Source organism: Tasmannia lanceolata, unplaced genomic scaffold (assembly GCF_043159265.1).
Source record: "Tasmannia lanceolata isolate RefF3 unplaced genomic scaffold, GAP_Taslan_0.1 ptg000008l, whole genome shotgun sequence".
Lineage (NCBI taxonomy): Eukaryota > Viridiplantae > Streptophyta > Magnoliopsida > Canellales > Winteraceae > Tasmannia > Tasmannia lanceolata.
In genome coordinates, this window is record NW_027518685.1 from 34,381,589 (window position 1) to 34,453,677 (window position 72,089).

General features: G+C 39.7%; 1 protein-coding gene across 3 annotated transcripts; it reads left to right on the top strand.

The window, feature by feature from the left end:
• Window positions 1-4,200: 4,200 nt before the first annotated feature.
• LOC143885267 (CAAX prenyl protease 1 homolog) lies at window positions 4,201-59,296 on the top strand. 3 transcript variants are annotated; one of them, XM_077389342.1, is made up of 15 exons: window positions 4,212-4,269; window positions 8,190-8,372; window positions 17,947-18,094; window positions 18,278-18,362; window positions 18,787-18,882; window positions 22,894-22,959; window positions 23,140-23,238; window positions 23,326-23,439; window positions 23,713-23,823; window positions 36,669-36,731; window positions 49,511-49,603; window positions 56,620-56,733; window positions 58,064-58,135; window positions 58,246-58,311; window positions 58,854-59,296. In XM_077389342.1, the coding sequence occupies exons 2-15, from the start codon at window positions 8,366-8,368 to the stop codon at window positions 58,968-58,970; spliced, it is 1,251 nt and encodes a 416-aa protein (XP_077245457.1). In that variant the 5' UTR covers window positions 4,212-4,269; window positions 8,190-8,365; the 3' UTR covers window positions 58,971-59,296. The 3 variants fall into 3 exon arrangements, with proteins under 3 accessions (XP_077245456.1, XP_077245457.1, XP_077245458.1); XM_077389343.1 differs by having other exon boundaries at window positions 8,190-8,355; XM_077389341.1 differs by lacking the exon at window positions 8,190-8,372 and having other exon boundaries at window positions 4,201-4,269.
• The last annotated feature ends 12,793 nt before the right edge of the window (window positions 59,297-72,089 follow it).

Consider the following 72,089-nt stretch of genomic DNA (forward strand, 5'->3'; position numbering starts at 1 on the left):
TCCCTACATAAAAATTCGTTCAGCCCCCTCATTTATAGAAAATAGAGTCTTGGTTTCATAAATCCTTGTATCTCTCTCCCAATTCAAATCCAATTGAGAAACAATCTTGAATTGAGACTCCTCGAGCCATTGGGACTCTCCCAAACCTCCAAGGCTATGTGGGGACACCTAAGATACATGGGAGAACATGTATGAAGTCTTTCTCCAGCCCTTGTTGCCTTATCTCATAAGAATTGGTCTTGGAAACAAATTGCTTGCTTTGTAGATCCTACAATTTAACAATTATTATACAATAAGGAGTTTGAGTGCAACTCAAAGTCCTTGAGCAATTTGGACTCTTTTCCCCAGCTTTCGAACTGATTTGGGGGTGTGGTGGGCCCCACAAACCTCATCCAAATGTGTAGTCTTATCCCAATTCCCAATTCCGTTCCAATTCTGCAACTTTTGCAAAACCGGTTTGAGATTAACTATCCTCATTTGGATTACACATTATTATGCTTATTATTAATCAAATTAATAATAATAAGCAAATTAATAATACATAATAATGTATAACAATTAAATAATTAATTAACAATTTAATTAATTAATAACTAACATCCAATGGGAGTTATTTCGGCTTCTATTTGTCTTCGAAAAACTCTCTTACTTTCTCTTGTTACTTACTTAACAAAGACATGTACATATACATATATATATATATATATCAATATATACTTAATTAATATCCATATTAATCTAACGAATCATATCCGTCCGTGCAATTACATAAAATGTGGAACCCTGGTCTGTTTGGATGTTATAGGGTCATTCGGGTTATGAGTGAGGTCGTAGCAGGGATCCGACTGTCAATCCTGCAGAACCATATGGTGGGCCCCACTGCTATCTCGCTCTGTAGTTAAACTACAGCTGTCTCCATCGAGACGTAACCCTGAAGATGACCGCCTGATTATCTTACCCCTAATCACATCATGGATGTGCAAGTCCTTTCTTCGTAACTACATCTACTGAGTTGAGTCATACAAGAGGTGGACACCATTTACCCCCTTAGCCCACTCTTGGTATACCATTTTGGTCAAGTGGTGTTCAGCCTCCAGATGCATTTGTAAAATCCTTTGAAAATAATTCAATGTTTCATAAAACTTTTCGATAAACATTTTATCAAATTCGAAGGCTAGGCTATTTAATAGGCCTACCTCTTTAATAAAATTGCAGATGTTAATCCCTAAATTTTAGGGCGAAGAATCCCTTGTTGAGTACACTATTGGTCTCGAGGGTTTGCTCTAGGATATAGCTCTATCCGAATGTGACTCTAAAAAAGAATCACTATAAGATAGACTAAGACCATATAATGGGCCGACAGACCAATAAGATCCCTCAGTTCTAAGGACATGTGAAGGGTCCTGTCTGGAAGAATAACTTTATACTTTCTTGTCCACAAGTTGTTCTTTATTTGATTCGGTTCGGTTGCGCGATCCAATCATCGCACCCACTCTTCTTGCTTAGGGTCCACTACCCAGATGACCGAAATAAGTCATCTCGCGACACGTGCATGTAGGCAAGACTGGTGCTAGTTGTGTATGGAAAGAGATGTCGAGTCTCTTTCCCAACTAGTAACTATTAAGGCTTGCATAGAACTGATATGTCATATCTCCTTGCTCCCTTGGACCTGTGAATCCTTTGAGCATGGCATTTCTATTATGCTACTTAAGGACAAACATGTGTCAATAAACAAGCACATTATACATATTCATTAATATAATTACCCATTCATGTCCTGAAATAAATCTTTATTAATTAATAAATATCATTCTGCTGGCTTTTTAGGGCATATACTCTAACATAATAGATAGGGGAAGAAAACCAAGTGAACACTACATAAATTTAAGTTGTCAAGTGCAGAAGGAACTTGATTTTTCACATCACAACCGGATCACCTCAGTGAAAATAACTATATCAATATACTTGAAAATAATTTGGCATGTCGTTATGAGATATTTAAGAAAATCATAGTACACCTATAAGAGTCTTATTTATCCCCCCATCCACACTTCATTTTTGATATGTGTAGTGCCAATCCAACACAAGTACTTATTTTGTTTAATTGAATTTGTTTTCTCAACTAACACTCAATTCATATCGACAATGTTGTATAGATCAAATACAATGTGATCATGGATGTATAGATCCATTTATCCCAGTCCCATAAGTCGGGTTTTGGGTTTTTGTTCATTAAACTTGACCGGACCCGAGAGTGGGTTGAGTTTTCCAACCTGAAACCCGACCTAACCCAAGACTCATGATTTCTAAATCCAGACCATGTTATTTCCGGGTCAGGTTGCATCCATACTCACAACCAAGGTTTTAAAATTTCGATGAAATCCAAAATTTTGGATTTCGGTCGAGATCGAAAGCGAAAATCGTATATACCCAAAATGGTATATATTTTCGGCCAAAATTTCAAAATTTCAGTCGAAATTTTGTTTTTCCAAAATTTCGCCTGAAAAATAAAGGAAATGTCGCAAAAAAAGCTCGCTTTTATGAATTAAAAAATAATTTCCTTAAAATTTCCCCGAAATTTAATTTTGAAATTAAGTACATAATTAAATAATACTTTTTTATGTTTAACGGATTTCCGCCAAAATAAGAAATTTCGGTTTTCTGTGGCCACCGAAATGGGTACCGAAACCGAAATTTCAGCTGAAATTCGGTACACCATTAAGAAAACAACATTTTATTTAATACCAAATTTTGGCCGAAATTAGAGAAATTTTGGTGGGACTTTACCCAACACCTTATGGCACGAGTTGTTGACAGTCATGCACCACTTCTGTCCGTGTTCCCGAAGGCACCCCTCTCTTTCAAGAGGATCATGTCATACCTATTAACTCACTTATTAACGCCCCTTAATAAGGGAAATCTCGCAAGATTTTCGAATGGCAAAATGCATCTCGCGATACGGAGAAGTTCTATGGTTTTATCTCTTGGAATCGAGAACAAAAAATTTCCACTTTTGATGTAGAAGATAAAGAATATATTCCAATTTTGAATGGAAAAATATCTTCTATATAAGATTTCCGAATCACAAAATATCTTCGAGTTTTGAAAGAGGACTAGCAAAACAAGATTTAGATATTCCAGATCCATGATTTGCGTGAATAAGTGCGTTTAGATTCCCTATTTCCTTAAAAATTTGAGATTTTTGGGTTGAATTTCTTTAAATTTCGGACGAAATATAAAAGAAAAGAGATTTTGGCCGAAATCCGGTACCATTTTGGGTATTGGCAATTTCAGTTTCCGTGTTGTTGACCGAAATTTCGGATTTCGGTCCAAATTTAAAACCATGCTCACAACCATGGAACTAGCCCATTTCATATCAAGTGGGCCTGACTTTACCTTGTGGTAGATATAGAGATGCCTAGTCATTAAGAAATCTTGGGGCCTGATATTTCCCCCTCGGACGGATAAAATCCCCCCTTTAACGTTATCGGATAAAATCCCCCCTTTAACGTTATCAGTTGTAGTGAACCATTCTCACAGAAACCGTTAAGGGGGGATTTTAACCGTTAAGTGGGGATATCATTTAGGGCTTGCAGTTTCACTCGAGAAAACGAGGATCCGCCCCGTCCCGAACGGGGCGGGGATTCCCCGACTTGGGGCGGGGATGGGGCGGGGACATGGACTTTAAAAATTCCCCGAAGCGGGGATGGGGATGAACCCGGCCCATTTTAATATGCAAGCCATTATTAATATCCTTTTATTTTAGTATTGTTTTAGTATTTTTTAAGTTAACAATAAATATTTTTTTTTATGCTAGTGATATTGGCACTACCATATTTTGATAAGTGCACAAACACGGCTAGTCTTTTTCTTTTTTGGGGTGTTAAAAAGCTTTTTTGAGGTGAGGATTTTTGTGTGGCGGGGATGGGGATTAGGTATCCCCCACGGGGCGGGACGGGGATTCCCCGGCATGCCTGAAGCGGGGACGGGGAATGGTCCTTCCAGCGGGGACGGGACGGGGAATGCATCATTTCCCGAAATCTTTTGATGTGGGTAGAACCGTAGATATGTGTTACATCTATCTAGCCCAAGCACCAGTTCTTATCTCCCGTCCACGTGGCATTAATCCTTGTTAGATTCCCAAAGTAGTCCTATTAAATGACTACATATACACGACCGAAGAAAGTCTATTGACGTAATTAATATTTGCACTCTCTCTCTCTCGCTCATTTGAAATGGCGTCTCTGCCTTATTTGGAAGCGGTTTTAGGTAAAGGGTTTATCCCAAATTCTTCTTTTCTTGTTTTCATTTCTTTTTATTGTTCTTGGAAAGTCTTGGTACTGAAAATATTCTAAGAGTTGGTTGAGCAAGTATTCATATTATGGTTTTTTCCTTGTTTTCTTTTTATGGATGTCATTTTCTTTCTGGGATTTCTTGATTCGGATTTATGTGTTGTATGCTATCTTTCTGTTGGGTTTTGCTTCGTATATGAGCTGCTTTCGTGTTGATGTTTGATTTTGATGTTGGGTTTGGTAACCCTCTATGATTTCTAAATCCAGACCGTGTTATTTCTGGGTCAGGTTGCATCCTTACTCACAACCAAGGTTTTAAATTTCGACGAAATCCAGTCGAGACCGAAAGCGAAATCATATTTCCGGGTCATTTTCTTTCTGGGATTTCCTGATTCAGATTTCGGTAGAGACCGAAAGCAAAATCGTATATCCCCAAAATGGTATAATTTTTCTGCAGAAATTTCAAAATTTCGGTCGAAATTTTGTTTTTCTGAAATTTCGCCCGAAAATCAAGGAAATTTTGCCAAAAAATCTTACCTTTATGAATTAAATAATATTTTCCTGAAATTTCGGCCGAAATTAAGTACGTAATTAAATAATACTTTTTTTTTTATGTTTACCAGATTACGACCCGAAATTAAGTTTGTAATTAAGTAATATTTTTTTTATGTTTACCGGATTTCGACCCGAAATTTCGGATTTCGGCCGCGACCGAAATGGGTACCGAAAACGGAATTTAAAAACATGCTCACTACCATGGTTTTAAATTTTGATTTCGGTATGCATTTCGGCTCTCACCGAAACCGAAATTTCTGCCGAAGTTTCAATATTTCGGCAGAAATTCGTTACACCATTAAAAAACAACATTTTATTTAATACCGAATTTCGGACGAAATTACAGAAATTTTGGCAGAAATTTCTGTAATTTCGGTCAAAATTTCGGGAAAATACTATATAATTAGAAAATTGGTGAAAGGGACCTACTAACTCACTTATTAACGCCCCACAATAAAGGAAATCTCGCAAGATTTTCTCTGGATTTTTACGGAGATAATATCTCCTATCCAAGATTTTTGAATGGCAAAACGCATCTCACGATACGGAGAAGTTTCTATGGTTTTATCTCTTGGAATCAAGAACAGAAAGCTTCCACTTTTGATTTAGAAGATAAATAATATATTCCAGTTTTGAATGGCAAAATATCTTCTATCTATCTTCCTGTTTTGAACGAGGGCTTCTAGCAAAATGGGATTTAAATATTCCAAATCCATGATTTGCATGATTTGGGTGACTAAGTGCATGAATAAGTGCGTTTAGATTCCCTTTTTCCTAAAAAATTGAGATTTTTGGGTTGAATTTCCTTAAATGTCGGACAAAATATAAAAGAAACGAAATTTCGGCCGAAATCCGGTACCATTACGGGTATTGGTAATTTCAGATTCCGTGCTGACCGACATCCGAAATTTCGGTCGAAATTTAAAACCATGCTTAGAACCATGGAAGTGGCCCGTAATGGTATCTCAACTCAACTCAACCAAACTAAGCCTTTGTCCCAAACTAGTTGGGGTCGGTTGCAAATAGTATCTATAGGTGTAGTGGATATTCCCTATCTAGTTTAGTATCCTAATATAGCCTAATTTCCTTACTAGACTTGTTCTAATCCAACAATTTCATCTTAATCCAATGGTTAGATTTGGTGATATTTTATATACTCTAGTGTTCGCTACCTCAAACATTTGTGGATTAGAAATCTACATACTTTTGATTACACTAGAATTCCCCAATTAAGAGATGGTATTTGAATCTGGGACTGTCCAAGGCTGTCGAAGGTGATGATGGAGCTCTGCTGATGATGGTGACTGATGCCTTTTGCCAAATGTCCACTGATTATGATGACTGATGCCGATTGCCGAAGGGAATATCACTTGCAAGATGAATAGCGAAAAGCCTCAATGGCTGGATGAGACTTGAGGCTTGCTGGGCCAGTCTTCATGGGCCGGTTTTGGATCCTAGTTCTCACAGAAATAGGTCACTATGCACCAATGCCTTAATGGGCAAACCTGAGCCTCAATGGGCAAGTCATCATGGGTTGGTACACCGGCCCTCATGGAAGTGAGAATCTCTTTCAGGCACACACTTCAAAAGAAATGAAGCATGCCAATTGAAAATAGGCCTTATTTCAGGCACACACCTCAACTGATGCATGCCAACTGAATTAAAAGAATTAAGAATTTGAAAAATAAGAAATTGGGAGAAAAAGAGATGGGCAAAAAGTAGTGATTGGGATGGCAATAACTAACATCAGTGTTAGTGGGAAAGATGAATTTATATTATGGGTTGAGCTAGTGGAAGAAGAAAAAAATGTACGGATTCAAATATCAATTTGGGATGGGTTGTATGTTGCGGTGCTGCTATCAAATTCAAGGGTGTGTATTTTATGAAAGACAAGGGAAGGGTGTTTTGAGTAAAACGGTGTGGGTGGAATTTCCCACAACTTTTCTCCCTTACTATCTTCTCTGACGAGAATGTCTTTACCTTTTTCGCTTGCTTCACATATATCACACTTATCAAAGAGCATCACAATTGACAATTCTCATTTTATCTCCAAGATGAATATTGTTGTTTTTATAACAAAATTTTCAGCGATAATCCAATCACAATAAAAGTAGGAGTTTCCGACAGAAGAGTACGGCCAAGGGCGGAGCCATGAATTTACGCTTTTAGGGGGGGCGGGGGGAGTTTACTATTACCGGCATTCAAGAATGCCGGTAAATGACTTTCTGCCTTTTAACGGCTTTCATGAATGCTGGTAAAACTCTTTTTTTTTGTTGTGATGAAAGGGATTTTGCAAGTCATTGTGTGTGTGTGGGTGGGGGAGGGGGGTGGTGTGGGCATGGCCACACCCAGGCTATATGTGGCTCTGCCCCTAAGTCCAGTGAGAAGGTTTTATGAATAGAGGAGAAGGGAGCAGGAATCGGGTTTGGTGATCAATTTTTAGGGTTGCAACTTGGGTCGGGCTCAACCCGATTTTGACTTGGGTTGGGTTGGCATTTCCTTGGGCTGGATTGGGTTGGGAAAACCCAACCCAATTTAATTTCTGTTTGGGTTAGGATTGAGGCCTTGGCAACCCGAACCCTACCTCCGTCCTCTAATTTTATCATGATTTTCTTTGGGTTATTTTTTTTCTTGTATTTTTTGTTTGGCCCTAGGTGAACCCGAACCGACCCGACCAGATTTTGGGTTAGATGTGTTGAGTTAGGGTTGAGACATTTAGAGGTGAGTTGGGTTAGGGCTGACATCCTCAGCCCAAGGCTTGTGTTGGGTCGGGTTAGGGTTGAGGGAACACTATCTTGGGTTTCTGCTGCCTCAACTTGATCCAACTCAACCCGAGCTGCATCCCTATCAATTTTGGGGCGTGGCCTTGTGGCTTTCACTTGTTTGACAATGACGATAGTGTTGACGAGGGCGAGGCAGAGATGCTGACAAGATGAACTCTTGTTGCTGGCGATGCCATCTAGGAGAGAGACCGTTGGAAGGAGGGGTTGACCGAAGGTAGGAAATGTTCGGGCTGTGGTGGTTGCAGTGAGCAGCTCATGGTTGCGGTGAGTGGCGCCACAGATGATGCAGTCACTGTAGCTGAGCCGCTAGTTTGAATGAGGGTGCAGCGATGCTGGTAGCGTTGGTTCCAATAATTATGGATGGTGATTGTTTTGCATATGACCTTGACATGTGGCGACTATTGGAGGTGGTGGGCAACCTTGATGGTTACAGCATCACGACGCCCTACGATCACTGCTTATAAACCATTGTCGGTTGGTAGTGTTTTGCTTATTAGTTTAGGTAGACCAAAATCTGACAGCCAAGGCACTTGACCCTGATCTTGTTATTTTTGTGCAGAGGGATGAGTAGCGGTGATGGAAGAGTTTGCGTTTTTTGTTCTTATGAAGATGAAGGTGAGGGTGTTCGGGGTAGTTCTACTTGGTCTGCACAGGCAGTTGGTGGCGAGGATTGATGGTGGTCGGGCTGACGATTAGATCGATGGCCGGAGAGCGACGCTTCTAAGGTTGTTGTTAATGCCAGGTTGGATCAACCCGCACTGATTCCATGATAATATTTTTATTAATTCTGAAGGTAGATTACATAATACCCTAATCTAGTTTAGTATCCTAATCTAGCCCATCTCCGTATCAGGCTTAATCTAATCAAACAACGCCATCTTAATCCAATGGTGATATTTGGTGATATATATATATATATATATATGAGAAAAGAGTTTCTGCGCTCGACCGCGGATAGGGTATCTGCGCTCAAGTGTAGCGAACTCCTCTCATTGGTCAGCGCTTGTAAAAATTAAAAGACAGTCGAGTCCCCGTTTGCAAAGACAAAAAAGACAGTCGAGTCCTTTCATATTAAATCGAAAAAGACTGCGCTCAAGATGTTGCTGTCCTGAAAGTTTAATAGCCTTCCATATTAGAAGAGAGTATAAAGCCGAAAAGGTTGTATGACTATGATTGGTCGCATCGCCTTAATTTAATTCGGAACAAGGGCTAGAATGGGGTCTGTTTTCTTGATTGAAACCTAACAACAGTTGAGGTCATGAATTAGATGGGGAGAAGAAAGGGGTTTGATTCATTGGAAGGGAGTTGATAGCCCTCGATGATATGACAAGATTTTGCTGGCCTGAAAGTGTAAAAGCCTTTCATATTAAAAGAGTGTATAAAACTGAGAAATACCTTCTCAATTAAGGATCAAACATGATTTGCAGCAAGCAACAAGAAGATGCGATAAACACAATCACAAAAGAAGAAGACAAGATTTACGTGGTTCGGCAGTGTGCCTACGTCCATGGGAGAAGAGTTTCACTATTTAGATTTTAGGATTACAAAAACTCTCCTTGGCAAAAAAAAAACATAGAAAACCTTGCAAACCGTAACCCTAATTTGCGGCTTACATCTCAATGCTACTGCATCAACAAAATTACTAAAATACCCTTTTTCTGAAAATAAAATTTATATTTAACACCCCAGAAACCCTTCTTGTGCGTCACACACATTTAGTCCGTTGGGTGCCGGATAATGCCAGAATGCAAGACATTTGCAAAGCATAGAAATTTTTGTATGGACTTTGCATCAAGGTTGCCAAGGCGGGAATCGAAAGCGGGATTCGAAAGCGGGAATCGAAGGCTCCTGGAATGGTTGGAAGCGGGAATCGTGGGTTTGCCAGAGAGTCAACGGGGATTCGCCGGGGATTCGTCGGGGAATCGCCGGAGATTAGCCGGGGAATCGCTGGGAGTCGCTGGGGAGTTGGGATTCGCTGGGGATTCGCAGGGAATCGCCTGGGAATTTGCGAATCCCCAGCGAGTCGGGGTTCCTATAAAGTGGGAATCAGGGTTTTCATAAATTGGGAATCCGGGTTCCGACGGAATCAATTCGGGATTCTTCAGAATTGGGGAATCGAATCGAATCACGATTCCGATTCGCGACGCGAATCCCCACCCTCAGGTACGAATCTTGCTTCCCTGCTTTGCATGCTGGAAATTTTGTTATAGATTTTGTAGAACATTTCCTTGTAGATAGAATAACCGGCTTATTTATTCGAGACATAAGAGTTCTTGAATAATGAAGTAATGCTATGAAGATTTCAAAACATCAGACCGTGGGATACGAAGTTGCTATCATGTGAGGCATTGTTTAACATCCATTAAGTTAGGCTGTTTGATCTTTTCAAAATGCAAATGTGATTTTCTTATGTCCTCAGGAATGAGGAGAGTTATATCAAGCTTTATACTCTCTCATTGTATATGCTGTCACTACTAAATTATTGAGAAACTCCCATTATTTTTGTTAGAAGTGTGTGTGGGTGTGTATTGTAGCCATAAGGGCATAGTAGTTTTTTGTATGGTCTCTTTCCTATAAATACATAAGTGAGGGGGATGACCCCTAACTCGCTCTTTCTCTTCTTCCTCTTTCTTTCTCCCTCTTTGGTGGCTTCTAACATGGTATCAGAGCCCTAGGGTTTGAGGCCCTAGGGACCACTTTGCAAGCCCTCTTTCCTCCTCCCATCTCCTCTCCTCCACTCCTTGCTACAGTAACCCTCTCCACTGCCTCTCCTCTTCGCTACAGTAACCACTACAGTACCACTACAGTAACCCGCTACCGTGACCTGGTACAGTACCGCTACAGTGACCCGCTACAGTACTGCTACATCATTACCAACCCTTCTCCACCACCACTACCACCACCCTCCACCTCCACCACCACTACCACCACCCTCCACCTCCACCTCCACCACCACCACCACCACCACCACCACCACCACCACCACCTCCACCATTTGAAGCCCTACATATTCTAAAACCCTAGTCCTTTTTTTTTGTCCCTTTCCTTCATGGCCTAAACATTATGGTCCTCATAACACTCTCCGCGGATCCGATTCCTTTGTATATTTATGTCTTTCTCTCTTCGATGCCTTATCATACCTCCTGTCTCTCTCGGTTGTAGTGGTTTTCATTGGAGATGCGATATTCTCTCTTGGCTAATCTAGTGGCCCCTCTTCCTTTTGGGCTCTGCAGTTGTAGAGCTTGAGCTCATTCTTCTGTCTTTCTCTTCATGGATCTTCCATTTATTGCGGATTCCTCTCTTAGCCTGACCTTTTCGGTTTGTCCCTCTACATTATCTTCAGCTTCCTCTTTACCTAGCTTTTCTTCATTGGTGGATGATTCATTCTCACCTCATTATATGCCCTCTCTCATGGAGGACTATTCGAACGCCGAGAGGTGCCTCGTCAACGCCTCTACTCACTCTGATTCCTTTGATGGCTCTACTATTGCTGCCTGTAGCACTAGTGATTGTGCTACCCGTGGTGGCGGTACCTTTGGCCGTGGTCGTCACCGTGTTGTACATGTTGGCGGCCAGGATTTTACTGGCGACCGTGATACTGGTGGTCGTCCCCGTCCATATTGCTCTCATTGTCGGCGAGAGGGTCCTTATCTTGACACTTGTTATGCTCTTCATCCCGAGCTCCATCCGCCTTCTGAGCCTCGCATCGTTCACTCTGTACACCATTTGGCTTCTGCTTCTTTAGCTATATCGGCTTCCTCTTCACAGCACAGTACAGCCGCCCCTTTTGAGGGCTTCTTTGTCTCTCGCGCTGACTATAATGAGTTCCAACCCCTTCGATTATCTCGTCGCCCGCAGAGTACCGTCTTTGCCCAGCCAGGTTGTTTCCCTGCCTCATTTCTTTCTAGCTCCAACTCTTGTATCATTGATTCTGGGACATCGAATTATATGACAGGTACTTCTTCATGTCTTAGTTCCTTTCGGCCCCTATCCGCGTAGTCTATTACTCTTGCTGATGGGAGTACTACTCCTATCTCTGGTATTGGTAGTATTTCTCCACGCCCTGGCCTTATCCTCTGTCTTATGTGTTCCAAAGTCCCCTTTTAGCCTACTTTCAGTTAGTCAGCTTATCAAACATCTTCACTGCTCTGTCTCATTTGATCCATCTTATTGTTTGTTTCAAGATCTCTTGACTGGGAAAACGATAGGCTCGGGACATGAGGTGGATGGGCTTTATCGTCTCGACCGTGGCCTCCTTTTAGTATTGTTTTGCACAGCTCTATCGATGCCTATCAGTGGCACTGTTGCCTTGGTCATCCTTGCCTCGAGCGTCTACAGCGGACCTCCATTGTTACCACCTCCATTGAGCCGTTTCAGTGCGAGGCCTGTGAGCTTGGCAAACACCGTCGTGTGCCGTTTCCTCCTAGATTTGTTAGTAGAGCCTCGCACCCTTTCGAGTTAGTACACTTTGATGTGTGGGGTCCCGCGTGCACTACCTCTCTTTTTGGATACCAATTTTTCATTGTCTTTATTGATGACTTTTCTCGCATGACTTGGCTTTATTTGCTTAAAGATCGCTCGACGATTTTCTCTGCCTTTTACACCTTTCATGCCGAGGTTACAAATCTTGTTCGTTCAATCAAATGTTTGTGCACTGATAACGCTCGGGAGTACTTTTCACAATCTAATGGATTCCAAGACTTCCTCTCTACTCGTGGCATCATCCACCAATCTTCATGTGCTTACACCTCGCAACAAAATAGTGTGGCAGAACGTAGGTTGAGATCTTTACTGGATGGGACCTGCACTCTTCTCATTCAAATGCGGGTTCCTAAGACCTATTGGGGTGATGCACTCCTTACAGCCTGCTTCCTTTTCATCCTCATTCGCCTTATTACATCCCCAGCATGACCCTTTTCCTCTCACCTCTCGGGTCTTTGGTTGTGTGTGCTTTGTCCACAACCTCGGCCCAGGATTAGATAAATTGGACCCTTGCGCTGACAATATATCTTTCTTGGGTATTCTCAGACCCAGAAAGGTTATCAGTGTTACAGTCCTCGCTTACGTAGGTCATTTGTCTCTGTCGATGTCACATTTTTTTGAGTCCGAGTCTTACTTTATCACTCCTCATGAGGATCGTCCCGCAGTTCTTGATTCAGACATCCCGCTTCCTCGTCTAGCTCTTCCAGACCCCATACCTTCTCCTTCCTCGGCTCCTCCTTTACCGGTTCTTCCGTCTAGCACTGTTTATGAGCCCTCCTCTTCATTACAGGCTCCAGAGGCTCATCCTCCAGCTCCTACGAAGACATATCAACGCAAGTCGAAGTCTACAGCCCATCAGCCTCCTCCTGCACCATCGACATCTCAGCCGGGAAATCACTACCTCTTCTCAGGTACCTGCAGATTCTTCCATTGCCTCACGTACTCGTTCTCATAGTACTGCTCATCCTATTTCCTCAGTTGTTTCCTATGACTCTCTAACCCTTATGTTTCGGAGCTTTGTATCTTCTTTGTCTTCTATTTTTGTGCCACAGTCCTTGCCAGCAGCTCTTGATCATCCTGGTTGGCGTTTAGCTATGGACCTTGAGATGGATGCCCTTCAGGGTTGGTTCCCCTTCTACCTGGAGCTCGGCCCGTCGGTTGCCGTTGGGTTTATGTCGTTAAACACTTACCTGATGGGACAATTGAGCGCCTTAAGGGGCGCTTAGTTGCCAAAGGTTATACTCAAACCTTTGGAGTTGATTACCTGGAGATATTTTTCCCGGTTGCCAAAATACCATATGTTCGGGTTCTCCTCTTACTTGCAGTTAACAACGGGTGGCCCCTACGTTAGTTAGATGTTAAGAATGCCTTCTTACATGGAGAGCTTACTGAGGAGGTGTATATGGAGCAACTTCCTAGGTGTGTTGCTCAGGGGTAGATGTCCTCCTCAGTGTGTCCGTTGCGGCAATCTATATATGGCCTAAAGCAGTCCCCTAGAGCTTGGTTTGGCCGGTTTAACGATGCTATCATGCGCTTTGGCATGAAGCAATATGCTGTTGATCACTCTGTCATCAGTTATCAATCGGGTGCTGGTTGTGTTCTATTGATAGTGTATGTTTATGACATTATCATTACAGGCAGTGATTCAGTGGGGATACACAAACTGAAGACATTCTTGCAGAAAGAGTTCTCAACCAAAGATCTGGGACGTTTTTGATACTTTTATGACATTGAGGTTGCCCATTCTACTAGAGGTATCCCTCTCTCGCAGCGGAAATATATGTTGGATCTTCTTGAGGAGACAGGTTACCTTGGAGTGAAACATGCCTCAGTTCCTATGGACCCAAATGTGAAACTTCTTCCAGAATAAGGGGATTTGTTAGATGATCCTGGCAGATACAGGAGGCTAGTGCGTAAGCTCATATATCTTACAGTCACTCTTCCATATATATTATATGCTGTTGGTGTTGTTAGCCAACATATGGGCTCACCCAGTACTTCCCACATGTCAGCAGTGATTCAGATTATTCGCTACTTGAAAGGGGCACCAGGGAAATGCCTCCTATTCAAGATGAATGCGCATATCAGGTTGGAAGGATTTTGTGATACACACTGGCCAGGATCTCCTGCAGATAGGAGATCCACCACCGGATATTGTACTTTTGTTGGCGGCAATTTAGTGTCATGGAAGAGTAAGAAACAGGACATTGTTTCCAAGTCTGGTGCCGAGGCAGAGTACCGAGCTATGTCCCATACTAGTGGAGAACTCATTTGGTTACGTTCACTCCTATCTGAGATTGGTTTCTTCCCATCTTCTCCAGCTCAGCTTTATTGCGACAATAAGGCTGCGATTCATATAGCTACCAATCTTGTCTTCCATGAGAGAACCAAGCACATAGAGGCTGATTGTCACTTCATTCGCCGGCGAATTGATGGAGGTGAGATTCATGTTTCCTTCACTTGGTCTGTGGACCAACTAGCGGATGTTTTCACTAGATCCCTTAGTAATGCAAAATTAAATGACATCTGTAACAAGCTGGGAATGTATAATATATACATTCCAGCTTGAGGGGGAGTGTTAGAAGAGTGTGTGGGTGTGTATTGTAGCCATAAGGGCATAATAGTCTTTTGTATGGTCTCTTTCCTATAAATACATAAGTGAGTGGGATGATCCCTAACTAGCTCTTTCTCTTCTTCCTCTTTCTTTATCCCTCTTTCGTGGCTTCAAACAGTTTTTTTTTTTCAATTGGTAGCTCTATATATATGCCGTCACCACTAAATTATTGAGAAACTACTATTGTTGTTGTTGTTGTTGTTGTTTTTTTTCAATTGGTAGCTCTGTTAAAAGGGAAAATGGCTATGATTTAGCCGACATTTTGAGTATACTGCAAATAAGCGTATCGACACGTGTTGATGTAGGCACTCGTGTCCATGGTTTTAAATTTCCTTGAAATTTTCCCCAAATGATCGAAATGTTTCCGTTGCATCCCTACCGAACGATATCGACATGAATTCCTTCCATATTATTATTTTTGACTGAAATTCTCGAAATTGGACCAAAATTCCTTAAATTAGACTGAAATTCCCGGAACAAAAAAATGGAAGGTGTTATGTTTTACATCGTATAAAGCTATTTTTTTTTTGAGAATTACATCGTACAAAGCTATTGACACCGTATTGACATAGAATTGGGGTGTTTGGAAGGGGAGACTGGTCAATGCACTTTTTTATACTTCATTACATTATACTTCTTTATTGACTTTACTGTTCCAAACATGTGTGACAACACATGTCACTAGGTGTTCAATGTGATTATGCCATTACGGATGCCTTTCTTGCTTATGACGTAATGGTTTATAATTATATGTACTTAGTCTAGCATTTCCTAAAGTTTCATCTTAAAATTTTATCATTTTTACTATTCAAAAAAAAAAAAAAAATTTTTTTTTTTTCATCATTTGTATATGTTTCCATATGTTTCCGTTATTTTATAAGATTTCCACCGAAACTGAAATGTTTCCATAACCTTGCCTGTGTCAAGGCTTATCGACACTCCTTTCGACACTTGTAAACGTATTGTTAGAAGTGTTGGAGTTAATGTGAGTATTTTGACACATTTTTGTACCATGTCTAGATTAAAATAATGTTTTATTTTTGAATATTGTGCTTACATTCTCATTTATTATAATTCTTGTGTTATTTTTTTTTTTTGAATGGCAAACGGTAAAGTATTCTATTAAAAAGAGACCGAGATCGTCAGTACAAGATTAGTGATAACAACAATGTACAAGAAGACAAAATAATATCATGGACCAAACTAAATTAAGGGGGAAGGAAATCAAACTCCTCAAAATCCTCCTTGAGAGCCCCGACACTAGCTAACTTATCCGCTTCCCCATTCGCTGGTCTCCTAATATGCCGTGAGGAAATACTCGAAGAGCCAACTAGATCTTTTATCTCATTGAAGAAAGAGGCAAATCTTCATGCGAGGGAGATGATAACCAGATAACCACCGGATGACATTCAAGGAGTCCCATTCCACCACTACATAATCAAGATCCACATCCACAAGGGCCGTTCATCTCCGCCTCATTAGAGTCTGCGATGCCAATCGAACCTGCAAAAGCCCACCTCACCACTCCATAAGAACTCCCCCATAATTCTTGTGTTATTATTAAGTATTAACTCTTCTGAAATCAATATTTTTTGACATCTCCCCCTCCCCCTTCTCAAACTTAAGTGATTTGTGGACATGGACATGAGTGTCACGTGTTGACATGGACATAGAGTGTCGGACACGGCAATCTCTCAAAATTTAGAAATGGGGTCACGAACAAAACATAAAGTATATGATTTGTGGACAGGGATTTGTGTGTTGAGTTTTGACACGGATACATGGTGTCTAACATGACAAGTCCTAAAAAGAAATGGGGACACACCTAGACACTTCCATACATATAAAATTACTAATTACTATCATAATTGGGAAAAATATAAACACTATTCATTTAATAGACTAATAAATCTTAGGATTAAGCAACTGTAATTTAAAACACATGATATCATCAAATTACAAGTGCATTCATCAATTTAATCTAGTTCTCTTCAGTCCCCAATATACAAGAAGAAAGTGAGACAATTAGGATACAATGAATATAATATTGGATAAGAGTTTGTTTAGGATTTTTTTAGGGGAGGGGATACAACTACAAATATTAGTTAAGAAAGACCTAGAAGAAGAATTTATTATAAAAGAAGTGTTAGTAATAAAGGAGGTACACACAATATTTAATAATAGAACTTAGATGTCATGCTTGACACGGTTCAAAAACATGTCAACACGCCCACATTCTAGCAATACATTTACAGTTGTAGCATACAATGACTATAATATGAGATGATTTAGCTGACACTTTGAATTTATTTCTGACATATGTGTAGTGTCGACACCGACATGCACATATTATAATATGTGTCGACACTACACATATTATATGCTAAAAACATGTCGGCTAAATATTATGTGTCGACACTACACATATTATAGTCATTGTATACTATTGATGTCTCTTTTCCGTTGCTTGCTAGAGATTGGAAAGAACTCGATTAGATTAATGAATGCATTGCAATTTGATTATCTGATGTTTGTTTCATACTTGTAGTTGCTTAATCCTACAATTTATTAGTTTTAAATCAATACACATTTATCATGTTGTAGATCATGATTAATAATCACTAATTTTACGTGTATGTATGTGTACGAGAGTGCCCCTATTTCTAGGTTTTTAGGGGTTGCCTTGTCGGACATCTTGTGTCTGTGTTGGCACTCAACATGCGAATTTTTATCAACAGATCCATGTCTGATAAAAAACACGTGAATCCATGCTGGCCACCTCCCTGGTTATATTTCTACAAATAAAAAGGAATTTGGATCTCTTGCTTTTGCTAAATATGATGCCTACATTACTGTTTCTAACAAGCAGGACCAGCTACTCCAAATAAAAGCAAAGTAGGAAAATGTAAGACATTGGGGGGAATGGACATGAAAATGCCATGGGAGTCATCCAAACTAAATGAATCTGGTTACATATGCTCTTTAAAACTTAGGCTGTGGATATGCTTCTCCAAACTAAATGAAATGTTCCCCACTCCCACTTATTTTTATCACGTGTGTTTGTATTTCTAGGTCGATTGTACACACAATTATTCATATATACACACATATTTCAATGCGTTTGTAGAGTGCCAAGCCAATGATTAATTGCGGATCACATTTTGTAATGTCAAGTTTGTTCGAGATTAAAATATTTAGTGACCAGGGTCTTCTTTTGCAGGTTTTATGATCTTGATGTATATTTTTGAGACATATCTAGACTTGCGGCAACATGCAGCTCTCAAGCTGCCAAATCTTCCTAAACCTTTGCAAGGAGTGGTTGGTCAAGAGAAATTTGAAAAGTCTCGAGCATATGGCCTTGATAAAAGGTTTTTTCTTCTTCATTTGAGGGATCATTCTGTTACTTTTTCTGCTTATTTGCTTGCAAGGACGGTTTCATTGACAATCCTCTTGAAAGCGTGACTTGATCGATTCATCTCAATGTTTTTGAAATTAGTATTTTGGATTCTCGTCCTCTTGGATTAATTGTTCTTTACATCTAAATCTTTCAGCTACTTCCACTTTGTTCATGAAGCAGTAACTATAATAAAGGACACTGCGGTTCTATTCTTTGGTGTACTTCCTTGGCTTTGGACGGTGAGTCAGCTGAATATCATGTCATTGTTGTTGTTTTGTTTTATTTCACAAATATCTCCGATATTTTCAAAATATAGCGGTTTTATTGCGATATTTTGATAAAACGAAATATATCGATATTTTCATTTACTCCGATAATATCGCGATAATATCATGATATTTTTGTGACATATCACGATATTTTTTTACTTCCATTTCAAAAATATCACGATATTTTTTTACGATATTTTAAAATTTAAAATTTTCCTTAATTTATATATTTTGAATAATTTTATTTGATCGTTTATTTTCCGATATGACCCGAAAAATTAAAACAAATTTAATAAATCCCGAGATTTATCCTTGCGCGAGAAATCCGTGAGAATGATATTTGTGACTTAGGTTTTGTTGGATTCTTCAGTTGCATTTTTATTTTTGGTTGCAGAGAGCAGGAGATTTTCTGATATACATGGGCTTGAGTTCAGAGAATGAAATACTTCACACCCTTTCATTCTTAGCGGGTGTTATGATTTTGTCAGAGGTGAAATATGACTTTTCCAACTGCCCTGTCAGTAATTGAACTGCCATTTCATTCTTAGAAACATCAACTGAAGTAGTGATTTCTTGTCTCTTACATATGTTTTGTCCGAAATCATGTTGCAGAATGCCGCTTCATATTTTCATCTTGACCTTCACTCATACAAGGTTTAAAATTTCGGTTTCAGTATTGGTTTCGGCCTCGGCCGAAACCGAAATTTCGGCCGAAATACCGAAATTTGGTAAAAAAACGAAAATCGGCCAAATCCAAAGTTTGTGCCAAAATTTTGGATTTTTTTAAAATTATATTTTCCTGAAATTTCGACAGAAGTTTCCGAAATTTGGGAATTTTGGAAAATCGGCCAAATCCAAAATTTGTGCCGAAATCTGGACTGACACTGAAAATGGTACTTTAGGTGTCGGTCCGGACCGACATCTGAAATTTCGGTGTGCCGGCCGAAAATTAAAACCTACTATGAATTATATTTTGCATTATCATCCATGAATTTTTGAAAATCTGCCACTGTAAGCCTATCTTTTTGAAATGGCTAATATGGATGAGCAAAATGGCACCCGGCTATCTTTGCCTAGCTTCACCATTTAAGCATCATCATTGACTTTCCAAAAGTTAATGATCTTCATTGTTATTCTTCTGATAGAAGATTATTGTTACTGTTGTTGTTGTTGTTGTTGTAGGAGTAGTATTAGTCATGGTATTTGTTGTTTCGGTGGGAAAATAACTTAGGATGCATTCCTTAGAAGCAGGAACCTTCATCATGGGTGCCGTAGTAGTAGTAGTCATGGTATTTGTTGTTTCGGTGGGAAAATAACTTAGGATGCAGTCCTTAGAAGCGGGAACCTTCATCATGGGTGCCACTCCCATGTCAGAACTGTGATTCGACACTCTTTAGGACCGGAACCGCTCCCATGGCGCTCCTGAAGAGACGGGAACCGCTCCCAACCTATTCCTATTACACCATCAGTCCCACTATCACCAACTTTCTTGTATCAAACTCCTCCAACTCTTCGAAGTACTTCATTAGAGCAAGCACAAAGGTATCTTTGGAAGGCACGAGGAAAGAGAGCACAAAAATGAAGATGGTTAGAAATTACTACTTTTTAACTCAACTCAACTAATTTTAATGTACTTAAAATTTCAAAGATATATGTGAAGATGGTTAGAAATTACTATTTTTTAATGTACTTTAATTTTGAAAAACATATAAAGAAAATATCACATAAATGCTCCCACGACGCTCCCAACCTTAGACTCTTCTTGACCCCATGCTTCCCCGCCCTCGCACCTGTCATGTGCTTCTAAGATGCGTTCACAATGTCTAGGATAGAAAAGTAGTATGAGAATTTCATACATTTTAGAAATTTTTACCCTTCCATAAAAGTGGATAAAATATATATGTGGTTTGGTACTTGTCCTAGATTTCATGCACATTGGGTGCATGCAAAACTCATGGATGCTTTTGCACTATAATGTCGATTATTGAATTGGAACTCTGTGTTCTTAAAGAAAACATGACTGGACCAACTATACTTCCCTGTTGGACTAAATCCTATCAATTTAAATTTATAATTGAATTGATCCAATGCTTAAGTGCTTGTTTGACCATCGCTTGCCATCCTAGAATATTCATTGTATGAACTTTCATACTAAAAGTTTGACTACTTGTATTGTGAGGGCTCTGTTTGGTTGCCTTTTTTTTGTTCCTGGGAGTTATGTGGGAGAGTAAGTTAAATTTTGGTCCCATCCCATGTTTGGTTGCCTTTTAGCACCAGGTTTATTTTAATCCCACTCTTGTAATGATTACTTGTGGGGTGAATTTTTTAATCCCACTTTTGTAATGATTGCCTTTTCATCCCATCCCAAGATAACCCCAGGAACAAAAATAAACTCAGTAACCAAAAATAAGCTTGAGAAGAATTTTTTTCTACCCAACAGTTCAAGCAACCAAAGAAAGGTTTTTTTTTTCCCACCATAATCCGGTCAACCAAACATGGGATTTTTATTTTACCAGGATACTTCTAGGACTTTTTTTTCCCCACCTATCTCCCAGGGTATTTTTTCTCCCACATAACTCCCAGGAACAAAAAAAACCCAGCAACCAAACATCCACTCAAAAACCTCTCTCTAATATCTGATTTTCTTCATAAATACAAAAGTTAGCGATTTTGAAGAATGTATTAAATCTTCACTCCTCATTCCTATGTCAATGCAGGCTGGATTTCTAGATTGTCAGTATTATGTCAGTTTTAAGTGGAAAAGGAGAGGTGAAGCTCCTTTTTCCTGTATAAAAGAGCTAAATAATTTTTTTTCTAGTGGTATGACGAAGGACCGTGTTCAGTTGGGTGGGTCATTGACTGCTATTCAAATGTAATCCATTTCAATGACCGCTGGATATTGAGAAGGCCATGAATATTGACATTATTTTAGAAAAATTTCAGTGACATTATTATTCAATATGCTATGATAGCAAATGTTCATCTGTGCTTCTTAACCCAGTGAAATAGGGCTGTAGATTCTTTGATGAACAATGTTGCAGCCTGACATTGTGTTCTATAATCGACAGTGCCGGAGAAGCTTTCCTTATTGCTAGCTAGAAGAATGAATCTAGGGTGGATTATTTTGATGGCTGTTAAGAGATTGTAAAGTGTGTTCAAGTTCATCTGGATTTAGCAACTTCTCTCAGACACGTGAACCCTTGGTATAGGGCGTCTAGGTTGCTTCGTGTTCCGGTGGAGTTTTGGCAAACTGTGCTAAATTAACATAATTTTAACTTTATGTTCTCAATTTTTAGCTTCACGACGTTAGTCTGTAGATATCATCTCCCACTGCTGTATTGGTTTTCAGATCACTTGATCGCACCTTCAGGCATAAATCAACTCCCATAACAATTCAAAGATCCTTGTATATATCGCATATAAATGTTTTAGAGCTACATGCCCCACCCCTTGATATCTTACTTATGAAGCATTTAAAAACAGTGTGGTCATGTAGCTCTTTTGGCATTAAAGGTTTGTTTCTTCTGAACTACCTGTGCATAGTGAACAAAGTAGTAAATAAACTTAACTGACATCATCTGCGTCATCAGTCACCTTTAGAGGGAATATTACTACCTGTATTTGTGAGTGGTTTCCTCTGAAGTAGACCTGCGGGCAACAGGATGCATTTAGAAGTATCTATAATTTAAACTTGGTCTACCTCAAAGATGCATCATTTATTTTTATGCAAGTATGTAGTAGGCCTTTTACGGGTTTGTAAGTTATGGATGTACTTTAGAATAATAATCATAAGTTGAACTATTGAATTAGGAAATCATTCAAAAAAATTATTGAATTAGGAATTTCAGTACAAAATCCTTTGTAATGTAAATGCAACATCCATTATTTAATTATTATTTTGCAATATACGCGTGTTTGTATAACACTTCAAGTACTTGTTTTTTACTTTATTTCTTCTTATGAAAATATTCCTACTGGCAAGAGCAAGTTATGTTTAGTTTTAAGGATAAGAACGTTCAGGCTTTGCTGAACATTTAAATTTTTGTTTACTATGCCTTTCCCTATATAGTCCTGCAGAAGTTTATGGAAGTTAGGACATGTTTGGCTGCCAGGAATTTGTTTTCATGATAAATCGGCGTCTCCAAGTGGAGATGAGGGTGAAATCCCATAAAGTCAGGAAACAAAATCCTGGAAGTTGCTAATTATTATTTTAGCAGCAATTCATCACAGGAAATACTAGTTTCCGGGATTTTGTTTCCTGATTTTTTGGGATTTCACCCTCCTAATTATTATTTTAGCAGCAATTCATCACAGGAAATACTAGTTTCCGGGATTTTGTTTCCTGATTTTTTGGGATTTCACCCTCATCTCCACTTGGAGACGCCGATTTATCATGAAAACAAATTCCTGGCAGCCAAACACGCCCTTAATATCTGGATCTGCTCCACTGCCCTCTTATAATACATGCAATATAATAGTGACACTGCTTATTTTCGTGCAGATCATTGACTTGCCATTTTCGCTATATTCAACCTTCGTGATCGAGGCTCGCCATGGTTTCAATAAAGTTTGTCATGTTTCTTGGGCCCTTTTCATCTCATTTTTTCTATATCTCTATCATGCTTGCCACCTGAAGTGCATATAATTATGCACGCTCTGGTTTCACGCAATTTCATGTTTTCCAATCGATTTACACTCTTTATCTTCCTTGCTAAAAAGCCTTTCAAAACTTATTTCTTGTTTGCAGCAAACTATATGGCTGTTCTTTAGGGACATGTTCAAAAGCATTTGCCTCTCCCTCTTACTTGGTCCACCAATAGTGGCTACAATCATTGTTATCGTTCAGGTATTACACTATGCTACTTTTTTGCAGAAGAATTCCTATGGACTCTTTTGATTAGTTTAATATTAATATCCTAATTTTTTGTTGCAGAAAGGAGGCCCTTACTTGGCTATCTATCTTTGGGGTTTCATGTTTGTTCTGTCCATCGTGATGATGACGCTATATCCTATTCTAATAGCTCCACTTTTCAATAAGTTCACACCAGTGAGTACCAAGTACTTGCATTACTTATTGGGAGCTTGTGTGGGTTGCTTTAAACCTGCAAGTTCTTATGGTCTTTTTTTGGACACGATGAATTATTTTCCGTAGTTCATTTGTCTTCTTGTCGAGTTATCCGCATTTCTCTTCTATGATGAAAATATTTTGTTCATTTGTATCTGATTTCTTTTAGTTGATTAGTGCTGTTTTTTTTTTTTTTTGGGGGAATGGTGTTGACTAGTGCTATTATTTTTTGCTTTGTGCGTTGCATTGGCATAGCTCCCTGAAGGAAATTTAAGGGGGAAAATTGAGAAGCTGGCCTCATCCCTCAAGTTTCCCTTAAAAAAGCTCTTCGTTGTTGATGGATCTACAAGGTCAAGCCATAGTAATGTGAGCATTCAGTTATTTAGTCATTTTTTTTATCTTTCAACTCCGTGATCGTTGTCATCACTATGGTACTTGTTCATGAACTTCAAATATTTATTGTAATGTTCATTGCCTTCTATTTTATTTCTCGTTCCTTGTTTTCTTTTCACTGTAGAAGAGGTTGCAGTAATTACCTTATCAGCTGTATTACTTCTGTTTTTGGGAATGGTGAATGCTTTTATTAAGAATGAGAAAAGCCCAAGAGACCGAGGTGGTCAACTTGTTAGAAATGAGATTAGCGTAGAAGAGAGGAAGAAGAAGAATGAAGGAGAGTCTCCACTAGGGTGCTCCTCATGGATATGTTGTATATATAGGCCCTTATAGGGCATGTGATGTAAAATGACAACAATACCCTCTAACATACACCTAATGACTAAATTACCCTAATACATGTTATTCAACACCCTCCCTCAAGCTGGAGTGTATATATGTATATACTATGGAACTCCAGCTTGCTACAAAGGAGACCACAACAACCAACTACAAATAACAAAGAGTACAACAAGCTTATCCACACACCCATCTTGGTATAACACTCCTCAAGCTGGTGTGATGAATACATAATGAAAAGCATAATAAAAAGTAGTAAAGGCCATAGTGTATAGCATCGAGATCAACGACCATCAAAAGAAGCAGCTCTCCTGAAGTAGCACAACAGCGAGAGCGATCAAACAAGGCCTCCCCTTGAATGAGAGCACAACGAACAGATCGGCATATCACGAGCAATGGAGGCGCCATGGTAGGAACAATACGGTACACGACTAGCAAAAAAGGGCACACCAAAGGTGAGCGCGGCGAACATCGGCGAAGCAGCACAACGCCAAGAGAAGATACCACCGATTGGGAAACCACTGAAGATAAGAACAAAATAGAAAGAGGATTACCAACCAATGATGGGAAAATCATCGTGTGGTGACAAGGTCGACAGCATGAACATTGCTGCCTGAAAATAGGAAGAAAATGAAGGAGAAGATAACCAACCAACGATGGGGACACCATTGTTTGGAGACAAGGTCAACGGCATGAATATCATCGTCTGAAAATAGAGCCGATCAATGATGGGGATACCATCGCCCGAAAAAGAGAGTTCGACGGGAAAAGACCATCGCCTGTAAGAGAGCTGACCAACGATGGGAATGGAAACCATCACCCGGAAAAGAGATGATAAGGCTTAAAGCCGAAAAGACGAAGAACATAATCGCCAACAATACTCCCCCTTGGAGGAGACTACATGAGGGAAGACATGACAAGGCAAGGAGGACAATATCAAGACAACACGAAGAGATAAGACAACAATCCCACAAGAAGACGATATTAAGACAACACTCCACGTAAAGAAAAGACAACAAAGACGGCAACACTCCCCCAAGAAAAGACAACTAAGAAGACAAACAACTAAGAAGTCAAAATGAAGAAAAAAAAGGAACTCTCCCCCTAAAGAAAAGACACAAAGAACTACATGAGAACTATATTTTACGCCACAAAGACTCAACGGCTTTATCAATCTCAGGTAAAGAAGTAGATGTGAGATTAGGCTCCCTCAGATCCTGCTTGATTGGGAAAAAGAAGAATCAGAATGAAACATTGCAGGAGTTGTGGCAATGGGCACAAGTGTCCTAGCAATTGCCGTCGTTACATTGCCCTTCTATACTGGCAAAGGACGAAGTTATTTTCATGTTTGAATCAGAATTGCAGGCTTTACAGGTCCTTGCTAAGGGACTTGCGGCCTTGGACAACCACCTACTTTCCCTCTCACCATGGAAGAAGGGATTTATTCAAGGAGAGGAGTTGCTCTGGGTCTGTTTCTATGGCATCCCTTAGCATGCCGGGCAGTTTCGACGGTGGAGGCTTTAGGGAGCCTCTTTGGCAAGGTCGTTGCAACTAAGATGGAGGGCAACCATCAAAATTACATGAGTTTCGTTTCGGCTAGGATTCTAGCCCCTCGATGGCTCTTCCCTATCTCTGGAGTAAAGCTCAAAATCTTTGACTAATACTACCCCATCGGGGTTGAGCTCTTGGAGGAAATCCTCGATTCTGCCAACCTGGAATCAGATTCCTCCCTTATGGCGGATCGGATTCCGACAACCTCTAGACCCTTGTCTGGTGAACTGGTGGGACCCATTGGAATTTCAAATTTAAATTCAATCTGCCTTGTTGGTAAGTCTGAGATTGAGCCGTTAGATATTCCAGAAACAGGCTTGATGGGATTTGCACAGAGGAGTGAAAATTTAGTAGCATCAAGGGTGAGTCCCAAGAAACCTACCCTTCACTTCAGTCGGAAGCACGCTTCATTTGCCAGGAAAGTCTTCGTCAATCGTGCCCCTGACGGTCTTTTCAAAGATGTAACCTTCCCCGTCAGGGATTTAAGTTCCTAAGATCAGCTCATTATGAGAAAGTTGACCTCCATCTTGGGTTCCAAGCCTGGTGCTAAGAAGAAATTTAGCAGATTATTTAGACTTTTAAAGTTCTATTCCAGGCCTCTTAGGCTTGGCCCCATCTATAGCTAAACCTATAGCTGGGTGTCCGAGGTTGAAAAGCAGTCAGACGCATTGATTTTTTGTACACTTGTTGGTAGCGAGGGAAGCATATTGCCAGATCCATACCACTTTCCCCTAGAAGCGGAGGTTCCAAGGTCCCCTGGTTTGCTATTTAAAGGCCCTCTCCCTCTAGCTCTAAAGACAGAAACCCTAACAAAGCAGGAATGGCCTCCTTTGAGGTTCCTGGAAAGCTAGCCCCCTTAAATAATCAACTCTCCCTCTCTATTTTGTTCTGGGATCTCACTAGGTTTTTGGGGCTCGGAGTTTGTATCAGATGGAGTCAAATACGTCCCTGCTTAAAGGCGATGGGTTGTTGTATGGTGAAGGAAGATCTGACGATCAACGACTCTCTGTAAGTTTTGATCCAGTCATCTGGTGATGTATATCTGCAAGAGTCCCTGTTTCAGCATTGCATGTTTGAGTCTCTTCAGGTTTTATTGGCTTGTCTGGATCACCAAACTAAATGACTATCTAAATGGTGATGACAAGTCAGTTTTGAGGTAAGCCTTGCATGAGAGGCCCCAAATATGTCACCTTTTGTTGGATTCGATCTTGTAGGCCTTGGGGTGGTGCTATGCAGTAGGAAGGTTCTCAATTTGTGCGATGAGTGGGAAGTGCTTGGATGAGTGGTCAATGGTAGTGGATGAAGTAGTAGATTTTCTCCTTTTTCTAACTGGTCGAGGAGTATACTCTTAGCCATTGTTAATTGATTCTATGTATTCCAAGTCGGGACCTCTGGTCCCTAATGTAACTTCCATAGTATCAATAAAATTGTCATCTTTCAAATAAAAAAAAGAAAAGAACTACATGAGAACACTCCCCCTCAAGTTGAAGGTCTAATACCTTCAACTTGCAATGACCTCTCTCGGACATTCCATCTAACACTTGGTGTAAGCCTTGAAGAAGAAGACAAACGAACGAAGACAAACAAGGCACTACACCTCTCTTAGATATTTTATCAAACACTTGGTGTGCACCTTTGAAGAACAACATAAAAGACATAAGAAGACATAGAAGACAACACTAGACAATGTAAAGGAAGAGATGGCATCAACACAAAAGATATACAAAACAATGGAAAGAAAGAGATGACAACACTAGACAACACTCCCCCTCAAGTTGAAGCCAAAGGCTTTCAACTTGGAACGAAAAGAAGACATCCAAGGCACCGAATCTCTTTCGGACATTTCACTGAACACTTGGTGGGCACCTTGAAGAACAACACAAAAGACATAAAAGACAATGAATCTCGAGGAGATAGGACAGATATTAGGATGGAGAGGGTGGGGGAAGAGACTCAAAAACATGAAAGAAAGGATTTAATAATAAAGAGGGGTGAAAGAAACTAGAAAGAACCCAACAAGGGTATGGACTTGGAGAAGAAAGAGATTTTGGGATGGAGAACCAAAAAGAAGGGAAAGAGATATTTTTGAGAGATTTGGGGGAGAGATTTTAGGATATTTTTTTTCTTTGTGATTTATGACAACTCCAAAAACAGGAAAATGAAAAAAGAGATATGTGAGAGAGCGAGAGAGAGTTGCGAGAAAGAGAGAGAATACCGAGAGAGAAGGATTAGGGAGATTTGATGAGAGATCTTCGAAAAAATAAAAGAGGAAACAACACCTTGCACGTAAAGTAAAGAGAGAGAGACGAGAGAAGAGAGACGAGAGACGAGAGATGAGAGATAGAGAGAGAGAGAGAGATAGAGAGAGAGAGACAGAATGGCGTGGGGATGATAGACTCTTCTTCTTTCCTTCTACCCCTTCTCAAAGGATCTTTGCTCTGATACCATGTTAGAAATGAGATTAGGGTAGAAGATAGGAAGAAGACGAGGAGTGAAGGAGATGATGGAGAGTCTCCACTAGGGAGCTCCTTATCGATATGTTGTATATATAGGCCCATATAGGGCAAGTGATGTACAATGACAACAATACCCTCTAACATACACCTAATGACTAAACTACGCTAATACATGTTATTCAACACAACTATAAGAGAATCAAGATCAGGAACCTCATAAACACAGAAGATACAAAAAACTAGAGTAATCAAGGAGCAAGGAAATCGAATAACTCCCCAGTGGGCTCTCCCGACTCCTGCTTGAGCCAGTCGATCAGCGTCGCTATTGGCTGACCTAACATGCTGAACAATAATCTTTTGGCCCCCAAGCGCTTCTGTATTTTTTCAATGGCACTCGCAAACCTCCAAGGTTTGGGATTCCTATGGTCCATCAACCTAATCACATTCAACAAATCCCCTTGCACGAGCAAAAGATCCAAGTCTCGATTATCATTGAGCTTAATACCATGTAAAATAGCCATCATCTCCGCCTTTTTGGAATCCTTGATATTGATTGGGCCAAAAAAAAAACACCCATTTTATTCGCCCGTGTCCATCTCTGAGGATCCCTCCACTCCAGCAGAGCTCAGATTACCTAAATCCGATTCATCAAAGTTTAGTTTCACCTTGCTCAAATTAGGAGAAGTTCAATTAGTTGAAAGGACATCGATATTCTCTGCACAACCTCCATCCAAAATTGGTTCAAGGCATAGCTAGAGATGTCCCTAATGCTTCGCAGAATCTATGCTCATCAAGCACATCGCCTTCGTAAAATTGGAATGGGATCCTTTGGAGACATTCTTGAATAGACAACTATTTGTTTCTCTATAAATTGCCAACTGTAGCAAGCAAAACTGACCTCTAAAGAATACTTTTTTAGGACAAGAAGCGGCAGTCCAGCTCTCAAATAGATCGTTGAGCCTAGCTGGGAAAACACAAGGTGCAATGATCCGCATTGAATGCGATTCCAAACCTCCCTGGTAGCCCTGCATTGAATGAAAAGGTGGTCATCGGTTTCTCTTGCCTCTAAACACAAGGCGCAATGATCTGCACCTTACGATTACGAAGATGGTCGACCGTCATGATCTTATCCAACATAGTCATCCAGCCCCCGAAAATACGAGGTGCAACGATCCGCATTGAATGCGATTCCAAACCTCCCTAGTAGCCCTGCATTGAATGAAAAGGTGGTCATCGGTTTCCCTCGCCCCTAAACCCAAGGCGCAATGATCTGCACCTTTCGATTATGAAGATGGTCGACCGTCATGATCTTATCCAACAGTCATCCAAATAATCATCCAGCCAAGGGCACACACTCTAGGCGGAGCTGGAATTCTCCACACTCCACTAACTGGAGAGGACGACACAACTTGAAGGAGATGATACTAAAATTATTTAATGTTAAACACTAAATAGAGTTCTAGATGTATACCCTTTTATCGCTATCATCCATCTTAAGATCTATACCATTTTATCTCCACCATCCATCTAAAGATCTATTGGTTTTTATCTCTACCATCCATCTTAATGGATGTGGCATCCAACCAATCTAGGATCAGTGCAACCCTGTCTAACTCATTTTCAAAGAAATTCCGTCGAAACCTTAGTTTCGAGTTCACTCTGCCTCAAGAGCGATCAGAGGATGCTCGAAGCATAGCTTCTTCAACCATAGCTACTGCATAAAGGTCGTTTTAAAAAAGTTCAAGAGGCCCCCTTTACGCCACCTATCTTTCCAAAATTTAACTACTATTCTCATATTTGTGTTTTATAATATGTATCCACAATGGGTTCCTCTCCTCCCCATATCTCCAAAGAAACTTTCCAAGGAGTGCTTTGCTCATGGCTCTTACATTGCGGAAGCCCAAACCAATAGTTAGGCTTGCACATCCTCCATTTAACATGATAAAACTTCTTCTTTTCTTCCTCCCAAAGAAAATTTTTCTGCAGTTGCTCAATACGTTTAATAACTTTTGTCGGACTCCAAAATAAACACAAGTAGTAAATCAGAATGTTGGCTAAAACCGCCTTAATTAAGGTAAATCTCTCTCCGCCCCCCGCCCCCCGCCCCCCCCCGCCGTCCCACACACACACACACATCTATCTACTTTCTCAACAACCAAATCCCACATGCTCAACTTTGGTCTCCCTTCACATATAGGGATGCCTAAGCATATCGAGGGGATGTGATCTACTGAGCATATGAGCGGAAATGCAAACCTATCCTTTCTGCGCCGGAGAGGTTCAAATGCTCAACTTTGACTTGCTGAAATTTGTTCTTTGCCCATAAACCACTTCATAGAATCGGATGATAGCTTTAATCTTTAATACAGTGTTCTCACTACTATCCACATACCACATACTGGAGGTTGGTGATATCAATGCCCATGCCTGAACTTCCATCCTAAGTCCCTCAACGAGTCCACACCTATCATTCTATTGAAAGATTCAGTTACAATCGTAAACATTAAGCTTCGAAATGATTTAAAAAGCCTTGATGGGATCCATTTATCAAAATAGAGAACCATGCTGAAGCGATACATCTTGAAATACAATCTCGCTATCTGCTGCCAGAGCCCATTCACCCCATAAGGTAATCGAAACATCTCCAATCCACTCGGTTGTAAGCCTTTTCCATACCCAGTCTGCAAACAATGCCTCAATGCATAATCTTGGAAAAATATTCCACCATTTCGATAGCAATCAAGACTCCGTCAAAGATGTGTAGTCCTCTATTAAAAGCGTTCTGGTTGGGAGTTGTAACTGAATGTAACACCTTTATCCTGTTCGCCATGACTTTTGCCAACACTTTGTAAACATATAGCCCACCAAGCTAATCGGTTCAAAGTCTGTTATCCTTTCGGCCCTTCAATTTTAGGGATAAGCACTGTGAACGTGATGCCCATACTCCTGTTTAACTCAAGATTTTCATAAAAGGCCTCGCTGAGAGCAATACAATAATCTTTCACCACTTCCCAATATTCCTGGAAGAATGCTAGACAAAATCCGTCAGCCCAAGTGCACAGTCTCCTTCCAGGGAGAAAAACCCCATCTTAATCTCTTCTAATTCAAACAACATCTCTAAAAACCCATGATCCGAGGTGCCTAACTGGTCGAACCCAATTCTTTCGGGAATGGTGAGGTTCTCTTCCTCACTAGAGTAACTCTTTATAAAACTTGACTATCCCATCAATGATGGCCTCGCCTTTATAAAACTTGACTATCCCATCAATGATAGCCTCCTTGTTGTCACTTCTTTCGCCATCATGTAAAGGCTGAATACGGCTATTTCTCTTTCTAGCGCTGGCGATTTCGGGCAATACATGGTAATTTTATCCCATTCTCTAAGCCGTTTAGATCTGGACCTCAGTCTCCAAAAAATTTCTTTCAGAACCACCACCCAATTGGTACTTCTTTTGGCCACACTTTTTCTTTAAATTCCAAGACTCCGCTCCATTATCCTCCACCAAAGTCTCAATCTTCCTAATATGATCCAAAATATTAGCTTTCCTTTGATTCCAGTGCTGGAGGTTTCTCTGATTCCATTTTTTCAACATCATCTTTACGTATCCAAGCCTCTTTCCCAACCTGACATCAGTCGACCCATCTTCTGAAGCAGCCCTTAAGCTTTTCCTTTATCTTTGGTTCTTGAAGTCATACCAGTTGTTGTGAATCTAGGCTCTGATACCAACTTGATGCGAATCTACGCTCTGATGCCAACTTGGTGCAAACCTAGGGTTCATGGGCACGTTGGAGAACATTTAGGAGATCAATGTGTCAAGCCTTCATTAAAGTTAGCACTATCCTTTTTATGTTTTTTTTGAAATTTTCATTAAAATTAGAACTATTAATTCCAAAACCAGATTAAGCATGCGAAAGTCGATCAAATCTCACTAGGGTTTTCACTTATAAGTTTGCTTTTAAGATCATTCATCAATAAACTTAATTCTTTCCGAACATATTTTGCAACAACTATTCACATCAAAAGATATCAAATATATAGATATGGGCAACAAAGTCTTTGACGTCAGATTACAATTTGAAAATATAGAAAATGAATACACTAGGGTCCATAATTATCACCTATCTATGGGAAATTGTCTCTAGAATAAAGTCAGGTGAGAGAGTAGCTAGCCAAGTGGTTGTCGGTAACAAAAAAGGGGGTAGCAAAAAAGGGGGTGTCAGTAACGAAATTGGGTCTAAGAAGGCAAGAAACTGAGATATGTCAGATCTCACCCAGTGTTATGCACATCGGCCTTAAATCTTGTAAAGTAGAAGGCCCAAGAGGAGGGGTGGGGAGGCACTGGAAGTCCAATCAGTCCAAGGGCTGTAGTAGTCACCAATATATCATGACAAAGTGGGGAAATATGGTGGGAATATGCATGCGCACAGCCTGGGCAGCAACATCACTAATATAAGATATAAAACTGCAGCCAAAAGTGACATAAGGCTGAGAAAGATCATTGATACCCACAATGGTAGGGGCTGTAAGTGCAGAGGAAAGAGTGGAGAAGAAGGGTGGAAGGACTATCACGAGGAATGTGATCAGCCAAGTGAAGGGAGGAAAGAGAAACAACTGTTGGCTGTTGTCAGATGCACTACTGGTGCGGGATAGATGAATTGACAACCGGGAAGGTAGAGGAAGTTCAAGGAAACAAAATGAGAGAGGGGAGGGCTGTTGGCTATAAGCAGTTGCATAACCGGCTGGCTGTGCAACTGGCTGGCTGACAGCCCTACAGGTTGCAGAAACTGCTGGGAGAATACTAGTGAAAGAGTGGAAGAAAGGAGAAAAGAAGAGAAATGGGGAAATGAGAGAAGGAAGGATAAAGGGGGCTGGCACAGTTGTAGACCGTGATCCAGTTGCATGACTGTGAAGGAGAAGAAGACCGTGGGGTAGGGGAAAAGAAAGAAGAGAAAAGGAGGGAAAAAAGAGGACAACAGAAATGAGAAAGGAAAGGAGAGAAGGGAAAGAAAGAAGAGCGAAGATGAGGTGAAAAGAAGTCGAAGAAGGAGAATGGGGAGGGAGAGATGTCTACCTTGGGCGGCTGCTATTTTTTTTTTTTTTGGGGGGGGGAGGGGAATGTGCAAATTAATGTCCATAGAATTAGGTTTCTCCCCTCTGGCCTCTCCTTGTTGGGGTTTAAGTGATAGGTGAGTGCGCCCAACCTATTGGCCAGTGAGATAAAAGCTTCTCTTAATTCCTTAGTTATAGATTTCGTTTTGTTCGCCGTTTCGTTTTAGCCAGTGGAAAGGAACTCTTTGGTGTTTTGTTTCGGAAATGACGCTACGACGTCCGGAAATTAAAAAATCCAAAAAAATAAAAAATTGCTAAAAAAAATATAAGAAAAAAATATATGACCCTAGTATTTAAAAGAAAAACACTCTTTAGAGATTAGTATAGAAGAAAGTAGAGAATAATTGTAACGACCCGGATTTGGGGCAAATTTTTAGACATAATTTTTTTTTCCAAATCCCAAAATCCGAATCGCTACCCAAAAAAGGGAAACAAAAACTAAACAATTCTATTCCATTAACTAAATGTCTATTACATGATTTATCTAAACCCTAAAAGAAATACTATGAGTGCTCTCTCTTCCATCCTAAGTGCCACCTAGACATGTTCATCGGCAAAGTCTCCTGAATTTTCTCATCTGAAAAATAATCTAAGTCAAACAGCAAGCTCATGTGACTGGCTTGGATAATAAAAGTGACAAGAATGAAAATCTGCATTATAAAGGGTTTCTCATGGCATTCACATGTGATAAGGAAAAACAATAAGAATTATAAGATTTATTTCTAAGGATAAAGAATATCAATAAGCAGGTGAGAATGTCAAGGAATATACTAAAGATAGCAAATCATGGAATCATATAAGAGAGCCTTAATCATACAGAGAACATATAGAAACAGGTAAACTACGAGAAATATCTTGTCATCTCGACGAGGTATATGGGTCATATCTATCTCCTCATAAGTATCTACACGATGAAAATCATCACAAACCCGTCGGTAAGTGGCCACACGTAGTTCTATAACCTTCTTGTACTTTAGTACGAGGCCAATACAAAAATATCTTGTATTTAGATTATGGCTTAAAATAAAAAGTCCTATTACAGGAAATTCTACGGGGACAATCAGTTAATTCAATGGCATGGGTGGAAATATAATGCGAATAATCATAGGAAACAAAAGTATAATCACAAAAATCATAATTGTAACTAATATTATAAAAGTCAGTCATCACTTGCCTTCGGTTTCTCGAGTGGAAGGAGTCAAAATACCACGTTCTAGGTGTCACTCGGAAGAAAGCTTGTAATCATGACATGTCGCATAGGTGTCAATCCAAATATATTTGATGTTTCAAGTACTTCTTTATTTTCTTTGCTCCCCATTAACCTATTTGTTTTCCCTAGTATTTTCACTTCCCTAATTTATTCCTATGTCATTCTTTTTATCCTAAAAATCCCTTGTCATTTTTTCCAATTCTTTTGTAACATTTATGATTTAAATTTGGTAGGATGTTAGTCTTTTAACCCACTAACCATAGCATACATTAGTCCTTCCTAAAGGCCTTAATTTAAGCCATATGATTTTTACTTAAAGGATTGTTTTTACTAAGTAGTTACCCCAACAGATCCATTTAAGTTTAAAAAAACACTTTTCCCCATCGCCCAAATCCAACAATTATTATTTAACACATATATGGGCTGTTCTTACAAAAAACAGTCGCCAAAACATGATTAAAACACATACTCGATGGTCGTTTTATCTTAAACTAATTCATATATGTTGTTATTCCATACTTGTGCATCCAACACATCTGAAACCAACATTTTAAATAAATTTTCAGCTACTTTTAGGTGCTGATTTTGATCGAAAATCGCGCTTAAATACCTATATATTGTATATACATATCACCCATTTCATATAGAATCTTATACATATACTATATGCTATTTCTACAAAAAGTACACACAAAACAACCCTATTTACTACTGTTTTGTGCTGATTTTGTTGAAAAAAACCTCCTAAAATATTGGAAACCTATTATTATGATGTATTCACCCTTAAAACCCATTTATTATCACTCTAGGTTGAAACCCTAGAGTGATAATACAATTGGTTAGGGTTCCGACAACAAAACCCCAAAGAAAATCCACGAAACCCTCTCTTCTTGATTAGAAAAGTTTCTTTTTCATCTTAGATTATAGAAAACCCTAATAATTAAAACAAAATTTCAAGTTTAAGCACTTACCTTATTGGAAACCCCTATTTTTTTTTTTACTTCTATGTTCTTCTTTTTTTTCTCTTTTCTTTCTTTTCCTCTCTCTCTCTCTCTCTCGGTTTTGGGATGGCGTGCGCAAGGAGAGGAAACTCATGTTTTGATTCCTATATATAACCTTTTTATAAAAGGTTTCCTATTCTAAGTCTCTAAAAGGAATGATAAGTGTTTAATTTTATTAGGTCTCTAATCTTATCTTATTTAATAAATTAACTACAAAATATATATTAAGTGGTCCCACTTACTATTTATAGTAAAAAGGGACTTACTTTTTATAGTAAGTTCGGACTTACTATTTATAGTTAAAACAGACTTACTATTTATAGTAAGTTCGGACTTACTATTTATAGTAAAAATGGACTTACTATTTATAGTAAGTGCGATTTTGACGGTCCGAAAAGCTCCAATCGAAGATCTAAACCGTTAATCTTCGATCGGGGGATCTACAACCAAGATTTAGATAAAATCATTAACTTTCCCGACCCTTGGTGGGGCCGGGTGTTACAATAATAGAGAGTAGAAGAAACTAGTAGAGAATAGTAATTGTATGAGTGGTGGTAGAAATAGAAAATTATGGCTTAGATGGGTTTATATAGAGGTCCAAGTGCTTGCTAATGGAAAAAGACGGAAAATAGCCTTCCAATGGCTATAAAACAATCAAAACAGTTAAATTTTTTTTTTGGTAAAATGGACAAAAAACCGAAAACTAGCCGTTGGAGGGCATTGTTGTATTTTTTTTGGAAAGGGGTGTTTCGTCGGTTGAAACATGCTGCCAAACATGACGTTCTTGGTCACCTCTATCTATCTTTCCCTTTTCTCTTAATAAATTTTCCGTTTTCATTCTATTTTTTAAAAGATATTTAATACTTGTCAATGCTGTCGCATTGGAAGTTCGACTATAAGCCTCATAGCTCTTTCCATCTTATTTCTGTTTCACTGCTTATCTTAGCAGACGATTTGATTGTCTGTGCTACCAAAGGTACAATAGCTGTTGTTATGAAGGTTTTTACCACTTATTTACTAGTAATAACACAAACTTATCATATTCCCTTATATATGTTGCTATTTGCTTTTAATGCGTATTAATGCGTATTAATGCCTTTATATTTATGATACTTTGTTTAGAATCTTATTCATATCATTCAATCTGGCAGGCATATATGTATGGATTTTTTAACAATAAGCGCATTGTTCTATACGACACATTGCTTCAACAGGTATGAAGGCACCCCTTACAAGAATTATTGCCTTATTCTTCATTCATATTCATTTGGTGGAAAAAAATTATGACTTCAGAATGAAATTTCATTTTGTTATTTATAGCTCTATCTTAAACGACTTGCGATAACAGAGCATATAACATGCAGTTGTTGGACCCACTTGCAAGAACGCACAATCATGCAAAATAAAATAAAATCATCAGATTGGATAAATATTAGTCTGAGTAGAGTCATGAGATTAGCATGCAGGAACTGATGGCACTATATTCACATTTGTATGTCATGTTGCAAGGGGTTTATTTTTTTAATCTGTATGAACATTTTCTTTCTCCGGTTCCAAATTTTTTTTTTCATTATAATTGAATAAAATTACCAATTATGCTCAAAAGTGTATGAAGAAGTGAAAGAGAACCGTAAAATACCTAATACGGAAAATGATAGTTTATTTATTTTTAATCTGTTTCGCCGTTTCCAAAAAAAAAATATATTTTTCTTTATGATTGAATAAAATTATCATTTTTGTGCACAAAAGTGTATGAAGAAGTGAAAGAGAACTGTAAAATACCGAATACGAAAAATGATAGTTTATTTTTTTTAATCTGTATGAACATTTTTCTTTCACTGGTTCCAAAAAATATATTTTTCTTTATGATTGAATAAAATTATCATCTTTATGCAGAAAAGTGTATGAAGAAGTCAAAGACAACCGTAAAATACCTAATATGGAAAATGATGCAATCCCTATCCTCTACATGCAACTCAGACCCATCTTACATGTTGTCAGGATAACGAAATTCGCTGAAACCCTTCTTTATCTAACATATAGAGTTTCATGTTTGCACTAGACATGTTCGAATGAGCCTGACGGGTTACGTCAAAGACAACAAACGATTTTTAGTCTTTACTTGTTTGAAATTTCTGTCAAAGGGGTGGTCTTGGAAATCGCTATTAAACCTAAATTTTCAGAGTAGATATTCTTAGGTATTTTTGATGAGGAGGTTGGTGATTGAGTTGGTAAGTGTGGGAATCATTCTCAGTTAATAAGTTCAGTTAAAGAGAGATCCTTGGTTGAACTACAGATTTTTCTTCCCAATACTTTATTGTTGCAAGTCTTTTCATATCATGTCCTTGAGTTTGTTATTAATTTTCTTTTTTCATGATATGTGTCCATGTCATATTAAGTTTCATAGTATGCATGTGTTATGTGCTGTTCTTAACAATCAAACCAGTGAGGTTTTGTTTGCATTCCGAGTGTTTGGGGTTTTAAAACCAATATAACACATTGATGCATGGAAGGTTTTCCTACATGTGGTATTGTAGTGTAGAAAAATTTCTGATAGCCACCTGACTGAAGAATAGTTGGTGTTCCAAAAGGTTATTCTACTGAGAAGTGAGAATAAGCATTCTTGATCGATTGTGTGTATTTTATCTGTTCAGAATGTCAAAACTTTTGATTTTGATTCTGGTGTCTGAAATCCAAGGTACATTTACTTTATTCATTTTTTTTTAAAATGATACATTTACTTTATTCATTGAATTATAAATTCTTGGCTGGGATCTCTCATTACATACGAGTGGGCTTTAGGAGGGTCGACCAGATCAGATCACTTCCTCTGACCACAGCATGTTCTTATAGTTTGTGTGCGGAAAAAGATTGGGCTTAATTCATCTTTGGTCCCAAAGAATTGAACAATACATTGGAATAAGTAGAGGCTCAATCATAATGTAGATTTGTCAGAGTGAGGCTATAATAGAAAGAGAGACAATCGAAGAGAGAGGGAAGATTGGAGAGAGGAACACGATCAAAGGGAGGATTAAGGTCAGATAGGGGACATATGTATATGGTCAGAGAGAGAGGGAGAGAGTTCAATTCATGAGTGGCGCACCCTTCTCCTCTGCCGCCACGGCTAGCCAAGGTGGCCTAAGCCTTCTACCATCGTTGTTCATGCATCTCCTTGCTTTGCACAGTATGAGTACAGCCAAGGCTACAAAGAGCGACATATTTGCAAGAAAAAGAAGCCAAAGATGATGACAGTGATAGGGAAAGCACACATGATAGTCCCTTTCAAGTAGAGAGCGTCAAGAAGAGATAGAGGAGGTCATTATTTTGGCAGAGGATGCAATCGGTATTGAGCTTGACGACGCTAGTGGCCAAGGCAATGAAATTCATGAGCTAGAGTTGGATTTTACTCATCTCGAAGTGGAAAATGATGAAGAGGATAGGACAGCAAGTGCCCTTGGATTCCAAGAGTGACTATGTTCAAGATGTTTCTACATTAGGCATAGAAGATGGAGATGCTACTCATGATGAACTTGATGAAGAGACTCATATTGACATGGGCAACTATACATTTGAGCTTGAGGATGGATATGCGGATGAGGATACCGAGGTAAACATGGCTATGTTACTTCTTGATATTGATGATGTGGTTGCACTTAAGGTTGGCCAAGAGAGTGAAGAACTTGGAGAGGAATAACCCTTACAGGTTTGGCAAGTCGGCTGGCGTCGTGGGTATGCTCCCCATAGACTAGAGTTCGAATCCCCCGGGCTTACCCGATGGTTTACGGGTGATTGCATGCATCCGTAGGGATTAGTTCTACCCTAAATGGAGTGGGGATACCCTATGTCATAAAAAAAAAACTCGGAGAGGAAAAATTCAGACAGGAGGTTTGTATTTTAGAGCATTGTTTAAGCCATGGTTTGAAAGGGACAACAAAAGAAGACCTTATGGTACTTCCCAAGATAGATTTTACACCTCTTGTTGAGTACTACAAAGTCTATTACTTGACTCTTGGCTTTATGCACATTTCCTTCAACTTGAGGCCGCTTACCACAACCTTTGGGGATGGTCCTAAATTTCCAAAGAGCGGTGAGGACTAGAAGTGCGTAATTACTACGGAGCTATGGTCCTAAATAGAGCATGGATCATTCTCATTTTTTATCCAGGTGGAATACGGCAATGACGAGGCGGTGGGGAATTCGAAGACAAGTTCTTTCTTGATAGGGAGTTTGATGTAGGAGCATCCCCTGGGAAAAGGTTACATCGGCTTAGAAAGCTCATTAGTGTAAGAATTTCCCTTTTTTCCGTTACTTAGTGGTAGTTTAGCCATTTTATCCCTTTGTTTTCCAAATGGTCAATTCCACTTGGTAAGGATTGCTTAGTCATTTAGAAGATTTAAGTGGCCTTAATTGTCATTTCTATTAGTAGGGATTGTTGTATTTTTCTTTGTAATGAGCTACTTTATAAAGCCCCATGTTCCTTCATTGGGGGAGCTTTTTGATGAATATAATTTGAGACTTAGGGTTTGGTTTTTTGGGGGAGAAACCCATGGTATCCAATTGTGTAAGCAAGAGATTCTAATAGCCTGAGCTGCAAGCTTTTTCTCTGGTTTTCTTTTAATCCTTATAGATTGCAAGGCTTGATATCGGTTGTAGTTTGAGGATTGGGCATCTCCACTCTCAACTACATCAATATCTTCTTTGGAAATCTGCAAGAAAGTGAGGTGTCAGACTGTCAGGTGAGTATTCGAACTATGATTCTTAGAATCCGAGAAATTTTCCGAGTTCTTGATGTTACTATGTAAGGGTTGTTGGAATGCCTAAAATTTCCATGAGATCTATGTTGAATTCATGTGCTAAATGAATCTGGTTATGGCGTATTCACTTCCACCATTGTGCTACACGAACAGTTCGCAAGAAGAATTACTCTCTTTAAAATTTGAAACATTTAAGATGAACTACTCTCTTTTAGGCCTGACATTTAGTATGCAATAATATTTGAGAATAGAGTGGGCATCCAGATCTGAAATAAGCCTATGGAACTCTCGGATCGGGACTACATCTTCTCCAAAACATAATCACTTTAGCCGACAATCTTTTAAAATTTGAAACATTTAAGATGAACTACTCTCTTTTAGGGCTGACATTTAGTATGCAATAATATTTGAGAATAGGGCGGGCATCCTGATCTTGAATAAACCAATGAAGCTCTCGGGTCTGGACTGCATCTTCTCCCAAACATAGTCACTTTAACCGGCAATCTGGAGGCTAAAAGTTTTCCGCGAATTTTATTTTCTTCCTGTCTGATTTCTCAGAGGTATTAGTAGTTCTAAGCTGGAATGTATCTTAGGACTGATTTGGAAAAATAATTTCTAGAGCAGTTGCATTTGGCACATGAATTCAACATAGCTCTCATCGGAATTTTATGCATCAGAATTTAGGCATTCCAACAAACACTTATAGAGTAACATCAAGAACAAGGAAAATTTCTAAGATTCAAAGAACAGTCGTTCGAATGCTTACCCGACCCCACTTGTAGATTTCTATAGGGGCCTGTTCAGTTGCGCTAAGAGATGGAAACAGAAAGGAAAAGGAGGTCATTTTCCGTGGATTTGCGCTAAAAGGAGCGTTTTGTTGCGGGGAGACAGAAAGCGCTAGGAAAATAAAAGTCCAACGTGGAATCATTCTAATCCCACGTGGCTACCCCCTTTCCACGACCCAAAATCCGTCGCGTACCCACGGATTCGTGGTATTTTCTCTCAACAACGCCAAAAAATGAAACCGAGTATCTTGTGCGAAAAAAAAAGAAAGAAACCCCAGTCTCTCTACTGTTTCTCTCCGCCTTCGCCGCCATCCCTCCTCGCCGCCCGCCCTCGTTGTCACCGGCCTCTCCTCTCCACTCCACTGGTAATCTCTCTCTCTCTTCTTCCAGACCCTTTTCATTTCCAGCCCCTTTTCATTTTTTTCTTTTTTTCTCTCTCCCTTCCTCTCTCCCTTCCTCTCTCCCTTCCATTTTTCTCCGGCGAGAGATCTCAGGCGAGAGGGTCTCCGGCAATTGAAACCCACCTGCAAAACCCTCTGATTTTCAATTTTTTTGTTTCATTTTTAGCAATGAAACCCTCGATTTTTTCGGATTTTTCGTTTCAACCTCTCCTTCAGATGTGGGTTTCTACAAAGCTCAATCACTAAAATCTGATTTTGGTGTTCATACCAAAAAAAAATAAATCAAAGGAACCAGTGAAGCATATTCTTGAAAGGGTGTAAGAAAACCTTGAAGTTTCCTTTTTCTTTTTTCATTTTTTTGAGAGGGAGAGAGATGGTTTGGGAGGAGAGAAAAGAGATTCCGTGTGAAAATCCAACACCAAGGACAGAGGTGTGGGACCAAATCAACATTAGAGTTAGAATTAACACTAGAATCAGAAAAAGAGATTTCTGTGTGAAAATCCAATTCCTAATTCTAATGCTTTTCCATACACTAGAATTAGAATTAACATTCCCTTCACCGTGGGAATAAGAATAGGATTGGAAATCGGGTGTTCCAACCCGACCGATTTGGAAATCGGGTTGGGTTGAATAAATCAGGTTGAATTAGGGTTAAGTCAGTTGGACAAAAGGTTTTGGTTGAATTAGGGTTAAGTCACTAGAATAAAAAAAGATGTTTATTTTCTGCATATTTTCTAAAATACTGATATTTCTTGTGTCTTTTTGTAAAATATTTTTTCAACATTTCCAAACATGGCCTTTTTGTTCCCAGTAAGTACCTTCATTTCTTAATTATTAATGTTTGCTTGCCCATATTTTTACCTGAAAAAATACAAATTAACTCCGTATAATTTCTCATAGAAAATGATATTTCCACCACTTCTGTGATGTTTCTTTTCCGTTTCCCTGGCAACTGAATGCACATTCCTGTTGTTTCTTTACTGTTTCTTTTCCGTTTCCTGGCAACTGAATGCGCACTCTTATTGCTTTCTTAGCAGTTTCTTTTCCTTTCCGTTTCCTTCTGTCACGTCATTTCCTTTTCCTTTCCGTTTCCTGTGCGCAACTGAACAGGCCCTAGAAGATATTGATGTGGTTGAGTGTGGAGATACCCAATCCTTAAACTACAACTGATATCAAACCTTGTAATCTACAAGGATTAAAAGAAAACAAGAGAGAAACTTGTAGCTCAAGCTATTAGAATCTCTTGCTCACATGATTCCATACCATGGAATTTCTCTCCCAAAATACTAAACCCTAAGTCTCAAATTATATTCATCAAAAAGCCCCCCAATGAAAACACACAACTATCCCTACTAATAGAAATGACAATTAAGGCCACTTAAATCTTTTAAAGGGACGCCATTAAAAAAAGAGTTTTTAACGGGATTTCAAAAAGCCGATCTGGTAAGATTTTTGAAGGGAGAGTGGGGAATCTTACCAAGAATGTCAGGCGAGAAGGAAAAATCAGAGACAAGGGGACTAGTTTTGCCCCTCTTGTGCTTACTTCAACTTCAAATGGTGGCCAAGGTGTCGATGGTGCCCTCAGAGGAAGAAGACGCCATCATATGCAGCCTACCGTCCGGTGTCTTTTGGTAAGGATGGAAATAGAAAATATACCCACGGATGGAAACAGGGGGATGGGTCCTGTTTGTCTTGTAACTACTCCAACTTTAAACAACAGAAGAAGTGTCGCTGTTGCCACCTGGATCGAGGACACTTGCTTTCAAGACCTGCCGCTACCACCCTAGGGGATGGGAGGTTGAAAGATCAGGACTCTGTTCCTTGGCCAGATTCGAGGGTAATCTCTTCTTTAAAGGCAGTAAATGGATATCCTTCTCTATGTATTTCGGGCAAAGATGTAGAAGTAAGATTGAAATCTTTAAGGGCTTGCTTGGTGGGAAGAAAAAATGAATCGTTTAGATCCCTTCAAGATTTATGGGAGTGGGCAAAAAAGGCCTGGAAATCTCCATCTCTCGCTTGCCCGTGTCTTCTATCTAATGAGGAAGTCCTATTTATCTTTGATTTTGAAGAAATGGCTTCTAGAGTCCTGCATTTGGAAATCGAGAATTGGGGAGGACCCCTATCCTCCCTCTTCCCTTGGTCACCGGACTATGTTCAGGGATCTGAGACATTATGGGTTAAACTTTCATGGTATCCTACTACATGTCTGGGCCTCCTCAACAGTCGAAGCATTGGGTAATCTTTTTGGCCGGGTTTTGGAAACGCAATGCATGTCTTTTGTATCAGCTAAAATTTATGCCCCTCGCTGGATAATTCCTCCCTTGGCGAAACTCTGGATTTCCAACCGTTGTTACCTGGTTGGAATTTCCAGTCAGGACTCCAAAGCCTCCTGTTCAAATCTCGGATTTGGCCAGAAAATTCACTCCCTGCCCGAATACAGGGGTCAGTGCACTCTTTGGAAAACCAGGATAGGCGGCCAGCTGGTATTTTGAAACCACCCTATAAGATTTCAAATTTCAAATCTTCTAGGGTTAGATTTGGACAGGTGTCAGATTCGCTTCCCGACGTTGGATTGAAAGGACAGTCAAGTCTCATTTCTGGGGTGCGGGATCAGGACTTGATCGTGGTTCAGAACACCTGTCAAGGGCTCAAGCCATATATATCCGAGATGAACCAGGTTTTTGAAAATAATGATTGTTACTTCGAAAAGGGTGGAACTTCAGACGTGACATGCTCAGCATAAGATGTTTTAACCTGCCTTTTAGTTTTTGGTGTCATGCACAACTATCGAGAAGAAACAAAGAAATAGAATAATAGCGGAAAAAAAGAGAGGAAGATGAGGGAGGTTGGAAGTTTTGTCAAGTTTGGTTATACTCCGAGACTAGTAGGATTTGATGGCAGGGAAGTTAATAGTTTGGTTTTTTAGGCGGTTATGGTTGTGTCCTTTCATTGATAAAAGGAAATGCACAATGAGAAACGTGAGATACACTCTTAAATATGGCAGGATCAGATTATGCTCTCTAGGAAATTAATTATGAAGCTGGGAAGCGCTATTTCGGCACATTTAATGTGGTCTTGGTTATGTCTTTACCCGGTGCTAACGTGTAGATTTGACTTCCTATCTCTCTTCCTTTTGGGCTTGAGACTTCTCAATGGAAGACAAGAGAATATTAGCTTCTCTTCTTCCTACCTCCCCTTCTTCACACGGGTAAAAAGAGGAAACTGGCTGTAGATTTACTTGAACTGGAAACTGCCCTGAAAGTCTTGAGGAGGTTGGATTATAGGGAGGAACTTGCATCTTATTATTCTCCAACACAAAGGGAAATCGATTTGGACGTCTCTAAGCAGCTGTGGAAATCTCTAAAAGGAGAAGCCAGCAACTCAGCGGAAACAATTTTTAGCTTGACTGATATAAATGGTCCATTAAGGAGTCTCACTCTCCTCTACATAAAAATCCTTTCTTTATCAAAAAGCTGGAAGAGGAGCAGGCTACCAGGCGCCTATGTTGGGTTGAGGATCAGAAAAAAGGAATTAAGAAATTAGAGGGCATGATCGCTAGGAAGAAAGCTTCAGAAAAGCATGTCCCTACGGAGGAGGAGCTCTGTAATCTGAATCGGGATGAGGAGTTTTATGTCTCTGTGATGGTGGGGCTTATTTTGGAATTAAAGAAGTCCTCTCCCTAGCTCCTTTCTGAGCTTCTTTTAGTGAATTCGCTGCCTGAGACACCTTTGGAGGAGGGCAGAATGTTTCTTTGGTTTTGGCCTTGGGTTTGGTTGTTTTCACTACGTTTAGGATTGGAAGACTTATGGAAATCCCTATAGCCGGGGATACAGGATTGCTCCTGATGCAATTATCTCTGTTTTTTAGCGGCTTTCGGACAGGAGCTTTAAGGCATGCATCTGGTAGAAGATGAATGGTCTCTGGGGTGTGGTGCAGAACCTGGATTGGATTATATGTACAAAACATTAGTAAATATGGATAGGAATCACGGTGGAATATAGGATAGGAAGGTTGTTTTTCACTTTTTTGTATCTAACTAGTCATGGGTATGCCCATGCAAAATATGTTAATATCTTGTAAGCAGGTTGGGACCTCTGGTCCCGAATGCTTTAAAAAATATCAATGAAATTTGTCGCTTTTAAAAAAAAAATCTTATAAATTATCAAGCTATCCTTACTGAGTTGAATTGGCCAAAATGGAAAAGAAAGGGATAAAATGGCTAATCTATGACTAAGTAATAGAAAAAATTGAAATCCTTTCACTAATGAGCTTTCTAAGCTGATGTAACCTTTTCCCAGGGGATGCTCCTGCATCAACTTCCCTTGTCTATGTAGGACATCCTTGTCTAGGAGTGCGTGCTTTAGTTAGTGATTTCTGCAAGGTTCAGGATGGTTGTATATGGTGGAATGGTCCATTAGGAACTTTTATGTCCAAGAGATTGATATGATGGCTAAGTTGATTCATAGATTGGAGCAAGGTTTTAAATTTCGGTTTTAGTGTCGGTTTCGGCCACCAGCGAAACCGAAATGTTTCGATTTTGGGACGAAATTTCGGCCGAAATCATGTGAAAATATGATTATGATTTCGTTTATTTTTTCAGATTCGACCGAAATGTCTAAAATTTCGGTGTGAATTTCGGCGATTTTGGTTGAAATTTCTGCTATTTCGGTGGGAATTTCATAAATTTCGGTGGAAATTATAACATTTCAATTTACTTTTTTAAAATTTCGGTGGAAATTTTGTAAAAAAAATCCAAAAATGAAATTTCAACCTAAATTTCGGAGACCTATAGGTTGGGGGTAAGGTAAATTGCTACAATGAATGTTCGTAGGGGTCAATCTCTGCGCTAGGAAATTCCAGATCCTAGATGAGATGAGAAAAGATTTAGCTCCTCAATAGCTTGAGAGACTATAGTCTTTCGCTAACTGAGGCATTGTGGTCTTGGAGTCCTTATTGTGATTACTCAAGAAAGGAATAGACAGAGGAATAGAGGAAAGGATTATGTGCAGATTAGGATTAGGTGTAGTTCAATAACTATGTGCAGTACAATAGAGGAAAGGAATAATTGGTTGTTTGTAACTTATTTTGGCCACTTTTTAATTGGCTTAGGGTATACCCGTGCCAATCCATCTTAATATTTTGTATCGCAGGATGGGACTCCTGGTCCCGATTGCTTTCTGAATATTAATGAAATTTGTCATCTTTCAAAAAAAAAATAATTCGGCGAAATTTCGGTGAAATTTCTGTAAAATTTCGGCAAAATCTTGTAAGGAAACAACTTCATGTGAATTTCATTTCAGTTTGTGCCGAAACCGAAATATTTCGGCCTAAACGTTACCATGGATTGGAGTCCACATATGAGGGAGGGACTGTTCGGATTTGGCAGCGGTGCCTCTTGGGTCCTTCACAGTTAAGTGTTTCTACGTCCACAATTAAGTATTTCGACCTCCTGCTCTTGATGCCTCGCAGTAGAGTGGATCCTGCGTTTATATTGGTCCATTCCAATTCCCCCTAGAAACATTCCTTTTTGTTGGACGACTTGCTCTGACAGGACCGTTGTTGATCATATGGTCTATCAGAACTAGTTCATCATCAATGGATGCTTCATGTGGTGTGCGAGAGGAGTTAGTTCGTCATCTTTTGATCCATTGCTCCGTATGTGAAATTGAGAGGGAGGGACTGTTCGGATTTGGCAGCGGTGCCTCTTGGGTCCTTCATAGTTAAGTGTTTCTACGTCCACAATTAAGTATTTCTACCTCCTGCTCTTGATGCCTTCCAATAGAGTGGATCCTGCATTTAGATTGGTCTATAGTCCAATGCCCCCTGGAAACATTGCTTTTTATTGGACGACTTGCTCTGACAGGCTCGTTGTTGATCACATGGTCTATCAGAACTAGTTCATCATCAATGGATGCTTCATGTGGTGTACGGGAGAGGAGTTAGTTCATCATCTTTTGATCCATTGCTCTGTGCATTCACAAGTGGAGGTTTGTAGTCTCCCTTTTTGGGGTTTCATTTGAGAAAATCTGCGGGGCAAATCCGATCCGTTCGTGCACAAATTAACAGAGAAGTAAACTAAACACAACCCAAAAGATGGACACCAAGATTTATGTGGTTCGACCAAGCCTACATCCACGGGCGAGAAACACGGTCTTCCACTATGAGAAAACAATATACAAGGATTACAATTGATTAAACACAAAACCACAAACCCGCAACCCTTTCCTTGCCTCTCTCAACCCATGACCATACACTGAGAGTAACCCCAGAGAAAACCCCGAGAAAATTCCCAAGAGAAACCCGAGTAGCAACCCCGAGAAGAACCTAAGCAGAAACCCCAAAGAAGAAACCCTCTTTCTCCTCTCATCTTCTTTCTCTCTTTCTCTCTCTTCTCTCTTTTTTCTCTCTCCCCTTCTCTCTCTCTCTAGCCCAAGAGGCAGCCAGCACACCTATTGCCATAACCCTTGCCTACCCACAACTGTTCGTGGGTTTCAAGGGGTTTTAAAACTTGTGTTTTGTAGAAACCTAAAAACCAACTTTCCGTTCTTGGTTTCTGCCTTCCCACCTCAAGCGGTGGGAAATAAGGCAACTTTTCCAACATTCATGGTCTATGCCTTGAAACTTGGTGACCTTGAAACTTGGTGGACCTTGTTGTGTTCCTTTGCCCTTTGACCTACTAGGGCAAGCTTTTGTAGAATATTTATCTTTCAGCCAATTTATGGTAGATTTGGAGGATGGAAACATTGGGCGTTTGAGGGGAATTCCAAGTTTTTGTCCAATTGGCTGTGGGGGGTGAGCTGCAACAGTGGCCAGCAATGAACTTGGAAAAGCTTGGGATGTTTGCCTTTATAGCGCCATCCAAGAGGATACAGTTCCCTCGATGTCTCCCCAATGCCGGGATCCTTAAAGCTTAATTTTGATGGATCAAGCATTTAGAATTTTGCCAATTTGGGGGATCAGAATCTGGCCCGGTTATCATATTATGCTGTTGATCGTAGAGGGAGAGTTGAAAATGTGCTCAGGCGAATGCAATCCAGGTAAGCTTATCCTTGGAGATATGGAGATGCTATTGAAGAGTTCTTGGACAGCATCAATGTATTTTTTGTTTTTTTGAAGATTAGAATCAATGGATTTGACGTAGTTATTCAGTATTTTAGACATTCTGCTAATGAAACGGACTATGTGGTAGCTCGTTCCGGGAGGACTAGGGATGCTAAGGTCATCTAGGACTAGGACTCCTTTCTCTTGGGCAATCCAGTCTCACTGTTTTTATGGGTGCTGCCCTTTTAACTTCTTTCCGCGCCCTTTTAACTTCTTTTTTGTGACCTCTATCATATTTTCTCTTTGGTTACCTTTAATGTAATATCCATCTTCAAAAAATAAAATATAATTGAAATCTTATACAATAGTGCAGAAGAGATTGGGTTTAGTTTGGGTCTTTGGAGTTTGGACACACTAAAAAAGATAATTCTACCATCACAGAAAAAAGTAACTAATTTTGAAGTTTATTAATAGTTTTTGTATTTAAGTCAAATGCCATTAACTTTTGAGAACAAATAGTTTGGTGCAATTCGATAATTGTTTGAATCAGCTGTTTTCAATCATCTATACAAGTTTGCATTTTGGCATTCTTCAATCCTGTGGTCTGTTGCAATCATTTTGTCATTTTGGTTTTAAACATTTTAACAGCTGCCATACCATGTTCTTAAAAGTTCAAAATTGTGATTGTTATAGATGTATTAGTCATCAAGGTTAGTTTAGACATTTACTTTAATTCTCAATCTCTTACGCGTATATTCTTACTCATCAAGTAAGTGTATCATTATAAATCTCAGTTAGTCTTGGTATTTCAGGGTGAGTTGAGAACATCATACATGCTTTTATGCTTTCTCAAAATCTTCATCTCTTTTCTTGATTTTCTACATTCACTTGATGCCATACTATTTCTTTTTTTTTTATGCATTTTAATGTCCGTTCGAAATGTATTTGTGCTCTTATTTAGCCTTTCATTACGGAAGATTGTTTAATATGAGTAATAACTGATGTTTTACAGTGCAAAGAAGATGAGGAAGTAGTTGCTGTTATTGCCCATGAACTGGGGCATTGGAAACTCAATCATACAATGTATTCTTTCATTGCCATGCAGGTATGATTGACCCTAAAGAAGCTGAAATGTTCCCTCTTCATATCCAACATTCTCTCCCGGAAATTCATTAAAACTGTTGGTTATGAACAAAATATCTTTATGTTTCAGATTTCAAGCAATAAAGTTCATTCAGTAATGTGTTGGGTGCCATCTTAATATTTTAGAATCCAGTCTTGTTTTTTTTTTTTTTTTTGGTAATTTTTTTAGAATCCAGTAAATTTGAAAATAAACTTTTAACCTTCTTGATTCGTTACTCAAAACTCGTAGGTGTAATTATTTTAAATAAATGTTACTGAAAATTTTGTGGAATGACGAGTGGGAAGGTAGGAACATCTTGATGAAAGCCCACGGCTGAGAATTGCCCCCGATTACCCCAACCCTCTCTCTCTCTACCGTGGACTGTGACCCTCCACCTCTTCTTCTTCTTCTTCTCTCTCTCTCAATCTCCTCTTGTTGGACGGCCAAGGCACATTCCCATCATCTTCTATTCCACATCTCTATTTTCTTCCATCTCTTTATCCACTTTTGCTATCTCTTCCCCCCTTATTACTCTAATCTATCCCTCTACTTCTGGTTCTTCTCTTTCCCAACCCTTCCCCTGCCCCTTGCTATCATCACCAACCTTCCCTGATCTTGTCACTCTTACTACCATCTTCCTTTTACCACTACCTTGATATTGATCTAACCCCTTTCCTCCCCCCCCACGGCCGAGATAACTGCCCCTTTCCCCTTTTCTTCTCTCCCCCGCCACTCTTCTCATCCCTCCTTTCCTTTCTTCTCCTCTGTCTCCTTCTCTAGCCCGGGGCTGAGAGCCGCCCCCTCTCCCCCACCAACCGCTCTCTATTTTCTTCCCTCTCTCCTGTTTCCCATCTCTCCCCTATGGACATCTGTGAGCTGTCACCGCCCCCGCCCCCGCCCCCCCTCTCTCGATCCCTTTTCTCGTTAGATTCCTAAGGCATGGGGATTGAGGCCGCGGCATGATCCTCTCCGGTTCTCTCCCATTATCTTCTATTCCCCATGCCTATCCCTTCTCTCCTCTCTATCCCTTTCCCCCTATTATTCTTGTTAGATCTACATTATGGTTAATAGAAGGAAGAAGTATGAGAGATTAAGAGAGAGAGAGAGAGAGAGAGAGAGAGGGAGAGAAACGATGGAGGAAGAAAGTTACGTCTGTTGGGAGAGAGAATGCGTTAAGCAATCTATCCCCAACACGCATAATATTTATTTATATATGTGGAAATGTCACAAATGCCCTTACTAGGGCGATAGTACATTTAACACTCCCCCTCAAGCTGGAATGTATATATCATACATTCCAAGCTTGTTACACAAGTCTTTCAATTTGGCACATCCCAATGGTTTGATAAACATATCTGCAAGTTGATCTGCAGATCGGGTAAACACCGTGTAGATTTCACCACTTTGAATTCGATGACGAATGAAGTGACAATCAACTTCAATATGCTTGGTTCGTTCATGAAACACTGGATTTGTTGCAATATGAATTGCCGCTCTATTGTCACAATACAATTGCTCTGGAGATGTTGATGCGAGCCCATTCTCTGATAAGAATGAGTGAAGCCATATTAGCTCCCCTCTCGTATATGACATAGCTCTATACTCGGCTTCTGCACTTGACTTGGACACAACATCTTGCTTTTTACTTCTCTACGACACCAGATTACCTCCGACAAATGTATAATATCCTGTCGTTGATCTCCTGTCAGCAGGAGATCCTGCCCAATCTGCGTCACTGAATCCTTCTACCTTTTCATGTCCATATTTTCTGAAGCATAGACCTTTGCCTGGTGTACCCTTTAAATATTTGATGATCTGGATGATAGCGGCCCAGTGGGAGGTACGTGGAGCACTCATAAAGCAACTAACCATACCAACTGCAAATGATGTCTGGACGGGTCACAGTCAAATAGATTAATTTTTCAACCGATCTTCTATATCGAGCAGGATCATTCAACAACTCTCCTTGATCGGGAAGATTTTAACATTTGGATCCATATGGATAGCTGCAAGTTTAACCTCCATTGAGCCTGTCTCTTCTAAAATGTCCAACACATATTTCCTTTGTGACAATGAGAGATCATGACGAGAGCGAGCAACCTCAATACCAAGAAAGTACCTGAGCTGACCCAGATCTTTAGTTGAAAATTCACCTTGGAGAAATGACTTCAGATTGTGTATGCCAGACTTGTCATCTCCTGTAATTACAATGTCATCAACATACACTATTAGGAGAATATATCCGAAACTAGATTTGTGGCTGAACACAGAATGATCAACAGCACACTACTTCAACCCAAAATGCAAAACCGCAACACTAAATCTTCCAAACTACACCCTGGCGATTGCTTGAGTCCATAAATCACCTTCTGAAGACGGCATACTGATGAGAATATCTCCTCCTGAGCAACATACCCAGGAGATTGCTCCATATAAACTTCTTCAGATAGATTGCCGTGAATAAAGGCATTTTTGACATCAAGCTGATACAGAGGCCAACCACAATTTATTGCCAGAGAGATCAATACACGAACCGATGAAATCTTAGCAACTGGCGAAAACTTCTCTTGATAATTGACCCCGAACGTTTGAGTGTACCCTTTAGCGAGAAGGTGGGCTTTGAGACGCTCAATAGACCCATCTAGAAGGTGCTTAATAGCAAATAACCAACGACACCCAACAGTCTGTGCACCAGAAGGAAGGGGAACCAGTCGCCACGTTTTATTTAAGTGAAGGGCAGCCATCTCAGCATTCATAGCAGCCCTCCAACCCGGATGATTCAAGGCATCTGTAACAGACTTAGGCAAACTAATCGAAGACATGCTAGAAAAAAATGACTGAAAGGAATGTGAGAGATGGGCATAAGAAACAAAATTAGATATAGGATGAGCAACAGTACGAGATTGAGTACGAGATGCAATTGGTGAATTATGAATAGGAGAACAAGTACCTGAAGGCTGACAATCCGACTGCGGAGGAGGATTAGTGGGCGGAGATGGCGTTTCTTCAATCGTAGAATGAAAGACCTGGCGAGGTCCCCGAGTATAAGTTTGAAGGTCAGGAACAGCCATAGGGACTGGCAGAGGAGGATCCATTAGAATAGGAACAGGCAGGCTAGAGAGGTCAGCAAGTAATGGAGAGCCTGCGGAAGGCAAATAAGGCTGGTCCTCAAAGAATGTGACATCTGCAGAGTCATAAGTCTTTCTAAGACGAGGACTATAACATTTATAGCCTTTTTGGGTACAAGCGTAACTTAAGAAGAGACACTTTTATGCCCTTGGTTCCAACTTGTCAAGTTCTGGAGATAGGTTATGAACAAGGCATGGACATCCAAAGACATGTGGCACTAAGGGAAATGGATCACCGAGAGGGTACAAGACCGAAAAAGGCGTTTTGCCCGATAAAGTTGACGAAGGGAGACAGTTACCTAAGAAGCATTCAGTGAGGACTGCATCACCCCAATGAATTTTAGGAACCTTCCGAGTCATAAATAACGAAGTTTTCTTTCAGCCACACCATTTCGTTGTGATGTGTGAGCACAAGATAACTGATGAATAATACCACAGGAGGAAAGAAAATCATGAAAGCCATTAGATACAGAGAAATATTCCTTAGCATTATCACTACATAAACAGTTAATGGAACACTTAAACTGGTTAACTACAAAATAAAAGTGACGAAATGCATTAAACACTTGAGATCTATCTTTAAGTAAAAATAACCACGTGGCTCTCGAATAATCATCAACAAAGATAATGAAATATTTATGTCCATTTAATGACGTAGTTCTAGCTGGACCCTATTCATCAGAATGAATAAGTTCAAATGGACGAGACACTCTACTACTAAGACGAGGAGGGAAGGACACACAATGGTGTTTCCCTAACTCACATGACTCACAATTAAAGGATGGAACATGTTCCGAAACAAAAGAAGACTTCCGAAGCGTATCCGCAGGTGGATGTCCCAAACGACAATGCTATTGATAAGCATCCACAGAGGAACGAAGAGCTACACCAGCACCAGCCTGGTCAAGGCAGTAAAGACCATCAATCTCACGGCCCTCCCTAATCCTCGTCCCAGTCTTCATGTCCTGAAAAACACAATAAGAAGAAAAAAAAGGAAACAATATAATTCAGTGATTTCGTTAACTAGCGAACAGATAACAAGTTAACAGGAAATGACAAAACATAAAGAACGGAAGACAATTGAAGTCCTGTCGAGATCGAGACAACACCCATCCCAAAAACAGGGGATGTAGTCTCATCTGCCAATGTAACAGTACGAGGTCCCATAGAAGGGAGAGGTTGGAGGGAAGAAAGAATTGTAGGATTACCAGTCATATGGTGGGATGCTCTTGAATCAATGAGCCATGTCCCAGAAGAAGTACCAGAGAGAAAACAGGAGGGACTACCTTTATGGGCAAACGTGGCAACTGGCTCTTTTCCCTTATCTCGAAGACGGATAAGCTCCTCATATTCTGCCCGAGGGATAACAAGGGACTCAGATGTAGATGGAGCTACAGGAGAAAAAATACCATCAGAAGAAGCAGCAGAGGCATTTGTAGGCCTGTATGGACGAAGCTCAGGATGCAAATCACAGCAATAATCAACAGTATCGCCATCCAACCTACAATGAGTGCAGTGGCGGCCCCCACGAGAATAGTTAGACTGGGCAGTATACGATGAAGAACGGCCTTCATCAACCTTGAGAGTAGTAAGTTGCGGAGCGGATGTCTCCACAGATTCCATAACCAAAGCCGACAAACAGAACAACCAACAGGAATATCCCAATCACCACCGAAAAATAATAAAGAACCTCCACAAAGCACTCAACAACCTACTGCAATGTCACAGTAACAGTAGCACCAACACCACCAGGCCACAATACCTCAGCCAACAACCACAAGAAGACAATCACTAACAGTAACCACCTACTGCAATGTCACAGTAACAGTAGCAACAACACCACAAGGCCATAATACCTCAGCCAACAATCACAAGAAGACAATCACTAACAGTAACCACCACAGCACTCCCAAGAAGAAACAACCAACACGAGGCTATAACACACACAACCAACCATCCACAAATAAATCACCACATCTGCGCCAACACAACCATCACCAACACATGCAATAGATGTACCATCCAACCTCATCAAATCACCAACAATAATACTAGGGTGCTGATTTAGATGATAGATAACAGCTTGAACACGAATACCGTGAACCACAAGTTTCGTAATAAGAGATAAAATATGGTTTAGGTCATGGATAAAAGAGGTGTAAGGATTGGAATCACAAATGAAGGGACAACACAAGGAAAAAAAGGATTTAGGGCTTGGAGAAGGGAGGCCGAAACTGCTGATTTGTGAATAGGACAAAAAACTAGGGTTTTGTGAATAGGACAAAAAATAAATTTTTTTTGGGAAATGGTTGGGCGAAAATGGAGAGTATAGGGTATGGAAGATTTTGGTAAATTCCAAACGGTTAGGGTTGAAATAAAAAACCCAATAAAGGTTAAAAAAAAAGAAGGCACGAAGGAGACTACCGAATCTTTATTGTTGATGTGGATCTCTCACACAACGTAGAGTTAGAGTTTAGGGTGGAGGGAAGGGGACGTGAGTGGATTAGGGTTAGGTTTTGTGTGTGAATAGGGGGTGCAAGTGGGTTAGGAATAGGTTTTAGGGTTGTGTTTACGGTTAGAGTTGAAAGAGAAGGGATTTTGTTCGTCTCGTCTCGTCGCGTCTTCCGGGTTAGAGATTTGGGATCGTGTTCGTCTCGTATCGTCGCGTCTTCAGGGTTAGGGTTTTAGAAGTTCTAGGTTTTGGGTTTCTTCAAGGATGGGTGGTCTGATCTTCAACCTTGAAGCTTTGATACCATGTTAAATAACCAGCTTCTCCAAAAGCTTAAACTGTTTGAGAAAGGCGTTATTTTATCTTTATACTTTAACACTCCCTCGCACGTGTGGCCCACTTGGCAAACACGTCGCACCTGTGGTCCCCACTTTGGGCCGACCATCACATGTGGATTTTTGCTATTCGGGAGGTTTGAACTCGAGACCTTTGGCTCTGATACCATGTTAGATCTACATGATGGTTAATAGAAGGAAGAAGAAGTATGAGAGATTAAGAGAGAGAGAGAGAGAGAGAGAGAGAGAGAGAGAGAGAGAGAGACGATGGAGGAAGAGAGATACGTCTGTTGGGAGAGGGAATGCGTTAAGCAATCTCTCCCCAACACGCATAAAATGTATATGTGGAAATGTCACAAATGCCCTTACTAAGGCAACGGTACATTTAACAACTCTTACCTTTCCCCTCTATTTCTCCATCTCCTCTTCTCCCAATCATTCCCCTACCCCATGCTATCATCACCTCCTACCGCGATCCCGTCACCCTTATTACCATCACCCTTTTACCACTGCCTAGGTGTTGGTTTAACCCGTTTATGACTTTTTGAATCTATTCTTTATGCTATATACATTTGTGACCTGCTTTCTTTTCTTAGTTTGTTTGGCCTATTATATATCTGATGTATGGAGTTGGTCATGTTCTTAATTGATGAATGAATTCAATAGCTTTGAACTTTCTATGAAAACTCTAGTTGGCTACTAATTACTATGATATGTTTAATTGTTTATTGCTTCCATAATTGAATTAGAAACCTTATTATTGCTCTAAAGTTCCCAGATCTGAAATGCAAACCTTATATTTGCATCAAAGAAACATGCTTCAAAGTTTCCATACCATGGTCTGATGCACTGCTTATTTCTTGTTCAAGTGTTGATTTGACCTTATCTTGGCATTTTCATTTTTAGTTTGTGTATTCTACTGTAAAGTGTGCACATAGTAGATGTGCACTTCTTGATACCAATAGCAAGCACCCATTGTTCTATATTTTTTCTCTAATTTAGAGCTAGTCAATTTAAAAAAGATCCATTTAACGAATTGCATTTAGTATAGGAGATTGTTAATCTGGTCTTAACATTTGATTACAGGTTCTCACATTCTTGCAATTTGGGGGATACACTCTTGTGAGGAACTCAAAGGATCTCTTTCACAGTTTTGGTTTTGAAACACAACCAATACTTATTGGACTAATCATTTTTCAGGTATGGATTTGCAGTTTTTACTGAAAATTAAGGACGCGTAATACCATGAATACTTGGAATTTAATTGTATGTACGCTTCAATGTTATCTTCCACACTTGTTCTTCCTGTGGCATGATCCTAATTGAAATTACTTGGCGCTCATGCAAATCTTGGGAACTTTAATTCCTTCAATGTATTTTGAATCTTGGTACCGTTTATTAGCCTTCACTTATTTATTAGTAGGATTAGGGGGAATTATTATTATTCTAAATAAGTAAATAATTAGTGGAGTTTGTGGTGGAAGAGGATTTAAAAGAATGTTATTAGGTTGGCGAGACTCAAAAACGTGGGACCTAGGTTTTTAGGGTTCATCAACATTTGTTGGGGTAGGGAGATTTCTTTTTTGTTTCATTTATTTCTTCTAAAAAAAAGTCAGTTGTATTTCTCAGGGTAAACCTGTAGAACCCATCTCCTCTACAAGGCTAACATCGAGTGTGCCATCTTCTTCAGGTCCCTTTGTGTGTGTGTTTGTTTGTTTGTTTTTGGAATGATATCCCTTTGGTTTATCTTGAGAAAAAAAAAATCTTCAATCATGAAGCAAATGATTTATATAGAAACTGATGTTATAACCTTTTTTCTCCCAAAGGATACAGCCTTTATCTCCATGATGCCAGCAGCGCTATTCCTCTACCAGTCTATAAGATTCCATAAAGATTTTGAGGGAATTCGATACCATATCTGAACACTTTCACAAAATATTTTTGCCAACTTGCAGTGAACGAAACTGTGTATCTTCCATCTCTTCCTCTTTGCAAAGAGTATACCTATTAATAAGCCTGAAAGCAACCTTTCTAGCCTAGCTAGAGTCTTAATCCACTTTTTAACAAATAGGAATCCATTCTTAAAATTCTTTTGTAACTACATGCATATAAGTATGTGTGTACCATGGAAATCTAAAAGCTCCCTTTTGATGTAGCATTGCTTTTTTTCTTTTTCACTTTGATTTTTCTCTAATATCCACACGTTTCTTTGCCCTCGATGTTGCAAGTTGCCTGGACACTCTGTATTTACTCCAAACATTCAAGATAAATTGAAATTATTCTTGCTGGGAACAAGTTATCCTAAGTCCCTCGGGGTGCTCTCTATTGACTTACATACCCTTTTTGACATAGGCCTGGTTAACTCTACCTACTTATCTTGGCCTTAATCCTAGCTACCTCTGTATGCTTCCTTTTGGATCATCATTGTTCCCCAAATTTGCCAGTTTGGAGAAAATAGTCAATATTTGGCTGCTTGTCCTGTGTAGTTCTATGGCAAATATTTCTTCTGAGACAGCATTCTTGTTTGCAGCACACTGTACTACCTATCCAGCACCTTGTAAACTTTGGTCTTAATCTCGTCACCCGAGCTTTCGAATTTCAGGTACATACCGATTTTTCTTACCCTCCAAATTTGTTGGATGTTTGTGCTAGCTCTTCACATTTGCCCTAGTGGCTTTATATTTGACTCCATCTAATTGATATATTTTGTAGGCTGATGCTTTTGCAAAGAAGCTTGGTTATGCCACAGGACTTCGAGCAGGCCTTGTAAAATTGCAGGTTATTTATCATTTCTGGCACCCTACATCTATTACATTTGTTTATATTCTTTCTTTCTGCAGATTGATGGTTAGCTATGTCTCAAATATCTCCAGTATTTTCAAACTATCGTAATTTTTATCGCGACATGTTAATAAAACAACAAAATCCTGAAATAATCCTGAGATTTTAAAAATATAGCGATATTTTCATTTTTTTAACCATAAAATATCACAATAATATCACGATATTATCCTGATATTTTTACGATAGTTTTATTTATATTTTTCTTAAAATTTATATATTTTTTAAAATAATTTTTTTATCATTTTCTCCTATATAAACCCAAAAAAATAAAAATAAAAATATATCCCGAGATTTTCCCTTGCCGAGAAATTTCCGAGCACGATATTCATGACATAGATGGTTAGCAGCTTTAGTGAATGAGCTGCTTATCTTAACTTTGCCTCTGGGGTCTAATCTCCTAGGCTTCTGGTTTTAGATTATAAACCATAGCCTACATTAATTTGTTCAAGTGGCCTTCAAATGTTTGGTGGTTTCAGGAAGAAAATCTCTCAACAATGAACACGGATACATGGTACTCAGCGTACCATTATTCGCATCCCCCGCTGGTTGAAAGACTTGCGGCGCTTGATGAACCCGACAAGAAAAGAGAGTAATACTTTTGAAGTTATATCTTGGAGGTGAGCATGAATCTGAATTGGCATCATGCCTGTATCTGCATCTGCATTTGCTTTTACTTACAGGGATGGTTGCAAGCAAGAACATGAGAATGAGACAAGTGGTTTTCACCCCACTTCCATATTGACCGAACTTATATCTATCCATTATAGTATCACTAGCAATGTAATTATACAGGAGTTTTCTGGTCTTTGTTCTTCAACTACCCCTTCACAAATGAAAAACCTTGGTAATATTAAGAACCCAAAATTGTCTTTGAAACTACTGATTGTGAAGTTTGCAGTTAATGAGGTATATTTTCTCCTGCCATGATGTTATCTAAAGTAGAAAAATTAAATGGGGAATTTCATGATGTGGAAAAGAAAATTAGATTATATAGTTTCACAAGAATGCCTTTGACATACATTGCATGATGAAAACCCAGAGTCATGAATCTTGGTACACAAAAAGGACATTAAAAAACTTAGAAAGTGGTTAAATGTCGATTCATTAGATAAAACACTATTTATCTAGTTCCATGTAAAATGATTTATATTTGTTTTTTTCAAATTTTGAAATTGCGAAACCCATGATGATGCCTTGGAAGAAAATACTACACATTTATTTAGTTCCATGTAAAATACTCTATTTTCCCAGTTTTTCAGCTGCTTCACATGCTGTTTTCACTCATGTCCGGTCAATTCTCTCCCTAGGGCCTAAAGCCTAATCTCTGATACCACTTTATCTGTCATGCCCCGAACCGGGCCCACCTCTTATCATTTGATAAACTACTATTCCATGGAAAAAAAATTTCATGGCTCCCAAACATGGGCTTATCTGAACATGCTAGGTCACACATTGACTATGTTTGTGGTCCTATCGATGATCTTCGACATATTCCATTGGTCCCCTAATGAGGTGTGACATGGCCCTCTCACAATTTATTAAAGCCCTGAATTCTTTTATAAAAGAAGATTGACCGTTGGAGACAAAATGTGGTGTCTACAATTGAGCCTCTTTGCTGGAACATGAGACTTTTGTAAGATAGTGAGGATAGTGAGCAACCGAATAACGAAACGAAAAAAATGTGGTGTGGCAGATGATAAGTGCAGTTTAAGGGAAAAAAAGAAGACATGCAATGCAATGATGAGATGATGCTGTGGCACTTGGTTTATGATGAGGCATAAACTTATAATAATTAATTTAGGGAAATGATAAATGCGCCCCATTTCATCACTTGGGACACCCAACTGCATTGTACGTGACAATCAGGTCAGTTCATTCCTTCAAATGTAAAGTACATCAGCCCCTTTGCAGTTATAGATACCCTGTGGCTGGGTGTGCCTAGTAATGAGAAGGGGGCGCATTTATCATTTCCCTTAATTTAAAGTGAACGACTTTTATTTTTAAGGGATTTGCTAAGCTCGATCGCAAAAGCGTTTTCGCGGCTGGTCTGTTGCATGTCAGACCAGCCACCTTGTGAATGGAGACAAAAGCTGTTGTCTTCATTAATGAGGTGGGTGGTTTGATGTGCGACAGACCAGCCGCGAAAATCCTTTTGCAAAGGACGCTAGCAATTTCCTATTTTTAAATATGAAAGTTATTCGGACCGACTCAAGTATGAAGTATGATCCTCAAGGAATACTTTTGTTGGCTGTAACCTCATTGTGATATGATTAGGGGTGTAAACGAGACGAGCCGAGCCGAGCTTGGCCAGGCTCGGCTCGGCTCGTTAATCTCAAAAGCTCGGCTCGTTAACCTCAAAAGGGCTCGAGTCCGGCTCGGGCTCGGCTCGGCTCGGTCTGGCTCGCAAGCGGCTCGCGAGCCTTACCGAGTTTGGGTCATATTAAGTTCACACCCCTCATCTTCCCTGGACAGCCCTATATAGTGTAATTTCACTACTTTTTTAACACTATGGGGGGTGGTCCAAGTAACAAATGGGGTTCCTCGCGAGCCTTACCGAGTTTGGGTCATATTAAGTTCACACCCCTCATCTTCCCTGGACAGCCCTATATAGTGTAATTTCACTACTTTTTTAACACTATGGGGGGTGGTCCAAGTAACAAATGGGGTTCCTAAAATGAAGTGACATATTTTGCCTCCCCCTTTCACTCCCTGGACAACCCTTTTAGTGTATATATTAATATACAATATATATATATATATATATATATATTTAAATATATTAAATTCTTAACGAGCCGAGCTCGAAAGAGCCAAAATTGACACCCTTAGATATGATGATATGTGACTGCTAGAGTAGAGTGGGTCCCACTTTTGCTTGATTATAATTGAGAAAAGATGCACATTATTGGATGTTAGGATTGCACGATTGTCATAGGACAGAGAACAAAGGTGCATGGAATGAATGGTTCAAATCTAACGAAGTTTGGATCCACTATGCAATAGTGGCTTTGCCTAATATATTACAAGTCATGCCTTAGCGAAGCATTCTCTACCATACGCATAATACGTTGGGCCTACATACACAAGTATTTAAGTAATTGTCCGGTTGTTATGGAGGTAAATAAGGCCCACAATTTTGATCCCATAGCTATTGGTACTAGTTAGAATTCGAAATGACATAGAAGCACCTCTTGTTGTAATAGATTTTGGAGGACCTTGTGCAATAACCCTACCTTTCTTGGAGGTAGGGTTATTGGAAACACTCCCAAATGTTTGGATTGCTAGTGCAAATTGAGAAGGAATGGGAAGCATTTTACTCCCTACGATGAGAATGATCTGAGCTTGAGGACAAGCTCTTTTTAAGCGGGGGGGGGGGGGGGGGGGGGGAGTATGATGTAGATCGGCAAGACTTGGCGAGGTGTGGATGTGGTTTAACATCCAATATTTGGGTAGACATGGATTAAAAGCAAGAAGGCTACTATGTGGCTTGTTAGTAACCAATTGTCTATGCAATTGTATGTACAAATGAAAAGTGTAAGGATTGGTGCTTAAGTGGGGTGTCACATCTAGGGGTGTAAATGGATATTCGGAAATTCGATTACCGTCCGCATCCGAATCCGTTTAAAGCGAATATTATCCGAATCCGTTTCAAGCGGATATTATCCGAATCCGTTTATGAGATATCTGGCTCTTAGCGGATGCGAATCTGGTAAATGATATATCCGATCCGTTTAACATCCGAATCCGAGAAGTAAATCCTTTTTATTTATTATTAATAATATCATTAATATTTATTTTTAGTAATGACACACTATCTTTTGTTTCTATAAGAAAAGTGAATATTATTTTTAGAAAAATAAAAATAAAAATAAAAATAGCCCAAACCCATTCCATCAAAATAACCCAAACCCATTCCATCATATACAAAAAAAAAGGAAAAACAGGAAAAACCCAAAGACCACTACCAACACCATCATCCATCCCCATCGCCTCCCTCTCTCTCTCTGCCTTTGTTTTAAAAGGAAGAAGAGGATCTCATATATTTTAGGGTTTGAGAGTTAATTTTGTGAAGAGAATGCAGATGTCTAGTTTTAGGGTTTGAAAAATTCATTCGAGTAAGTAGGAGAAAAAAGATAAAGTGCTGCAATAAAATGTTCGAATTTACCGGATAAACGGATACGGATAATATCCGAATTCGAACAATATCCGACGGATACGAATTCGGTAATAGATATTAAATATCCGTCGAATCCGAATTCGGATAGTGTATACTGTAATCGAATTCGGATATAGCCATATCCGCTCCGAATTCGATCCGTTTACACCCCTAGTCACATCATTATAATGATGTGTTGTCATCCACTTAAAAGGGGCTACAACTCAACTCAACTCAACAAAGCCTTTGTCCCTAGCTAGTTGGGGTCGGCTAAATGAATCTTTTAGAAAAAATTCATGAAGAAGGTCAAAGGAATCTACCTTGCTCTAATCCTGGTTCTAGTTGGGTTCTTCTACGTGGATCATTTTCTTACATTCTATCCTATCCTATCCAAGGTTATGTTCTCTGTTATGTTCCTAGCTATCAAGTCTTTCCTCACTGTTTCTACCCAAGTTACTTAAAGGGGCTACAATGTCTATAAATAGGGGTTGGGTAGAGTTACAGTTTTTTTTGGACAACGTAATTTTTTGAGACTTGGAGTTTGTAGGGATCTTGGAAGTGTTCCAAGGGAGGAGAAGGAGGTTTCATCCGTTAGAGATTTGCACCGTCATGGATTGATTTGTATTTCCTCTTCGGATTTTCGGTTCTTCTTGTCGGGTGCAAGATCCAACAACTTCATGGTAAGCTATGATTCGGCCGACACTTCAAATTTATTGCCGACTCACGTGTCCTGCCGTGTCCAATATGACACGCGTGTCCACATGTGTTGACACTCCTTTGGACACTTTTACTTGTATTGTTGGAAGTGTCAACTTAATGTGGGTGTGTCGACATGTCTTTGTACTGTGTAAAGTGTGACATTCTGTTTTTTTTATTGAATATTGTGTTTACCTCATTTAGACAACTCGTATCCATGTCGAAACTCGACACATGAATCCATATCCGCAAATATACTTTCTATTTTAGCCGTGTCCCTGTTTCTAAAGTTTGGGGGTTTGCCGTGTCAGACACTCCGTGTCCGTGTCGACACGTGACACTCGTGTCCGTGTCCACAAATCATAGATGGTAAGTAAATCTTGTCGAGTGCAAGATCACTTGTACAGTTGTAACTTTCATTTTCCTATCTTGGGAATTCTATCCATTTTTGCTGCATTATCCTTCGTTATTGTTCATAGATCATATGAATATCTATTTGAATCTTTAAATTCTTCGCGTAGATATCGTTTTTCCATTTCTAGTTTGTTGAGAAATAAAGCTTATCAATCCCTAATTCCCTGCAAAATCAGTCCCCTTTTCCAATGTAATCTAGAACACTTGACCCAATTCCAAGAACTCGTAATCCCTTCCGCACCATCTCTACCTCACTCTCGCACTGTGATGTAGCCGCATCTTGTGCTAATGAGGATTTTCATCTCCTCTTTGTTGCATCTCATTACAATGTGTGGTCAATGTGGTAGTCATGGTTGCATATGAACCGATTGATGATTTTGCCCATCAAATGCTGGCTGTGAGTCAATCTCCACCAGAGTCGAAGGAAAGAACTCACGAACTCATGCTAGACTTATAAGCGATCTTGTGAAATTGAATGAAGGTCCAAGCGAGAATTGGGATGGATTCATTGCTTTCTTTTTTAGGTGATGTTGGAGAGGGAGCTTTGTAGCAAGGTGAAGCTTAAACTTACTAAGTTACCCTCCTAGAGTACGTTAGAGAATTTGATATGCCCAAGGATTGTGACGTATGTTACCTTACTTTTTCTGTCGCCAATCCTTTTGAAGGTTTTGCTTTTTTGTGACTCAAGTGACTTAGGTCGCTACCATTAGATTAAATTTTTTTTTAAGGGAATGAGCTGCATTTATCGAGTGGCAAAGGGAATTTCTGGAGGCAGAGTATAAAGTATGAGCACTGTAAAAAGTTGTGAGCTTAACATTGAAGGCGGCTATAACTCATTTGTGCTTTTTAACTAGGATAATGCTTGAACTCAGTTGTGTTTTTTAACCATGATAATGCTTGAACTCAGTTGTGTTTTTTAACCATGATAATGCTTTTGCAATTTTTATATTCCGAGAATGAGAAGCATTGAAGATTGTATTCTCAACATTTCTATACGGCTCTGTTTGGTTGCTTTTGGGTGTTGCGGTTTGGGTGGAATTAAAAGTCAAACTGGATTTGGGTGAGATGTCAGTTAAAAAGGAGAAAGCTGGCATCTTTGAAAAGTGGTGTTTGGTTGTAAAGGCAAAAGGTGGAAGTTTGCTGGAAATGACAGACATTCCTGCATTTGGTTGCAAGAATATGTTGAGGAGAGGTGTGGGAAAGTTCTAAAAGTGGCATTTGGTTGATGGAATTTGTAGAGGAGCTTTGAGGAGAAGTTGTAAAAATTGCATTTGGTTGGTTGAATATAGGTGGGAGACTATTCAATGTTATGTTTATTTTCAGTGCTTGGGCTTGGTTATATGAAAAAAATATCGGCCACACTAGAGGATGATCCAGGCCGTCCAGTTGATGGGCCACACCATAAATAGGTTGTATGTTATGCCCAATAATTCATTTGTATAGGACAATCCTAGCCCTCCCATCTATAAATGAACAACATATTATGGAAAGTTGGAAACGTATTAAAAATGTATCGGACGGCTAGGATCATCCTATGAATTAAAAGTTTTGGCGAGAACCTATTTACGCTTTGGCCCATCAAATGGACGGTTTCGATCATCCTGGTCCATGAAATTGACATTTTAGAGAGGACAACAATAACTTTTCAATGTTATGTTTATTTTCAGCAAATGGGCTTGCCCAATAATTCATTTGTATAGGATGAACCTAGCCCTCCCATCTAAATTTAAGAACAATATTAGGAAAACATATAATATCCTGAATTTAATTCGACATTTTCATGAAATTTTTTGCGCTAAAAAATAATAAATGAAGATCTCTTGACGATGAAATTATGTTGTTTTATCAAAAAATCGCAAAATATTGTGATATTTTTTAAAATGTTGGAGATATTTATGATTATGTTATTCTCCCATTTGATGCTGCTGTATTGGTAAATTTGTTTTGTTTTATGAATTAGATTCCTTACACATCATGTTGATCTGTAGTTTGTAATTTTGTATTACATTAAGAAATCGAGGTCCTATTTTGTGATCTGAACATCACTCTCAAACATGCACAGCTACACATGTTGGTTAAGACAGTTTTGGATAATTGTTTTTGGAGAATATCTGAACCAGATAAGAACAATCTAGATATTGCATTTTTTACATGATTACTATTGCATTTTTCCTCCAGCTATCTTGAGATGGTCCTCTGATTCAATTCTATTTGTTTCCTGCTTCCATTTCAAACTGATTGGCATTTCACTTCTCTTTCAAACAGGGGTATCTGAACCAGATAAGGGCAATCTAGATATTGGAGATAAGAGTCTCTATATGCGTGATATCGAGGTTCATCTATCAATGAAGCTTTTGAGTAAAAAATGACAACATGCCCATATCATGTCAACAAAATCTGAAGATTTTGGGGTCGGGCCCTGCAACAGCTTAGAGTACATGATGAAACATTTCAGTCTAGAGCATAAAAAATGTGATTTAATTTTCAATAGAAATGAAATTTGTTTCTATTATAGTTCAATTTTGCCTTGAAACCTATGTTGTAATCATGCAGGTGACTTGTTTTTCAGTAAATTTTTAAGCTTGGTTAATTAGCAACCGATACTGAAATGATCAATTGTCGAATATGTTTTGATTGGGCTTTATGTATAAGGAAGTGATGTCCGCCCTTCTTTTCATAATGGCATTCCTCACATTTCATTGAATACTTCAATCGTTAGCTGTCCATGGCTTTTAGGGAACAGTTTATCAGAATGTGCAACCGATTGTGAGGCTGCCATTAGATTGTAAGGCCCTCTTCCTGATTAAATGTAATTCTGAGTGATGAGTGTCGCCACCACCTTATAGGAGAAAGTTCATTTCAGTTTTCAGTGATGAGTGTCCGTGATCCCCAGGAAACTGAAACTGCTATCATTGAACAATGTATTGCGAACAGGAAAAAAAATATATTGACAGTCCCATTGCAATCCATTGATGCAAGGTCACTGGGAAATACGATTTGGTGGCAGTCGCCGCAGTCCCATTGCAACCCATTGCAATCCATTGCAAACAGGAAAAAAAGATATTGACTGGATTTGCCGTATGTTTCGATGGTAGCAACAAAGTTAGCAGTTTTTCTCAATTCATTTTTTATTATATCTTCACCGTATGGGTTGAATCCTAAGGCCCTGTTTGTTTAAGATTATATCAACGGATTGTGAGTGCCTAACCCATTATTGGACTCTCAATTTCGTCTCATGGTCAATTTGGGTAAGCATAACCACTTCCATTTTGGATTCAATTTCTATGAACTGTAGTCCAAAAAATTGCAAGCGGGTCCAGGCCTTCAGGGTACTATCTAATATTCAATTTGGGTAAGCAACCTACTTCCATTTTGGATTCAATTTCTACGAACTGTAGTCCCAAAAATGAGAAGCTACTTCCATTTTTATTCAATTTGTGTGAACTGTAATCTGAAAAATGCAAGTGGGTTACCTTTAAAATAAATAAATAAATAAATAAAAATGCAAGTGAATCGTTCATTCAAATTGACCATCAGAATTTAAGCCAGATACTATGCAAACGAGCAAGGGCCCATGTTTCCGGTGGTAGGGAATAAAAGTGGGATTTTTCAAATGGAAAAATTTAGCATTACAGAAGCTGGATTGTGCAGATCTTAAAAGCATAAACCCAGTTGCATTACAGAACCTGGACTGTGCAAATTTTAGTATTATAGAACCTGGACTGTGCAAATTTTAGTATTGCAGAACCTGGATTGTGCAGATTTTATAAGCATAAACCCACTTGCATAATAGAACCTGGCAGGGAATAAAAGTGGGATTTTTCAAATGGAAAGTTTGTGCAGATCAATCACGAGGTAGACACACTGCCATAGTAAACTAATATTTCTAACAAACCATTTCATATGCAAGTTGACAGAGGATGATAGGTTTGAAAATGGAAACTATGACAGTGGGTTCCGCTGGCAATGAGAAGCAAATCCACATCAAGTACGTACGAGTTCAATGGTACACAACAAATAAATGGAGCCCCAAACACAACATGGAATGAGGCGTACAGCAAATCAGAAGCAAATCCACATAATACATAAACAAGTTCCATGCATAGTACCTATAAGTGCAAATCCACATAATACATAAATATGTTCCATGGCATATCCAAACAAACAAAGCATGATAAACAACAACTACTGATAATAGCAGCATCAGAGACCATAGTCGGAGGAATGGCGGACAATAGAGCGACGATGAAGGAACTTGTTGACAAACAATACACGCATGTCCTTCGGGCGGTTCAGAAACCCACGACCCTCTTTTCAGTTTACAACCAAGTAGTCGTAAATGTCACAAATGTCACCACAGTCAAGGCCCTCTATCTCCTGTAATGCTTCCATCACCTTCTGGCATTGGATATCAGCCTTCTCATTCCTAGCATGAAGGGCGGAAGCCATGTCCTTCACGCTTTGAGTGAAATCCAGTACACACTCCTTCATGTCAGACACACTTCTCTTCTTCCTCTTAGAAGAAGCAACAGATTGACTTCCACCTGCAGCAGCACTTGTTTCCATTGGAGTACGTGTCGGAGTGCACTGCGACCGCTGCCCGACCTCAGGTGGCGAAGTCCTACGAGGGGAAGGTACCTGAGGCATTTCTTCGGTTGGAATATAACTCGGCATGTCGTCGTACTGAGACCCAGTACCAATAAAATCAAATTGAGACAAAGTGTGTTCAGTGTATTCACTTTCCTCATTGGCCACGTTGACGACGTAGGCCTCCTCCTCAGAAGGCCGCGTAACATTCTTGTTTTTTTGTAGGTTCCATGTGCATATTCATCTCCAAATATTTCAGCCATCTCCTCATAAAAATCATGACGCTGACTGAAGTACCTCTTCCTGTTAGGATAAGACTTGGAATAAAACAAAAGCAGATCAGTTGAAAGCTAGCGGTTTGCATTATATAACTAAAAAAATCATGGATATGCTTATAATTAATACCTTCAAGTACTCCATGGCAACTTCCCTTGTAACTGCAATTTTCTTTTTCTCTTCATCCCATCCAAAGCCACTTGTGGCAAGCATCTCAGCCACAATTCTGTAGTTGGCTTTCATTGTCTTAACATGGTTTTTCACTTGTTCAAACGTCAAATCGGTACCGCATGCCTGATTAACTTCAAGTAGGGCATACTTATACACACTCTTCTTGAAGCCGTTGGGAATTTTGCCCCCCTCTATGGCCTCATGCCTAAGGGCCTGTAATAACACCAAGTCCATCTCAGATGTCCAAGACGCATTTTTTCCCTTCCCTTCATCAACCGCATATTTTCCCATCCCATCATCAGCTGATGTTTCCATTCCCTGCCTCATATAACAATATCATATCATAATCCATAACAACATTCATATTACCTCAAAGAAACACATAAAACCTTCCACTGGAACAATAAAAACAAACATGCATGAAATCCCATTACAGTACCATAAGTAATAGGATAAAACTTAGACAACCACAACAGTTTACAGTACCATAAGTAATAAGATAAAATTTAGAGAACCACACCAATTTACAGTACCATAATTCCCATAAGATAAAACTTAAACAACCACAACAATTTAGTGTTTGCAGGACCATAACAATACTTCACTTAAGAGTATCAAATTAACTACACAATCCAAATTTCAAAACAAAATAAACAGTTCGACATCAGTCGGCCGCGCCGTAATCATTCCACATGTCACTACAGATCTGCTCCCGAACCCGATTTCCTTCCCTAGCATCGGCTGTTCGGCCCAATCGTGGTGCACTTTCACGTTCTTCTGCCTCTGAATCATCTTCATCGGGAGCTTCTCGGCGGCGGCGGCGGGCACGTCTACCTTCTACTTCAGCTACTTCCCTATCAACCTTAGCAATATACGCATCATTCGGCATCACCTCTCGTAGGAAGTTGTGCACAGCACAACATGCCATAACAATGTCAACTTGCCTTCCATAGGCGTACATTTGTTCGCATGTTAGGATGGGGAAACGCTTTTTCAGAACACCAAAAGCACGCTCAATAACATTTCGGGCTGATGAATGCCTGTAATTGAAAAGTTCTTTCTTTGTCCGGGGTGCGCGACCTCTCTGTTCACTTAGATGGTACCTTGTAACGCGGTAAGGAGTGATAAAATTGCTTAGTAACGGGAAGCCTGCGTCTGCAAGGTAGAACTTCCCAGGGTGGCGGGTAATTCCAAAGTCGTCAGCGATGGCGTCCCTTACGATCCTAGAGTCCGACGCAGACCCTTCCCATCCCGCGACAACAAATGTGAATTTCATGTCAAAGTCGCACACGGTGAGTACATTCTGCGTTGGGTGGCCCTTACGACCAATAAATCCCTTCTTCATTTCGGCCGGTACTTTTGCAGGGATGTGTGTCCCATCTATCGCGCCGATGCAGTCCTAAACAATTACAAGTGACGGTGTTACTGTTATGTGTTACACTAGAAGTTAGAGATAATTTTAACGGAAGGAGGTTACCTTAAAATAAGGGTACCATCTTGGATTTTCCGCAATCTGCGTAGGTGTCTCCGACGAAAGTGGTATTATAAATTGGTCTACCATAGATAGAATGGCACGGAGAACCTTATTAAAGTAACGACTTATGGTTTCTCCAGACCTTCAACAATACACTTTCATGCAACGGTTCCTCAGGTTGTGTGCAACTGTGTGCAGGAAAATCGCAACCTGTTAGTCAACATTGCAGTGGATAGTGTCCTTTAGGGTGCCGCTCTTCTTAAAAATATTCACGAATCATCTAAAGCATTCGACGTTCATCCTAAGGAGATTATGACAATGCTCATCGCTTGTAATGTTCCTTTTTAGGAACATTGATCAAGTGTTGTGGACCGGGTGGATGTGTAAGGATCGGGCTGTGTTGGGCCCTTTTTGTGTATTTGAGCATCTTTCGTGCGGTTGGATTGTATTGAAGTGGCCCACTTGTGGGGACATTGGAGTGGGAATCTCTCTCTAGGATGTGGGCCCATGGGCCATCTAGTGTCCAAAGGGGCCAAGAGATAGGACATATTTTGTAATATTTCTTCATTGGGGAAGAAATGATATTGGCACCCATGTATGGGTGAGTTGAACGTGTTTATTGCATTGGGTCAAGAAGTACATGATCATGCAAGGGCTTCTTTGGCCAATTTCATCATGGACCTGAAATGATAGGGGCACCCCTTCTGTGTGCATTGGGCAAAAGCCACTCTTTGACATTTTTGCTTAGGCATTGATTTGATATGGGCACCTTGTTTTGTATTGGTTATAAGTAGGTTGGATAGGTAAGGAAAGGGCTTATGCTTGCTTATTATCTCCTTGTCTCGAAGTGAAGTTGGCTAGTGTAGCTGATCAACCGTGGTAGTGAGATAGTGCATCTCCTACATGGTGAAGGTGCAGTGAGCACCATATCTATCCTCCATCCCCCATCCTCCTCGCAGCAGTGTGCACTTGGAGATCGCCCATCTTCCACAATCATTCAAGAGAACACCCCCTCCGTGAGCAGTGCGCCCTTGGATGCGGCAACCATCTATCCTTCCCCATCTACTCTTCTCCTTCCCTACATATTCTCCACAACATCCCTCCATGTAATGCCCCCAATCTTTTGTATGTGACTGAATTGATACATGAAGAGATTACCTTCAGATTGCCCATCTTCCACCTATCTTTATATTGTGTTTTTGCATATGGTATATTAAATAGAGTGCTGCCATTAGTGCTATATGAATGCAATGCAGTCTTTTTCTTGAGTGTTTAATGTTCTTTATAGAGGTTGAAGAAAAGGGCCATTACAAGTGGTATCAGAGCATCATCCTGCTAGCCTAGGTGGCCAAGGGAACTCACAACGGCGCTGCGAGAAAATTGGTCCACGTTTGGACGCTTTTAGTGGCTTGATTGCTCCATCCACTACGTCCTCTAGGTGTTTGTGGAAAGTCCCAAGTGATGGTAACAGTTCTGGGCAGTTTAGAAATGCAGAAATACACTTGCAACGACGACCGCCAACTGTTTGAGGAAAGGCCCAATAGCAAAAAGGTTTTCTGGTTAGTGTTTGGGCTGTAAGAATGCCTTGCTACTGACGCCTCCTAGGTGTTCGACGAATTGCTCAATTGAAACTAGCGAATTGTGAGTTGCAGTGACGTTCCTCCATTTTCAGCCCCCTATGTGTTTGAGGAAAGCCCCACTAGAACCATTCTACAAAGGGACAACTCTTATCCGTGGTGTACTCCAGGTGCTTGAAGAAATGACTATGCAAACCATATAGGAAGGGGCATAACTCAAACTAGTAGACCTCAATCTACAAGGCCTGCATGCTCAAACCTGCACGCCAATTGTTTGTGTTGTGCTCTGTGAGAGATCAAAGGAGTTTGCACAACTATTGCTTGTTAGCAATTCGTGACGCATCAAGCATTGTTTGTCGGG

What these genes read in the sequence shown, in the direction of transcription:
- LOC143885267 (XM_077389341.1), top strand. Translation starts at nt 4,236, where the DNA reads ATGGCGTCTCTGCCTTATTTGGAAGCGGTTTTAG. An exon ending in ACGACACATTGCTTCAACAG is followed by an intron (nt 36,732 to 49,510) that starts GTATGAAGGCAC and finishes GATGTTTTACAG; the next exon opens with TGCAAAGAAGATGAGGAAGT. An exon ending in CCCGAGCTTTCGAATTTCAG is followed by an intron (nt 58,136 to 58,245) that starts GTACATACCGAT and finishes TATATTTTGTAG; the next exon opens with GCTGATGCTTTTGCAAAGAA.